This window comes from Homalodisca vitripennis, chromosome 2 (genome assembly GCF_021130785.1).
Source record: "Homalodisca vitripennis isolate AUS2020 chromosome 2, UT_GWSS_2.1, whole genome shotgun sequence".
Lineage (NCBI taxonomy): Eukaryota > Metazoa > Arthropoda > Insecta > Hemiptera > Cicadellidae > Homalodisca > Homalodisca vitripennis.
In genome coordinates this window covers 54,488,495-54,560,583 of record NC_060208.1, presented here as the reverse complement: position 1 = coordinate 54,560,583, position 72,089 = coordinate 54,488,495, and the positions used below count along the sequence as shown (strand labels likewise).

General features: G+C 32.6%; 1 protein-coding gene and 1 non-coding gene across 2 annotated transcripts; one reads left to right on the top strand and one right to left on the bottom strand.

Moving 5' to 3' along the window:
• Window positions 1-33,128: 33,128 nt before the first annotated feature.
• On the bottom strand, window positions 33,129-71,273 carry LOC124355629. Its single transcript, XM_046806790.1, has 3 exons — window positions 71,129-71,273; window positions 45,408-46,033; window positions 33,129-33,365 (listed from the first exon to the last, which is right to left on the bottom strand). The coding sequence occupies exons 2-3, from the start codon at window positions 45,612-45,614 to the stop codon at window positions 33,129-33,131; spliced, it is 444 nt and encodes a 147-aa protein (XP_046662746.1). The 5' UTR covers window positions 45,615-46,033; window positions 71,129-71,273.
• On the top strand, window positions 61,209-61,279 carry Trnaa-ggc. The gene has a single exon. It is a non-coding gene; the product is annotated as a tRNA-Ala (tRNA).
• Window positions 71,274-72,089: the final 816 nt, after the last annotated feature.

Genomic DNA, 72,089 nt, shown 5'->3' with positions numbered 1-72,089 from the left:
ATGGAATTACTCAATGAAAGGGCTAAATAATATGGATATAACAACAGCCCTAGTAAATAGCTCTCATTGTATAGCTGGACGCAATGATTGGTTTTGTCTTCTTTTCAATTCTACGAGTCAATACTTATAGAGCTTGGTGTCCTTATAATGATTCTCAGTGTCCTTAAACAATTCTAATTACAATTAAAACATATCCTGTTTTCAAATGCTATAACTCATTGAATAATTCATGTTTAGTGTCATGAAAATATTATTGATAAAAATATCCGAACTCTGTTTCATAATTGTATAATTATATTATACAATTAATATAATATAATTAATAATATATAATTATTGTATAATCATTATACAAACAATATAATATAGTTATATAGCCCAGAATTATATAACTATATAATAATTAGTAGAAAATATATAGCACTATATGGTACCTGACGCATGCAATGTATTATTGCTGTTACGGTTTCTCCCGGTTTAAAGTGGTATTTATACTAAGCATCTTTTGATATTTAAAACAACATAAATGGAAGACAGGGAAAAGATGACGATGAAAGACCACAGTAATGCCTGGCACCAGCAATATGGCCTGCGTAGCTCATCCAACACACACACGTACACGTACGATACGGGTTTATTGACCCTACGAAGTCCCAGTAATCTGGCCTGTGTAGCTATCCAACACACACACACGTAAACGTACGATACGGGTTTATTGACACTACGAAGTCCTAGTAATCTGGCCTGTGTAGCTATCCAACACACACACGTACACGTACACGTACGATACGGGTTTATTGACCCTACGAAGTCCTAGTAATCTGGCCTGTGTAGCTATCCAACACACACACGTACACGTACGATACGGGTTTATTGACTCTACGAAGTCCTAGTAATCTGGCCTGTGTAGCTATCCAACACACACACGTACACGTACACGTACGATACGGGTTTATTGACCCTACGAAGTCCTAGTAATCTGGCCTGTGTAGCTATCCAACACACACACGTACACGTACACGTACGATACGGGTTTATTGACCCTACGAAGTCCTAGTAATCTGGCCTGTGTAGCTATCCAACACACACACACGTACACGTACGATACGGGTTTATTGACCCTACGAAGTCCTAGTAATCTGGCCTGTGTAGCTCATCCAACACACACACGTACACGTACACGTACGATACGGGTTTATTGACCCTACGAAGTCCTAGTAATCTGGCCTGTGTAGCTATCCAACACACACACGTACACGTACACGTACGATACGGGTTTATTGACCCTACGAAGTCCTAGTAATCTGGCCTGTGTAGCTATCCAACACACACACGTACACGTACGATACGGGTTTATTGACCCTACGAAGTCCCAGTAATCTGGCCTGTGTAGCTATCCAACACACACACGTACACGTACACGTACGATACGGGTTTATTGACCCTACGAAGTCCCAGTAATCTGGCCTGTGTAGCTATCCAACACACACACGTACACGTACGATACGGGTTTATTGACCCTACGAAGTCCCAGTAATCTGGCCTGTGTAGCTATCCAACACACACACGTACACGTACACGTACGATACGGGTTTATTGACCCTACGAAGTCCCAGTAATCTGGCCTGTGTAGCTCATCCAACACACACACGTACACGTACACGTACGATACGGGTTTATTGACCCTACGAAGTCCCAGTAATCTGGCCTGTGTAGCTATCCAACACACACACGTACACGTACACGTACGATACGGGTTTATTGACCCCACGAAGTCCCAGTAATCTGGCCTGTGTAGCTATCCAACACACACACGTACACGTACACGTACGATACGGGTTTATTGACCCTACGAAGTCCCAGTAATCTGGCCTGTGTAGCTATCCAACACACACACGTACACGTACACGTACGATACGGGTTTATTGACCCTACGAAGTCCCAGTAATCTGGCCTGTGTAGCTATCCAACACACACACGTACACGTACGATACGGGTTTATTGACCCTACGAAGTCCCAGTAATCTGGCCTGTGTAGCTATCCAACACACACACGTACACGTACGATACGGGTTTATTGACCCTACGAAGTCCCAGTAATCTGGCCTGTGTAGCTATCCAACACACACACGTACACGTACACGTACGATACGGGTTTATTGACCCTACGAAGTCCCAGTAATCTGGCCTGTGTAGCTATCCAACACACACACGTACACGTACACGTACGATACGGGTTTATTGACCCTACGAAGTCCCAGTAATCTGGCCTGTGTAGCTATCCAACACACACGTACACGTACACGTACGATACGGGTTTATTGACCCTACGAAGTCCCAGTAATCTGGCCTGTGTAGCTATCCAACACACACACGTACACGTACACGTACGATACGGGTTTATTGACCCTACGAAGTCCCAGTAATCTGGCCTGTGTAGCTATCCAACACACACACGTACACGTACACGTACGATACGGGTTTATTGACCCTACGAAGTCCCAGTAATCTGGCCTGTGTAGCTATCCAACACACACACGTACACGTACACGTACGATACGGGTTTATTGACCCTACGAAGTCCCAGTAATCTGGCCTGTGTAGCTATCCAACACACACACGTACACGTACGATACGGGTTTATTGACCCTACGAAGTCCCAGTAATCTGGCCTGTGTAGCTATCCAACACACACACGTACACGTACACGTACGATACGGGTTTATTGACCCTACGAAGTCCCAGTAATCTGGCCTGTGTAGCTATCCAACACACACACGTACACGTACACGTGCGATACGGGTTTATTGACCCTACGAAGTCCCAGTAACCTGGCCTTTGTAGCTATCCAACACACACACATACACGTACACGTACGATACGGGTTTATTGACCCTACGAAGTCTCAGTAATCTGGCCTGCGTAGCTATCCAACACACACACGTACACGTACTATACGGGTTTATTGACTCCACGAAGTCCCAGCAGCTCTGGGCAGTAATGAATCTCCGGCAGTGATTTAGTATAACGTAACTCAAGCTTAACTCAACGGGAACTTGAGAACCAATACGATCCGGTGCAACCAGGTTTCATATAAAGGTTCTATGATCGTGCACGATTATTCGTTTTAAACTATAGGCTCCTTACTTTAGCAATTTTGTTGATTAATTATAGTGCACGTTCAAGTACCTACTTGATAGTAACAAGATATCATTATGTTAAAATGTTCCAATACTAATCCTATAGGTATATTTTTGTTTAATTTAAATTTTTAATAATGTAGATGATATGTACAATTCGTATTCGTACAATATTAACCTTCTCTACCCAAGAATTAAGCCTTTACATATTAACAAATAGCTGTATTTGTAACCAAGTCACGAGCAGCTTATTTTCTGGTTTCGGCTTGCCGTATCGCATGTGGTCGTGCATCTCTTGCAAGCAATAAAATATGCTCGTGACTTTGTACTAGGAAAGCTCAATCTCAATAAAGAATGGAGTTCTGGTGTGTTACATACAGACGTTACGCTACTATTTGAGAATTCCTTTTCATTACGTAAGCCTTTTATACATTTTCTTAATATTATGATTTTATATAATAGGATTTTTGTCTAAATAAAATTATCCACGTCCGGAATAATTACATAATAATAACACCTCTTTTTCAATGTTATTTACTCTTTTTATTCCTAATTCACGTAAATATCTCTGTGCTTTATTAAAATATACTATAGTTTTTAGAAAGTATAGGATATTCCATTTTCATAATATTGCGCTTAATATATTAGAAAATTAGTATGATTTTAAAAAAACTTTATGAATTTTGGGAATACGATAGAACGTTAAATCATGTTTAAAAATTAAGTCGCGCTTTTTTATTGTCACATTTCTTTAAACTAATATTTATTCATTATTTGAAAAAATGTTGTAATTTAATTCTTTAACCACCAAAAAACACAGTATTAGATCCAAAATAAATGTTATGTTTCCACATATAACATTGCATACTAACACCACTTATTTATGTATCTAATGTGTTTCCATGCACTTTAAATATGAAAGAAATGACTTATTACCTATTTTATTACAAATATATAATTGAAAATTGTGTAATTTTACATATTATAACGTAGATTAAACTTTGGCGTAATATTAAAATATTTTTAAAATATATAAGATTTTTGTGTTACATCTCTTATTGTATATAATTATTACAAATTTTCTTATGTAAAATACTTCAGTATTTTTATTTAAAATAGTATGCAATACATCATGGAAAATATCCACGTGTAATAGGAAATCAGTTAAAACTATAGGTACCCAGGAGTGTTACGTTATACATAAGTAAATAATGGACTTTTACAATTGCGAAATTTTGGAATGGAATTATTCAGTGAAAGGGCTAAATAATATGAATATAAGAGCCCTAGCTCTCATTGTATAGCTGGATGCAATGATTGGTTTTGTCTTCTTTTCAATTCTATGAGTCAATACTTATAGAGCTTGGTGTTTAAAAGAACGACGTTATTAAATAGAGGTTTACATACCTTACATAACGTGCATACATACAAATGTAAGTTTACATAAAGTTTGTAACAAATATTGCAGTTTATAAGGCATCAAGTTAAAACGTGTATACGAATGGTTAAAATATTACAACGTTACGAAAAAACTAATTTAAATCTTCATACATCCTGCTTCTCAAAACAATTATTTCATGGTCTTAGGAGAGAGTTTCATAAAATGTGTTTTAAGAATAAATTAATAAAAATTATTTTAATTGTTCAGCGTTGTAATGTTGTGTATCTTTTATATTATTATAATCTAAATTAATAAAATATATTATTATATTATACACAAATATAATCTATATTATTGAAAGGTCATATATCATATATCACGTAACAAGCATGGATGAGATTGCATGGAAATTTCAATTTTTTTGTAATTTCATTATTGAGATTACCTACAGATAAGTAGACAGTCATACAGAACACAAATGTGTATATGCGCCTGGCAGACAAAAGAGAAAAAGAGTCTATTATAAATGATGATGTTCAATGACCCTCACCCAAATGACATGATATTACATGCACGACCATAACACCCTTTTGTGTCTATGAATAAATGAAAATTCATGCATAATTTAAATTCAACTAGTGAAATACTTCTCAAGATGTTTTGCTACACGATACATTCATATTTTTGTTCGTTTAGTTAGGTTTCAAAGCAGTGTTGAAATAATGAACGTCTTCACACGAAGTCACCATAAGATGGGTTTAAAAGCCGTAAGCTTGTACTCAGTTTCTTTAGAAAATCATTTATTCTTCTATTTCCTCGTTGCTATCATGGTTACACATAAAGCTAATGTAAGAATATTGGATAACGTTCATCCAAATCCTATGGAGTGACATGCGCCATCATCGAACTCAGTATTACTTATGTAGAAATGAAGCTTCCAGTAAAATTTCAAAAATATAGGTTAGTTAGTTTTCGAGATTTCATACTGACATACAGGTTTGTAAACAAACGGGCGGATAGAAATTAAATTTTTCCAGTATATTCGCTAAGTATCGCATCAAAAGAATTTAGAGTATTTTGTACGAGGGTTTTATATATATATAAAAAAATTATATATATATAAAATATATATATAATTATATATATATATAAAACTAACCTTATTTGCTATCAATTGAAAGCTTTTACACTCTAAATGTGTTTTTTGTGAATTTGTACATAAGACTAAAGGGTTTTACTCTATGATATACTCCACTGGTAACGTTCTTTACAAAGCTCCAGTTTTAACGTTATGAGAGTAATGTTTTCTTTAAAACAGCTAATTACTAAAACACATCTTCACTCAAGTATTAGGTTATTATCATAATATCAGATTACTCATTTATAAAGAATGGTTTACACTCGTTCCATATTTTAAGAACAAATACAATGAAATAGGTTTAATAATAATGAGTATATATATAATATATATATATATATATATATATATATATATATATATATGCATTGCTCATTATACAAATATCATAACTATATATTTATATTCAGTATGCTAAATAGACTACAAGATTAAAACACAATTTCCAAAATTTGTTTTACCGTGACTCCAAAGTTTAAAAGTCGGAAATATTACTTGCATGTTAACACGTATTGATAACAGTAAAAAATTTGTTTTGTATAAAAATGGTGAAAAATTTGTGATAGAAAACAGTTGAAGACTCAACAATTATCAAACACGTGACTGTAGTTGGATTGGCTCCTAGAACGTGACTTTCAATGTTAGTGTTCCTGATTTTGGGCGAACCCTTAGGAAACAATCCTGCCTGAACTAGATACTATTTCTCTGGATAAGACTCAACAATGTCGAAGACGTGAATGTAGTTGGTTGGTTCCTTACCTTGTGAAACGTGGCTTCTATGTTAATGTTTTTGATTTAAGGTGAATCCTTACGAAGGTATCCTGCTTAAACTGGATACTATTTCTCTGGCTAATACTCAACAAGGGTCAATGACGTGATTGTGGTTGGTTGGTTCCTACGAGGTGAAGGTTGGTTCCATGTTAATATTCCTAAATTTTGCTAAAAATCCATTGAAAACTATCCTGCTCTAGTGGAATCCTAGAACCCTTAGGAAAGTATCCTATACAAAATTGGATACTATTTCTCTGGCTAAGACTCAACCATTAGTGAAGTCATTTTTGTAGTTGAGGTACAAAGGCGAAACGTGACTTTCATGTTAATTATCCTGATTTTGTGCGAATCCATTGGAAACTATCCTGCTTAACTGAAGTCAATCCGAATCTTATTTCAAATCTTGGTAATTTTTATACGTCGGTAATAAAAACTAAAGTACCTCTGACATAAATAATTAAATATTTATTTGTAAAACGCCGTATACTATTTAATAGACTAAAATGTATAACAATACTATGTCTAGAATAATAATATTTAGTGAAAAAATCGTATATAGTAAACAGCAATGAAATATTATTAATAAATTATAAACACAAAATTTAAAAATTTAAATCCATGTTTCTACATTGTGTGACATAGGATAACCTCGGTAGGACAGTTAAGAATAATTTCAGGTGAATGAAGAGTTAGGAGGCGTGATCTTCTACAAATGAAGTGGAAAAATGTGAAGGGGTGGATTTGAAACAACAAACAAATACAACGATGATTCATGAAATGTCAAACAGAATAGATTGCAAGTGAATAAAAAAGAACGCAGATGTGAAACCGAGGTTATGCACGTAGGCTGTATTATATGGTTGTGTCAAACGATACTTTATCAAGCCTCCTTTGTACGTGCAGTATTTGCTACTTTGATAACCATCGCACCCAAAACTTTTGTGAACTAACTAACCTGATCCATTAGTGACAAGATTTAACCTGTCAACATCTTTGAAAATATGAGTTCCAACATTAACTAGTTTCATTTTTAGATTATTTCAAGTGGTCAATATAGCCCTTTCTGTGAGAAAAATTATTTAGATTTAATATCCATGTATATTTATTGCTGTACTATATGCCAATTCAAGATTTGTTAATTGAATATTTAAGTTACAAAGATTAATTGTAGAGAGGGAGTGTATTTAGTTCAGAGCATTGAATTGAACATATACAGCTCTGCCATGACAAATGTAGCAGCAGATAGTAATATCAGGGTGGCAGACTGATGGGGGAGGGGGAGGATATTCGGAGGAAGGGTTAAGTGTGGGAGTAGAGGGAGTTGCCTTCCACCATATACGATAACAAACATCACATATAATTTTTATCAACAATATATTCAATTTTATGTTTCCTAAATGTTACCAGAGATATTTTTTACACTGGAGCTACGAACGTTAAGTGTTTCAATTAATTTTCAACTGTCTCATTATAGTATCGTTATATGTTTCCCCCAGTACTTTTATTATCTATATGGACTAAATACTGTGTCTGTTAGCAAATGTAACAAGATGTAAATCTAAATCTAGAATACAAATTTAAAAATGGAGTAACGATAGCAAAAGCTTTTAATTAATTGCCAATTCGCGTATTCAATTGTCCATTTCTCAAGATAAGTTAACATATGTAAAAACATTTTTATGTACAATATATAATAATAATAATTAATCTTTACTGTCATCCTATTTTCAAAATCATTGACAAAGTCAAATAAGCACTTAAGCCCCTTAAGACATTATCAGAGGAGGTATTACAAATTATCTAAAATAAACATCTCTAGATACGATAGAATAACAGTGATGAGAAAAAACACACATACACATTATATAACCATTATAATAAAATTCCTTCACTAAATTACATACCAATTTTTTCACTTATTAACTAAAAATATATATTTTATAACTGAAAAAATTGTTCAAACTGTAAAACGGGTTTACAAGTAACCAATAAAGAATTTACTTTGGGCACTTTTCATTAGGAGTCGATTTCTTTTAATACATTGTAGATTTTTTAAGGATACCACAGTATGGCCATTTCATATTTTAGTCAATCAACAAAAATAAATTTTTGATTTTTATTTATTCCGTGAGTTAATGTTAAGATCGAAAAATTATATAAAAACTAGATTTTCAAAAACATAATATACAGGTTTATTTATAGTTTGAATGTTAAAGTCAATAAAAAGTGGTCTACAGTATGTTAGAGGCTCGGTTTTATTCAAGATTCTTAAAAGCTTTTTTGAAGTACTAGAATATATCCTCCACTCTCGAAGATTGTACAGAAAGAACTAACCCATGCGTGACAATAGATTGAAAGTAAACTAAATACGTTGTCCTTAGGTAACTATGAGGTACATTATCATTAAGTCCACTTAGGAGAAATATCACTCTAGAGAGCCATAAATAATCAATATGTTGTGCCCGAGCCAGTTGTTCATTGATCAATATTCAGAAAAACATACTTTGAGTTTTATCTTTACTAAGTAAGAGGCTGTTATTATCAAACCAATAAGATGCATGTATGCGTTAACGTATCGTTAGAAATAGCTATGAGATCACCCAAATCCTTTCTAGAGTTAAGAAAAGTTGTATTGTCTGCATATAGTAATTTTATTTGAGTGAGTTCACTGTGGAAGGTCGTTTACGGAAATTAGAAACAGTAGTGGTCCTAGGACGAACCCCTATGGGACTCTCCAGTTGACCTTGACCTTTTCGGACCTTGATGTTCCAATAACTCGAACCAATTTCCGACGATTTTGAAGATAAGATGTAAATAAATGTAGTGAAGGACCCTGAAACCCATAATAACTTAATTGTTGTAAAAGATTTTTACTGTCTACTCAATCGAACGCCTTGCTCAGGTCACAGAAGGTGGCATGAGCATATGCTTAGTTTTAAAATTATGTATGAACCTGTCTAATTAAGTAATCAAGACAATGTGGATTTTCCTTATCTACAGCCATATTGATTTGAATTCAGCAAACTGTGTTCTTCAAGAAATAAATATAATTGTTCGCAAACTAAGATTTAAATTAACACCTAACACTGGAATGACAGAAATTGGACAACTATGTAGCTGGTCTTCAGGTCCTTTTTTATAAATGGGACATACGCGGATACTACACACACGCGGATACAGTTGCACTCTTTAAAAAATTATTTTAAATGTCATAGAAGTCTAAAATATCAGATGAACTCATATTATTAGCAGACTTGAAGAGGTCATTTAATAATATAGTTGGACATTGAAATCAATTTAAGTTTTCACTGACACTAATTTATATAGTTAGTAAATGGTTGATTTGTTACAGTCATTTTACATGTTGTTTTTAATTTCTTCAACAGGGACAATGAAATATTGTTTAAAAGAGTTAGGGGTAATATGATGATCGATTTCATTATTGAAAATTTCTATTCAGATATTTAATTCACAAATGGGATTTATTTGGTACCAACACATTTTGAGCAGTTAAGTCTGAGTTGAGGTCTGGCTGGTTGAACTTAGAAAAGAAACATTTTCAATTTCACTATTTAAAAGCTTACCAGGACACTTTATCTTAGCCGTATTTATCGCTACTCTACATTGGCGTAACAGTCACTCAGTGCATTTAGAGCCACATTAGTTTTCTGAATTTCTCGATTCACACATGGCCAGTGTGGCAAGTCAAATCTTTAGGGTAACTCCACTAAGATTACATTGTTACTTTGTATAAAGGACAATAAGGTTTTCATACAATCCAATACTTCATGTGCTTCATTTCCAGCAACATCATTTGAACCACTTAACACAACTAACATGTTATCTCTCCCAGTTTACTCTTGTTTTATGTTCCTCTTGTCTAAAACTTGTTTTGTACGGCCTCCTGACTTCACAAAACCAACAGGTTGATTTGTTGGATATAGTTTAATGATAATTAATACTTAGGCGAACACAACAGAGACAAGAGTTTATAAATATTTTATAGAACAGTATTCCGTTTTCTTTCTGAGTTGGCATCACATGGAATAAACATCACTTTGAGTACCGGGAATATCGCTCCAACGTTATCAACTTTTCATTTTGAGGGGATGTGGATTAAAAGGTTCTAATTATGGAAATATATCAAATTATACCACAACCTCAAACCGACGTTACCACCATAACATTACTTATCAAAATGTTGTCTTTTATGAAACCTATCAAACCTCACATACAGTACTTAACACGTGTTTGCTGTGGCAACAGTGAAATTCTACATCGGAAACTTTAAACTAAATACACAGACTGCCATAAGTGTATCCACTAGCTGTCATAAACTGTAAGTAATGGCTGATATTCCTCACATGGAAATTGCTGTCGAGTTGTTGTACATTGTGTCTCGAACACCAACACATAAATCTTAAAAATCGATGCAAAACATTCCTATAATGTTTATACTGCATCGCTTCTATAAATGTTCATCTCACAGAACTTTGTATCGTCTATATTTAAGTAATTTTAAGAGATAACCGCCGTTATACATTATACATTCCTCTTGCCTGCAATACAGTTCATACCTTGTCGTTCTTATACGTTTGGCCAAAATAACACACGCCCGCCGCCACGGTCAACACAGTCTCTTCCGCACCCAAAATTATTTTGACTGGCTTTTAATGTGCTACCTCAAACATTCATGGTTATTTCTCATTTGGTTGCAGAAGAAAATAAAACCAACAATTTACTTTATTGTAAACCTCCTCTCGTTTACTAGCGTCTACAATCAGAGTTGTAAATCTTTTGTAGTAAACTCTGGTGTAAACGAGCCCTAAAATTAATACCCATTTAATTTTTACATTTAAAAATGTAACAATCTCAGGGGCTTTTCTTTTCTTAGAAACTGCTCACCTCTCCGAAGCCGGGTTGTCACAAAGGTTATATGAACGTAAGTCCTTTCTAGGAGATTTTTACGAAGTGAATTAATCGTTTATAAAGCTCAGGAGGTATCATCCTTCATTTGGTTCTTTTTATGTTATACAAAAAACAAAACAAAAAACTAAATGCTTTATCTGTTTTCTAAAATTTATATACAAATAACATTTATGGCAGCGGCAGTGATTAGTTTACTCTATGCACTGTAAAAACATACAATTTCACACAATTGAGAATATGTACATGCAAGGTACAGGTATTCCAAATTGGGTAACGAACCGCTTTTACCATGACAACAGTTTGAGGAAACACGAGTGCAGTGGGCTCGTGACTACTGTATTGCGAATGGATAATAAAGCAATACACTTGACACCATTTTGTATTGATACGTCACTTATTAGGCGTATAAACATTATTTAGTTTCTACACTGAACCGTGACAACAAGATTATTTAACGGATAGAGATTATACATCGACGAAATACTCAGTATTGTATCGGGTTTAAAAAAATTTATACTTTCCAAGAACGAATATTGAGCGTGTAAGCAAAGCAGCGATTCGGGTGGTCTGCGGTCAGGTACATGTATCCTTTGACAAAAACTATTATTTTTTCTGTTGTGCTTCTTGACTATGTTTAAATTTTAGATGTGATCAGGAATAATATTTAGCCTACATACATTAAATATACCTACTTTCGTTTCAAAAATCACATAGGTCTTCATAATATTATAAGATGTATTCTCTTTTAGTGACCTTGATTCCTTTTCTTTAGCTTACGTGTTACCGTAATCGTCGGAGCTATTCAATCAAATATATTAGAATGTTGTATAAAATTCTAGTTGTATTAACGGGGGGTTTACAGAATATCTTTCACTCTAAGGCTTCTGAGTCCCGAAATACGGTTATTTAACTGTAAAATACTTGAAATATTTTTTTTAAGTTCCGTGATCATCGTTTAAGAGTGTTCGGTTTGCTTTGTAAAAAGGACATGCATATATTGTGCCTGTTATCCAGCAGTAAACCTGCGTAGGGAGCCGCGGATCATGCTAACAGTTGTTAGCATGATATAAGCTATAACAATTAAGAATGTCAGAGATAATAGTTATTTTTACACTTTTGTACTGTTGTATTTTATCCAACTAAAAGTATATAAATCGAATGATGGTATACTTATTTGAATTCTAAAACATCATATAGTACAAATTTGTATTTACTATATACATCTAGCTTCACAAGTATGTCTACGATTTACTAACAAAATATTTTGTGGTTTTTGAAATTTAAGCATGACCAAGGCCAGATCTTAAACTCACTTACCGGTTTACTAATTATTATTACAATTAGCTTATTATTCAAAAAGCTTGAAAAATTCATTTTCCATAGTAAAAACAAATTTAACTCTCTCACTAAAATCCAGGTGGAGCTATATGACGAACATGAAGTATCTCCTATAGCCTATAGTGAATTATTAGAGCAAACATTTTCCAGTCCGTGATCTCATTTGGAACAGAGCAGCTACATGTATCTGATTTAAAACAAGGACCTGTTTATTCGTTTTTCATAAAACCTTTTGAGCTCAAAATGCGTGATTTCGTTGTCTCAACAATATTTAGGGATAACAAATTATCTTCTTGGATAATGTTGAACTTTTATGCAAAATTCCACTTTAAAGATCACATATCGTGTACAAAATTAATTGTAATTAATGACTTAAGAAATTTTAGTCGTAAATATAAACACGGTGTCAGCTCGGTGTTGCTGAAATAACATTACATCGTTATTGGAAGTTATTTTTCTTCATAACTGTAGAGATATAATGGACACAGGAGACATACGTATTCCATTTTTAACTGATATTTGATTTGTAAACACATGGAAAGTTAAAATCTGTCAGAACCGGAACACGGAAATGCTCTTTACAAACATGAACAACACGATGAGTTTATATTGCAAAATCCGAATGCACAATGATGTCGAGAGAGTACTGCATCCAATTACAGAATGAAGGGATTGAATCAGCGAGAACTGTTTAATGATCATCAATAAAGGGTTGGGGGGAGTAAGGGGTATCTCCCCCCCCCACTTCCATTTAATACAGTGGAGTGCAACTTTAGAGCGGTCTTTGGATGAAGCTTTAGTGATAGTTAAATTGCATTACTCGTTGTAATTGACAATTTCATCCTACCAATGTTCATTTTAATTAATTCATAAGTGTTAACAAAGTGTCTTACCAGTCGGGTCGAAATCACTGAGATAATCTGCTTTCTCATTCGCATCGTTATCTTTAGAGTACTTCGATACCGTGTACCGTTATTTAGTTGTATTTTATATAATACATATTCTCGCAACCCTGTTACTCTTTTATAAATTACATTCGATGTTCTTGGAACTAACTTCTTGGCGGATTAATAATCTAATTGACACGCGTATTAATTTTTTCTCTCGTGAATTTTGTAGCTACCGTTCCTGCTGCCAAGTAACATCTTGCGCGCCTTGCCCGTAATTAAAATTTACATTTTCGTATTATTAATTAGCCCTTTCATGTGAGACATCTAATTTTGAATCTAATCTAAAGTAAATTTGTAAATAGTGAAGTAACTTACCTTGGTTGATGTTTTATTAGGCAGATTAATATGGATAATATTAATGATGGATATGGTGATGTCCTTCTGACGAGAGCACGTTGTCATAAATCTTAAGTTGTCTCGATAAATGATTTTGTTTTAGTCGAGTTCAACTTCGAGTCTCTTATTTCAACCGAGTCTCTGATTTGAACTTCGAGTCTCTGATTACAACTTCGAGTGCGTTTAGACTTCTAAATCTACTAATCTTCACTTTTTCCGACTACAGCTGCAATGTCGAGCCAAGATGCTAACGCCCGCGGTTGTGTTCGACATCAACGTGAAGGGAAGTCGATTTTAAAGTTTTAAATAGTTCTTAAGTTCGTATGGAAAATTCCCATAGAACGTTGGAACCATTAGGCCCATCCCTATGATATTTAGTTCATTATCACTCTATTTGGCAGTAACGTGGCAATACATTATTTTATTTTTAACATAAAATAAAATAATGCATAACATCTAGAAGTGGTGCTTTTATGTTTATTTTCCACAATTAAACATATAAGTAAACTTTTACTACGACCTCAACGGTATCCAACCCTATATGTTTCGTCCATTCGGTACAACCGTGATGCCGTTTGTAGATATTAACACTTTAACAAGTCTAGATATAAATTACAGTAAATGCTGCAATTTCTATCTGATTGTGTTTGAACTGTATTTCTGTATAGAAATAGTTTTTCCATATTCTTGAAATAAGTTATTTCTCTTTAGATTATTGTCTTTTAAATATTATACCGTAGATAGACGCAGTTCTAAGCTGATTGAAGCCTAATTAAGTAAACCAGTGTGACAATAGCTCTCACAACCGTATCACTCACGATAATTAAGTATTTCTCACTTCTTAAACAATAATACATATGTTATATTTTTTATATAAAATATACGATATATAATTAGTTTTTATTTGTACACTTTATATCTAGTATGTAATAATAATATAATATTAGGAGGGAAATGATGGAAAATGTCCATTTTAAAAAGTAAATAGCATGTTCTTTTTGTTTTGCAATATAAATATATTTGAATTAACTTTATTAAAATGTATTTAACAGTTTGAGTTTTTATGAATAACTTAGGTAGTCCTTGTATTGTATTTTTCGTTCATTTTTTATCACCCCTGTGGAATATATAAACATTTTTCATCCACAAGCAATTATTCGCGTAAATTTAAATTTGATCTCTTGGATTTTCAAAACGAATTTAATTTGATTTTCCCAATTTTTGCAGTTGTTTAAGTAGTATACAACTTGAAATTTTGTTACATTTGTGATTCCCCAGTAATAATAGTCATCGCTCCCCTCCCCCACGGGCACCCCCAGAGGACACAGATTAACTACGATACATGGATATTATTGTTTACATCGCCATGTTCTAAAATCAGATAACTATAGTTATTTTTAAAAAGTTTTAAAACAAAATATCAGCATGGAAACATTTTAAATACCTCTTATTTGTATGCATGGCAGAATAAAGCTTAGAATACAGAACATTCTAAGCTTTAATAGTATTAGAACGTTGTAACACTATTAATTGCTCATGCAGCTTTGAATCTTCTACATGTAACCATTCATTTCTTTCTCCATGTCATCTCATGTCTACTCTATTAACACATTGACTAGCGAGTGCTACACATTTGTACACGCAGCTATGTAATCACAGTGTTAAAACACTAAATCATTTATAATAATGTCATCATCTAATTTATACATAATACGGATATACACTAATTCTGGCCTAAGAAACATATCTGAAAGTTCGAATAAAAATATTTTTCAAACCTGTCCAATAACTCAAACACTTTAGATTAAAGATTAAACAAATTAAATATTTATTTCATAATAGTTAGATAACGTATATTTTTAAAGCATGTTCCCAATTTTGTCACTCAGTTGAAACATGTTTTGTACCGAATCTATCAAATATAAATCAGTAAAGTGCGAGTGATGACGTGGGTGGATGACCTCGTTGTGTGATGGTGATGTGGTATTAGTGGTAGGGTGCAGATAGAGTGGGAGATATAAAGTGAGAGAAGGGGATTTGCCCCTCGGATACAGTCGGTTGAACACATCTGACATTCAGGAATGTTTCCAGTCTAATTATTTTATCTGAGTCAACGTTTTTATATTGTTCAAACGATGAAAAATAACGTTGACCATTTTTTGTGTCTACACGTCGCAGCTCGGAAGTCTGCTTTTATCATTTGATGGAGATAACAATCTTTTCAAATTTTATGGGTCGTGCTATGAAAGTAAATAATTGGAAATATAAAAGGATAAGACAAAAGGATAAACTTTTTCTAATTGTATAATGGAGGTTTTTAGTTTACAATAACTCATTTCACTACAATGCACCTCACAAATATAACTTGACTTCTGCCTTGAATTGCCTGAAAAGTTTGGCAACTTAGTCTTCCACATTACTCCATTTCCATGTCACTAACTTATGGCTAACTGTGGGCTTTCATTTTCTATTGTCAAATTCAAGCCCTGAAAGTTTATTTTTGACGAGTCAACGGTTTGTAAAATATGTAAAACTACGCAGTCGGATCCTGACTGATGGTTCCAGGTTAATTGTTGTATCTTTAATATTACAGAAACACATAATGTAAGAAGATAGATTATTGTAGTCAATCCTAAGAATAATACTTTGAGTTAATTTTTTTAGCATATTAAGGTTTTCTAGAAGATTTCAAGTAAACCTTAGTCACTGTCCAATGAGTGTGGCGGAAATGATTTCTGCTTTGTTTTTTTTATATTAGCATAAAACACTACACTATTACACTGTCCAGATAAAAATAAAATAAAATCATTATGTATCGTTGTATCCTAATCTGTCTCTCTTATTAAACGAATTCCTATCTACACCCGTCTAGTAAAATCCGTGTTATCCACCAGCTTGGAAAATCTGCAAAAGGAAGAGACGTGCACCATCATCGAACGCAGTCTTGCTTATTTAAAATCGAAGTTTCATTTAATGCAGAGATGTTCTGCGGACTGACAGATAAGATGACAGAAGAAAAACAGTTAACCTCTTGAGTGGTAACGCTCTGCAAAATCCCTTTGATGAATATTCATCATTACAAACTCTATCTAGCCTTTGAAGAAATTACGTTTCGTGTAAAATATTAATTCTATAGATCAATTCGTTCTGCGGAAGACTACACAGTGAATAGGGAGAAGTGTACAGCCCCCTGATTGATAGTCAAATATGCACATTTTCATACGTTAGCCAATCAATTTTTTAGGTATCCCGCTGACTATTAGATCCTCAAATTCTGTAGTTCAGTATAATTGAAAACGATATTGTCTAAGTAGAAATGAAGCTTCATACAAAAGGATAGAGCTCGAGATGTTTTGTGGACAAACAGATCAATTGACAAACAGAGAGAAAAACATAAAAGAATTGTTGCCAGCCTCTTGATGGATAGTCAATAATGCTCAGCCTAATACTTGATGACACAAGTTATATAACTGAAGATTATTAGTTTCGATTATAATTTACACAACACGATGGGACAATAATATCCAATGTTAATGGTCGAAACTTTGCCAAAACATTGTTATCTTTATATATTTAACTATTTTGTTCGTGTCTATGTCACTGAATTCCTCCTAAACGGCTGGACAGATTTTAATGAAATTTTGGGTGTGTGTCTTCAGGTGCATTTTAGAATAGTTAGGTGTTGCTATTTGGTACAATTAAAATTTTTTTATAAATCTTTATTTATAAATTGTTGTTAATTTTGGAATGTTTTACATTGGATCCGTCCGGCACTACGAGGATGACAAGTCATGAACTGTGAACTGATACTTAATAACTGTTAACACTGTCTGCTGAAGTTCACCAAAGACACTTAAATTTAAAAAATATTAAATTATTATAAAGTGCTTGATCGAATTGCAAAAACAAAGTTAATATCTAATTTTAAATTTAGATTGCATCAATGATCAATAAAGCATCTAATGCAATGGAAATACTATTTAAAAGTCGTTTTAAAACTACATTATTGTAAAAAGCTATGAATGTTTGCATCTAAAGTAACCTAGTCTGATTAGATCAAAATTAAGTTTAAAAAGGCTAAATAACTTTATGATCGAAGAGGATTTTCGTTGGTATATATCTTCTTGATTGGAGCACAAGGCAAAGTTTACAGTGTTACTGGAAATATCTTAGACAAAAAGTAAATTTAAACAGACGGAATTTGAATTTGTATAACCAAATTAGTTTATTGTGACATCTACATAAAGAAAGTGTCTTCAATTATTTATCAAAACCTAGCAAAAAAAATAAATATAAAATATAGAGGCATAAGATTTGGTACGACTATATATCTTCATATTGCGCCCTAGAGGCTCACGAAAGAATGACTTCTCTCTACGACATCAGGGCTGGTGATATAGTAGTGAAAATTCCTATAATTCCTACATTGTAGTAAAGACATTTTATTTATTAAAAGAACCTGTCAAAAAGTAATCAAGTGTTCTATGTAAACGTTATAATATTGAAACAAAATCATATGTTTACTTCATTTATGTACCATTTTAAATGTATTGATATTTATAGTCTTGAAAGCATAGAGTAAGCATTGAAATAACATCATTTTTCTTATTGCCATATTTCCCGTTATCACTATTAGAATACCGAGGTTATTCAGATAATAACATTAGAAGTTTTAGTAAAATATAATTTTAACTGAAATTCTTACTACTTATTAAGTATCCAGCGCTTGATCAATAGTGTAATTCTTGACTTAAAGGGAATCTTACTATCTAGCTTTCCTCCACACTGGAAATCGTCGGAGCAATTCAATAAATTATCATGGAATTTTGAAGGGAAACTCGAATCTTATAAAAACTGTTTCACTCTACGACTTCAGGGTCCCAAGACACTGTTCTTTAAACTTAAATCTAAAATAGTTCAAGAGATTGGAATAGCTTTGAGTGACTATCAATATAAATGTTGAGAATGTTATAGAAAAAGATTACGTGAATGTAGTGTCCGGTTTGTCAACAGGAAATTGTTTGCGAAGTCGCGGGTAACTGTTAGTATAAATATACATTTCCTTGTAAAAACTTTTACTTAAACAGATTTACTTATAACGATTTAATTGTACCCTTCTATAATTTAACTTTAATCAGCCACCTTCTTGAAACCTTTCACCAAGAATAAATGCGGCTTGTATAAGTGCTTGAAAGTTTTAAGAAAGTTGTCAATTTTGATTTATGTTATGAAATACCCCAGATTAATATGTTTCCAAAATTCAAACGACCGCCAACTTGAAAATATTTTTGGTTAAGACTGACTGGCTACCAAAATCAAACAAGCAATGTGTATATACTGTCTCTGTATCACATTTAGTCTAAATCTATTAAGAAATATGGTAAATATTATGTTCACTAATATTCCTAAATTTTTATATACTTAACTACTTAAAATTTGCACACCCGATATCTGGAAATCTTACGAGTTATAAAAACTACATAAACACAAACATTATTGTAAATGACTTAAGAATTCTAAAACATTTTTAACGCTATAATGCATAACAACTGTTACAAACTTTGACAGTCATCTTGAAACCTTTAGAGGTATCGTAAAAAGTGAAAGTATAAAAGTTTATAATTACTAAATGTATTTTTAAAATATACCGTTTTGCGTCTCTGTTGGAAATTAGTAGGAGAATATTTAATGGCCGAAATCTTGAAACTTATTATTTTCTAAAACTGACTAACGAAATTAGCCAAGTTATGTGCTGACACAACTTGTTAACACATGAGTTGAGTGTATTTTTACCAAGTTAAGAATGGATATTTAAAAATTTATGGCAATTATTGTATTTTCAAGCTCGCTTTATGATCAAAGAAAATACAAAAGATCTCCTGTAAATTCCGTCTTGAGGACGATTGCAATAGGCAGATTTCTATAAAACCTACATAAAAATATAATCGACAAAATGAACAAGAATAAAACAAATACAGGAAGTGATATCGATCTGGCTAGAACCAATACTTAAACCTTTCCATATTAGCTAATAATAATAATAATAATAATAATAACAATGTTGAATTTGTTTATCTGCAAACCCACCGAATATTTGTGCTCAAGTCACGAAGTACAGTTGTAGTTTATTTCTTGGTCTCAAATTGCTGCATCGCATGTGGTCTTGCACCTCTTGCATGCAATAAAACGTGCTCGTGATTTTTATTGAACTTAACTACGATCTTGAAGAATGGAACTGGGATATGAATGCAACTAATAAGTTGCAACTTGCATGCATTACACTATGGGCTAAGTGTTTTTGTAGTTGACTCCGTTTTTTAAATTTGCCTTTCCGTATCCAATATTTCACTGTTGCGTGCACGTGTGTGTGCGTGTGCGCTGTTTGTGCGTCGCGTGTGTTTGTAACTACGATTATTAGTATGAAACACTACATTGCATGTATGTAAAAAATTATTAATAAAATTATTAAAATGTAAATTATTGAACAAAATTATCTTGGTACTACTCAAAATTGGATTGGCCTTTGATAGAATCGCAAACTCTGTGAAATCGCCACCTAGATCAGATGGTTCTGTCTAGTAGCTAAAATATATAATTACTTACAGTTTAACCGTACCGTACTTACTGCTCTGTTAAATCATCACTTTAGGGTACTCAGATGGTTGTATGGCAATATCTGGAATTGCCATAAAATATGGAATAAAATATGGATTTATCCATATTTTATGGAATAGCTCAGACTGTTAGCATTCCATATTTTAATATTTAAAATATGGAAATGCTAACAGTCGGAGCCTGGGAAATTAGTTAAAACCAAAGGTCCTCTGGGAAGTGTGATAAATTCGGCAAATCGTCAGTTAAAAGATACTAATTTTCAATTTCGAAATATTGCAACTGAGAAGCTGAGAAGTAGGCCTTCCTTTTTAGCTTACATCGGCTACTGTTAGAACAACTAATCTGATCTTATTATAATATTAAAATTATTATTAACCATTTGCATAGCAAAATAATATTTAGCCATGCGGTGTGTGGTGTATGAAAGAAATACAATTTCAAAAAAGTTTCTGGTTCACATCGTATAAGGATTGTCAACGCAAAAAAACGCTTAAAATTTTTAGTCTCCTTATGTTAATAGTATCGAAAGTGTTAGTAAATTGGTTACTAACGAACGTTTTATGTACTAAAGTTTAGTTGAAGTTTGCTAGAAAGTAAGGCAGGATTATCATAAAATAGTTAACATTCTGATACCACCTTTAAGTAAATTAGGTTCAAGAACGTTTTAGAAAAGCTATGCACTGTTTATCAAATCAAATATCCTTTAAATACGGTACGTCTTGAGATTAAACTAATTAAGTTCCAAAATTTAACTTAAGAAAAGTTTATTTTTAGTTCTTAAAATCAACCATAGTTGCACGTTATGACGTACTATGACAACATTAACCCCCATTATTTTATGTATAAAAACAGCAATGCCATTTCGGTGTTGGATAAATCAGCTGACGACTCGACAATTGTTGAAGACCTGATTGTAGTTGGATTGGCTGCGATAGGTGAGACGTGACCTCCGTGTTAAAGAACACGGCTTTGAGCGAAACCATCGGAGCTGATCAACTCGATCTCTGGCTTTGTAAAAACAATGGAAACACTAAGGGAATTTCATTAAATGTAGAACTCCCGTATATCATTTGTATTATGCAAGAATGTAACTAAAAAAGACAATGGAACTTCTGGCTCAGTCGGAAGAAGCAGGTAGCTTCTGTGGTAACTGAAACTTTACTAATTTCTTCCTTGAGAGATTGAAATGTAATCGATATCTCAAAATCGTTTCAGATATTAAGAACTGTTTAATGCATTAAGCTTATGAAATGTTTAAAGCATTCCAGAATAATAGTAATTTGTATCCTGCTCCATAAGTAACAGAGTTGTGATTTTATTTTAAATATTTACTGTTTCGTTTTAACAATCCTTTTTTGGTGCTGTAATATCGGATTCGTTCTAAATCAGACCATCTTTGGTCACGGATGCATAGAAGAAGACTAAATTTACGTCTATCACCAGTCTTTGGAACGTTGATTGATTTAGAAAATATAATACACTGATTACATGCATAAAACGCTAAACTAAGGATTGTCAAAGTGATTAGCTAGTGTTGATACTAGCTAATCAATACTAGCTAATGCAAAGCTTAACAATCCAGAGGTTTTCACTATGAATAGATTTGATGTTGTGATACATGGTCTCTATGTTCTTTGCACGGAACACTATTTTTTTTTTTTTTTTTTTTTTTTTTTTTTTTTTTTTTTTTTTTTTTTTTTTTTAATTTAATAGTTTGTTTTTGAGATATTACTATCTCATTCTTTGAATCTTCAGTTAAATATTTAGATTCCAGAAATGAATACCATTAAGATAGGTGAAGTAAGTGAGTCAGTTCATTAGAGAGAACAGCTGTGACAAATGTAGTAGACGATAGTAATATTAGAATGGGATAAGACTGGATGGGGGAGGGGGAGGGATATTCGATGGAAGGGTTAAATGTGAGTATAAAGAGATATGCCTTCAATCTTATATAATATCAATTGAATATAAATTGTTATGTCATCGTATTATGTTGACATTATATTAAATTCTATATACATATAGCGGAGGAGATCCGCTATTGTTTCCTATTTTATGGCAACCGTTACAAATACTCATACAATCGGGTAAATTTTCTATATGACTAAAAGTGCTGGTGAATATAAATACTTGTTGATCGCATATATGGTTTTATATTTCAACGTTCTTTACGAGCCACACACGCTGTGTCGTTAAACTAACTGGAAGTAACAAATTTGAGAATAAAATAAGTAAAACTTAAAAATTGTAGTACATAATAATGTATTTTTAACTTGCAAATTATAAATACTTTGGCTGCCATTCAACACAGTGTCTAAATATTGGAACGTACAGCAGTTATATTGTGTAAGGGCCTTGTAGCGAATGTGTTAAAACCCACATGCGTAGTTTATTTTGTGCGGTATGCACGCTCATAACAATAATATACTTTAATTTTTCTGGACTGAAATCAATCCAATGCCTTTGAAATATTAAAATCTACTTTTTATATACTAACATTAGAATTAACACAAGTTGTAACAAAATAATTATATTTAAAAAAATCTATTCATAGTTAACAATTTAACTTTCAGCATGTAAATCGAAGTTTGTATTACACCACACCAGGCCTCGCTGATGTTGCTTGCAAAATTAAAAATCTATAGCTCTTTTCATTCTACAGATGTCCTGTGGATAGACAGACAGACAGGAAAAAAATTCGAAAAAAATGTTTACAACTCCAACAAAAAGAGAGCCTACTGAGTAATATGCTCCAATGACGCTCAGCAAAAACTCGATGGATGGGCATGCACTATCATAGAATTTAATCTTGTCTATGCAGAATTGTCTATGTAGAAATAAAGTTTCATGCAAAATTTAATGCTTTATAGATGAGAGTTTTCTCGAGATATCTTGTCACATGTTAAATTCACATTTATGTTCATTGAGTTAAGTTTCATGTCAGTATTTAAATAATAAAAATTCTGTTGAGCTAGGGAGGGAATAACAAAGCAAGAGTGAGCTGTAATCCAATCATGTCATCGAACTTTTAACATTGAAACGTGTCACATGTCAAAATCTCACAAGCTTGTTTTTTTTTCTTTACAAATTTATTTAATCCACTATTTTATCGTTGCCTTCATGTTTTGGTCACCCATGATACCAATGAAAAGTATTCACTAAATCTTCAACCACATCCCATGTAGTGACATGCACTATCATCGTACTCAGTGTTAATTGTATATAAATGCAAACTTTTAAGTACACAGCTCAGTTTGTTTTCAATATATCATGTGGACAGTCAGAAATAAATCTTCCAATCCTCTTCACTAACGCTCAGCAAATAATAAAATACGGGCAATAGCCTTATTTAATTTTGACAAAGATTTAATCACAAAAATTACTTTCTCCTCCGGGACTGGAACCCGGATCTTTCACTTTCTTGGTGAGCATTTTACCACTACAACAAAGAGAAATTACTTTAAAACATAACCGTACATTTAAAACCATATTTTTTTTTTTATTTTTCCGTTTCTGTCACATATGTGTTTACGTAACCAAACTAACATCGTATGATTGGATGACCTTAAAACCTGTCAAATGACTTACAAAATAAAAATAATTTTCAACAGTAGGACTGTAAATCTAAGAACCCAGAATCAACAGACACGTTTGTGAGAATCTAGTTATCAGACTGGTAGTCAAGCCACGATCACTTCATTAGTTCAGTCAACACAGCGCATTGCTTCAAATTGCATGCAAGCCCTGTTATCCAGCGACAATGCAAGCAATCGTCTCCTCCTTAATAGAATACCACAGCACCTTTGTCGTGATAAGTTTAGTATTCCTTGTCGGTTTTTAATGAAATTTGAGATTTTTATTGAGTAACTTATGTTACATTTTGTTTCTGTACATAATAAGCGTAGAAAGTTCCCTTCATTTAAAAATATAGTCCATGGAATATAATTTCCGACAAAAAGTAACGGATAGACAGACGGACAAACTGCTCTTTGATCTTTTGACCCCAAAATCATTAGGGTTCTTCCTTTGACCATAAACCAATTTATTTCAATCTTTTCAGGTATCGTAGGACCTTTCTATCAAGAGTTAAGCACAGACTGTCAGAAGGACAACCCACCCACCTTTAAGAAGGTTAAATCTAATATAGTGACATTCATCTTTCTTGTACTTATCTGATACGTATTTTCTTGGTGTATCACAGGGATTGAATATAAATATAAAATATTATATTTATGCGTTATTTTATTATAATTTGATTTCATGTCTTTACGGTTCTATATTTATATTTAATATAAATATTTAATTTTAGAAATAATTTAAATCTTTTGTTTTAACACTTTATGATTTTTTAATAAAATATAAATATTTTCAAAAGTATATTTCATGTTCGTATATATTAAACATGTTTGTTGAAATGTTAATTTTGTTTCTTGTTAACATTTTATAGGAATAGATACAAATATATTAGTTTATCTAACTTTTATTTACTTGCAGGTTTTTGTATGTTAGTTTGAACACGGGATTGTTCAGTTCATATTTAATTTTAACCGTAATACAAACAGATTATGACCGTAGATTTGTAAAACCACTAATAGGTACAATATCAACAATCTAAATATTCTCTCTTTCTACCCACCCTATAATCTTTTACTATTTGTTTACTACATTTTACAAAAATGATTGACTCTATTACAGTGAGTTAACAATATAATACATTAATTAAGCAGGTCGCATTACTTGTGCCACCACACCAAGAGTTACATAAAACTAACCAAACTGAAAATACCCACAGTTACAGGTTACACCAAAATGAGTCTTACCGCTGAAAGAGTTTGTCAGCTAGAAGTTATAACTACTAAAAGTTTAAGCATCTAAATGCTTAAAGTGTAACTCTAAGCAACTTGTAGAGTTGTGAATGGACAGAGTAGGTCATATAAAATCCGTATGAGTTCAAAACAATATTAAACACACGAATTAAAATTAATACAAGAAACAAAATTTCTTTTTAATTAGCACGTTTATACTTTGTAATCTTAGAGTTTCCATTTATAGCAGTTGTTTACAATCAAACTCATGTTCACAGTTTAAAAAAATATTTTCAGTGCACATTTAACAATGAACAATGTCTATGACTTTTTTAAGCAAAACAACTGGTGAGATATGAAAATAAACAAATAAATAACTGGTATACTGTTACAACCCCTGGTTAAACTTAAAGTCAAATTATATTTATAACGCGAAGACTTCGACACTATTATTAAGTCTTTAATAAAAGACATTCTTTATTTAACACTTTCTAATAAATTCTCGGACGTAGGCTACTGAAAATCTTATTGCGTTATCAACACTAGTACTTGTAATACAATCATAGAAGTTGAACTGTCAAAACTATGGTGGAATCGGCTCCTTCTCACTGAGCACCCGGCTTTAATACAATTTAAATAAATAATTATTGTGAAACACTGTATCCCTTTTATTAGATTGGCATTTTTGTCTTAACCACGTATTTGAAACTAAAAGGTAAGTTTCCATGTGTACTGTGCATATTTCGTTTTGAACCTTCTATCGGAGACCATCCTTCAAGAAACTTTGAGCAGAAAATCAAGGGTGTTCATCCTCCTGGGCGTGTTTATTAATAAGCGTCTTAATTGGCTGAGCATTAGCGAAACCTATTATTCCCTCGGCTAGAAAAATTTCATTTATGATTGCCTGTCTTATTTCAGAAACAAACTAATATAGAAACTTAAAATATGCGTGAAAGTTCATTTCTATATAAACAACACTGAATTCGATTATGGTGCATGTCACTCGGTGAATTTTGGCAATGAATGTTTATCGAATATTTTAAGATTAGTCTTATAGGTAACCATGATGGCAACAATAAAATAGCAAAATAACTTTTTTTAATTGAATATAACCCAATGAGATTTTAACATATAACAATTGTATTATACAGTGAAATGAAAAAATAATAATAGACTGGAAAGTCAATTTTAACACTCGGTGAAAAGATTTGGTTTCAGCATACTCTTGCATTGCAGTAACCTTCCTAGCTAACTACGTTTTACTTGAACACTGCTATAAGTTCTGGCTTAATGAACAAACATTGTATCTGTAGATTTTACATTTTGCTTGAAACTTTATTTCTATATAGACAAGAATGTGTTCTATAATGGTACATGTCCAACCATGGGATTTCGCTGAGCGTTAATGAAGCCTATCACTCAGTAGGCTGATATAATCTCTCTTTGACTTCCGTTTGAGGGTGATGAAATTTTTCTGTTTGATTGTCAGTCTGTCTATCTGTACGCAGAACATTTCGAGACTAAAATCAGCTCTTGATTTGAAATCTTCAAGAAACCTTAGCGAATAATATTACGCGCTACGTGGTTTGGTGTACTCCTATTTTGGTTAAATGTTTCCTACGTCGATTATATTATTAGCTAGAATCATCGAACAGAATGTTATTGACAGAAATATTTAATTAGTGTTTTTTTCTCCAGAATAAAACATTAATGGCCAATTTGGATCATCAAACAACATTTATAGAGCGTTTTTGTCTCGATGGCATTCTTACAATTCATACTAAGCTCAAATGTTCTAGATTTTAATACATCCCATTGAAACAATAATGAATTCTATAACTAATAAGAAATTAACTTTTGACTAGAAAAGAAACAAGCTTACTTAAATAGTCAGTCAGGCATTCGTCAACAATAAACCAAAATAAGATGTATATTAACGGAGATCACACACACACACACACACACACACACACACACACACACACACACACACACACACACACACACACACACACACACACACACACACACACACACACACACACACACACACACACACACACACACACACACACACACACACACACACACACACACACACACACACACACACACACACACACACACACACACACACACACACACACACACACACACACACACACACACACACACACACACACACACACACACACACACACACACACACACACACACACACACACACACACACACACACACACACACACACACACACACACACACACACACACACACACACACACACACACACACACACACACACACACACACACACACACACACACACACACACACACACACACACACACACACACACACACACACACACACACACACACACACACACACACACACACACACATATTGTATATTGTAATAAACTTATATTAATTTAGCAGTAATGGAGAAGTTTTATTGAAATTGAGAAGTAATAGATATTTGGTATTGTTATCGATATTTTGTAAACAACCCAGATTTGCATGTAAATAATGACATAGGTGTTATGTGAAAAATTAGAGACTTTGAGTGCATTAAAATTTATATGGATTAACAAAACACAAACAATATTGTCCAACTCTCTCAGCATTATGTTAAGCTATTTGTAATGGTGAAAGTATTCACCGCAGGTCTACGCAACAGCTAAACAAATATCTTATTTCAATATATGAATATTTATATACTTAGCAACAATTCTATTGGTTAAAAAAAACGATAAATGCTAAAGATATTCAACGTAAATTAATAAAAAAATAATTGATTTAATATTGTATTCTATAATCAATACTGTACGGCTTAAATGTGTACAATTACTCTTAAACTTGGCAATAATTTAATATTCTGTATACATATTACCACCGAGAAATAGGTATAAAAACTGTTTAATGTCTATTAGTATTTTACGGTTATTTAGCTTAAGTTTTATGATTTTATTCATATGAGAGGAAGATTATCAGAATAATTTTATTTGGCTGCAAAATTCAATATGCTATGATAATATATTTAGCAGCATTAACAAATTTACGTAAAATCCTCGAATTAAGACGAGCCATAAAAGCTTAGTATCAGCAGGAAGGGAGCTGGCTACATATTGATTGTAAGCTCGTATGTGTGTGCCAGTGTGTCGAAGGTCTGCTCGGCAAACATGACCTTATTACACTGATCCCCACTGAAATTACTTTTTGCGACGAGTCGGGTCGTTAGACCAGATTAAATCTGATATACTTGTTTACTCTCGTCCGTATTGGATCCCGCAAACATTATTTGGTTTTACCTTTTAAACCCTACTGGCACCATTTATACTTCGGTAGCCTAGAAGTAGTTCTTGTCATTATTGTCTCCATTATACCTTGAGTTAAAATTTACTGTGTGTCCCTAAACTCATGTAAAATCTCCCCAGAACATATTCTGAAATACAAAGATATACATGGAGTATGGAGTTGACATATGCGGAACGAATGAGTTTGAAATTTACATACTAGAGTAGTCGTCGTATAAAAATCGTCAATAGTTACGTTCACTATTAACAAAAATAAGATTTTAGTTTCTATCATATTTTTGTAATGACTTTTCTTAAATCCCAAATACTTAGGTTTTTTACTTTTGACTTCTCATACGAAACTGTAAATAATAACTATATTTACCATTGCATATTTGCTAAACACTTTCTTTTAACTGTCAGTGAAAAAATATTGTAATATATGTGCTCCAGTATGTTCAGTCTTCTTTCTAGATAGGCTAGTGTGTATGGATTTCGTACACAACATATTTGATGTGATTTCTCATTTACGCTAGTCACAGTCACGTATAAGATAAAACACAAACGTCTGAAATCATTATATCAATTTCAATATATTATTAATAATAAAGCAAATGTCCGACATTTCTATGAATTAAACAGAACATCAAGACTTAATTACCACTACTACATACTTAATTTATGTTGACAGTATTTTCATACATGCATACAATTAATAATACCATCTTATTTGTACTGAATTGTATTACATTATCTACAACATTTGTTACACACTTTTTGTGGAAATTTTGTTGGAAAAGGTGACTAACTTTTCTTTAATTAAACCGCTACAGCGAAACAAATTCCCAGTACTCAAGGCGGACATGACGCAGCTCTCAAAGCGGAAAGTTGAAAAAATTAAAAACTCAGTGAAACATCCGTTACAGTTTGCCTCCCCCTCCCCCCCCCACACTAACCCTTCCACCGGGTCCTGACAACGCAATCACTAGCTGAATATAAACTCTACTTGGATCTCTTATAAAAACCCCAGCGGTCCGGTCCGTCTTTTCTTTTCCATCTGTTCTTTTTTCTCTCTCTACCACCAATTGAACACAGGGGAGGCCTCTTCCTCAGTTCCACACACTTAGCATATAATAATTATCTCGCAACGTCACTGAACTTTCTCGGCGTTCAATATTTAATACTTGTTGGTTTTATATACTAAATATCATGCTAGTAACACAACGTTCCTTTCTGTGACGCATTAAAATATATTTTACAATAAATAAAAAGTAACGGTAGCACTTTATTACAATTCAATAGTAATTAATTTTAACTCTTGTTAAAAAGGAACAAATAAATCGTATAGAACAAATTCTTAAAAATATGCAGAATTGTAAGCAAGAAACTTTTATCAACGTTTTTGGAATCGTCTGACCAATTACGTACTTTTAAAAATAAGGTTAGAAATCAATATATTTGTTAACTGCTTACACACTTTTAAGCACATTTTGTATACTAATCTGCCTATTGCAATCGACGTCATGAGGTTTGTTTGTTAAGCTTTAAATATTGTTTTAAAGGTTTATAAAGCTTTGTTCTTATGTATCATATTGATTAATAATCAAAAATTTCTCCTCCCGTACATTTAGGTTGATAAAATACATACTCAATTCCACATAAATATTTATATGTATGTATGTAACATACATACATTGTTGGTTGTCGGTGCAATGGGCAGGTTTGATTGCTATTAAAGCACTTAGAATCACTAGTTACTACTTACTCGCCATTTTAGAGACAAATATGCAGGATCGAAACACACTTTACTTTGTCTAATATTCTTCTATGGGACCATGGAGGTATGTAAGACGTATCTTCACTGGTCGTATTTTGAATAGACATAATTAAAACGATGTCAGTTCGATCCTAAAACTGAAATTAAACTCGAGTACATATTTTTTCTACGGCGAGGGATAGTTTTGATTCTTAAAAATTATGACACCTATCAACACTCCCGTATGGATAATTATTTGTGACGGATTCGGAAAGACATCATTATTAGAAAAAGTACTGGTTTACGAAAATGTTCCGCCGTTGGTGCATAGTAAAATTTTAAAGACGTCGTTTAAGATCATTGATCATGAATTAACCGCCAAGATTGGATTGCTCAAATAGGAGAAACCTATTTAAAATACGAGTTCTTCTGGCTCAGTGTATTCATGAGATTTGAATGGGTATCTCAAATCTCAATATCTCAAATACAGTTTGACATAAAAGAGATTTTGGCCTTAAACACACACACACACACACACACACACACACACACACACACACACACACACACACACACACACACACACACACACACACACACACAACACACACACACACACACACACACACACAAACACACACACACACACACACACACACACACACACACACACACACACACACACACACACACATGATATAACTAATACAACAAAAATTATTTTATGTAAAGTAAAAGTGATGTTTATGAAAAAACACACAGTTAGGATGTTATCAGTTTGTGGATGCTTGGTATACCTTGTATTTATAAAGTAATTGACTCATTGGACGAATAACGTAAATGATAATTAATTATATTAGTATTACTAAAGTTACAACTCTGTGTTACAACCACGCAACCCCTCCAGGAAGTACTATAATTAGTTTCTTTGTAATGTTACTCTTGATATCTGTTTGTTTCACGCAGATACATGCAGCAAATGTGAAATACAACTTAATATTGTAATTTGCCTCTGTATTTACAATGTTAGAGGTAGTACATTTTCCCGATACACTGTATTTCTAAATACAAATCGCGTTATTTTAGGTATTTTAAAAATCGTGTTCACTGTACAACATTATAAATGGCATAATACTCACTGCTGAACACGTATTCTATTACACTACATGTGATTCATAAACAGTTGTTTTATCTCTAACAGAGATCATTATTCGTATAACTTCAATATTTAATCCTGTGGCTTTATGATAGGCAAAACAAAACATTACATAACGTAATATTTAATACTAAACATACAATTTTGTTTATTAAAATATCAGTTGTTTATGTACTCCACGTCTTTTTCAGTCAGTGAATATACCCCCTAACAATTGTGAGTGAACGTTGAATGGTTTGCAGTCGTACAGTTTTACTCGTACCTGTATTTAGTGAGGAAGATTCCAGATTCTTTTTTCGAGGGACGATATTTACACTTAGAAATACATACGTATTCAGCAAGGTCTTAATAATTATGGCAAAAGAGCCAGCCAATGGAAGGGATTAATTCACTTTTTCTATTCTGCCTTGATAATAAATAAACTTATAAAAGAACTAACTAGATGAATAAAATTTAACAAGGAAGATGGTTTTTACTGTTTGTTTAATAGTAAACAACTTTATTTATTTAACCTTTAAAGATGCATTCTTTCTCAAACACTTGTTTTTGTAAGCAATTTTTACTATGCTTGTTTCATGGTTCTAATAAACCCATCTAATCGAAGTTAAGTTGCTAGGAAATTCCTCTTCCACTTTAAATCAAATACACTCTAAAATACTTTTACAGTTTTTACACCCGGTTTTATGTATAGTCAGAAAAATAGTTTTTATTTCTATGTTCCATACAGACATCCTAACAGGGGTAGCGTTACTATATCTTACTGCAAAATTTTAAGATCCAAGTAGGGAATACACTCGGCGAGGGATTATGACCTGTTTGGGAGAAAGACGTTCGCCAGTCTAAGGAGAAGCGTGACAAACGTTACGTGGGTTGGAGACATAGACACAGTGGTACCCATTTTTTCTGGATGACGGACATCACGCCACCTTTGTTCCGAAAAATCATACATAGAAGACTCCTTGCTCCAAGATGAAAAACATTTACACATTTTCTTCTTATACAAAACCCACATTGTAATGTAAGCAGCAACTCAGCTTCATATATTTAAAAAAGTTAAATGTATGTTTTTGATGAGTTGATTACGGGGTTTAATCACCCTGTATATAAATCTTTTATTGGAGAGTGATTTTTAGGTTGGAAATACGAGGTTTCGAATGTATGTATATAAAACATTCCATAAGCGAGAAGACTATGTGATTTTCAAATGTATATTTAAATAGTGAAAATATTAAAATAAAAAATGTTGTTCACCTACCTAAAAATGTAAATATGAAATTTATTAAACCTCAGTCAAGGATTCTGCACTTTTTCTTTCCAAGTAATACTTGTATTCAATACCTCCAAGACTATGTGGAGGTATTGAATACATCCTACGTCCTTGTTCACGCTATCTCTGAACACATCTTGTTGCAACTTTAGTTTCTTCCCGTCTCCAAGACGTCCTGTAAATACTAGTCTGGTTTCCTGAAGATTATGGATGTTTATTAAATATAAATTGTAGCTTCAAAATATCACTCATGTGGTAGCAAATCGATCCAGAGGTTCAAAGTGATTAAATGTATAGCACTCACGGGTCAGGGAGACACAGAGGGTCCAGATTCCTCCGTTCATGGGCACGAGGAAGACGGCAGCTACGTCAGCCTCTGTGAGAAGTCCGGGGTTGCGCAGACCTTCCGCAAGTCTGTGTCTCTTGCGAAGGTCTCTGATAGCGATACGGGTCACATAGTCGTCCAAGTACCACTCGACCGCGATCTGCACAGTGCACATGGCAAACCAATTAGTAGTCGATATACACCCTCTCAACATACTGAAGATATACTGATAAACCCTTTGAACATGTTTACTAACCATTAATTTGAAACTATTAGAATATTCTTTAATTTCATCATAAACGTAATCTGTGTTTTCAGATTGTAAGTGTAAGATTTAAGTTAAAGCAATGTGAGGAGTCACATAATATTAAGAGATATGAGAATACAAATAGTGGGAATTAAAAACTTCCAGGGTCTAAGATAAACCAAGAATCAAGGAACCCTCAATACAGTAGGATGAAACTTGTGTAATACTCAATTTATTATTTTGTAATATTTTAATGGATACATCAAGTTACAAGCCAACGTTATTCTCAAATAAAAATTACACATTAAGTCAATAATATTCTTAAAAACTGTCTATTCAAGCAAATAAGTGAACATTTTCTTACTAAATGGTATTTTATATACAAGAGAAAATCTTGTAACACATCCACTATTTTTTATGAGAGGCCAATCCCCTTTTGAGCCTTATTCTGTCCGTCCTCATGGGCCACTGGCCTGTGCGAGGATCTTATCAAACAGAATAAGGGGGAGAGTAGATACAGTACAAGATTGATGATACTGATAGAAAGTACAACGGTCACAGACAGGATTCGAACTTGCGCTATCTCTAACTCAGATTCAAAGTTCAATGTCTTAGACCACTCGGCAATCGGCACTCCCAATGACGACCGTAGGAAAGAAGTATTGTGCAGTGGTAGCCAATTATTTACAACTATATACAGACAGCACTACCTCTAAGTTTTTGCTCCAAATTTTAAATTCTTCTTTATTTTTAAGCTTGAGTTCTCTATTTAATGAATTTAAATTTATATATAATATACCTATTTAATTATGAGTGCAATTATGCTTGCTGCTAGATACCATATTTTGGCATTGTATTGGATAACACATAGAATGCTATAACAATCAAATGACTACAAAGTTTTGGCATCCAAACTGCAGAGTAAAGAGCAAAAGGTAAGAATGGAAGGTCTACTCTAAGGCCTCTTTCACACACATCGAATTTGGACGTCCGATATTTTATCGACCGTCCAAATTCCAATAGTGGCGCATTAGCAGTAAACGGGAGCTTTCAGACTAGACGATCTCTGAACGGCAAACGATAAAATGCCGTTTAGCAGCCGTCCACTGCCACTGGCAGACCAACGGCACCGTGCCGTTGCCGTCCTTACAGTGGCGTACGTGTCTATTCGTGCGCTTCCAGACATATCGATATTTTACCGTCCGTCCTCACTCCTCACTTCTCACTGCGCCTTCTCCCTGCACAATCGCTGTTAAACTGTAACTGTGCCCAGCTTGTTTGTTTAATATGGATGGAGAATTTGCTATTGATAATGACGTGCTTATTTCCCTAGTGGAAGCCAAACCAGTGTGTGTGGACAAAAAGTTTAGATATTTTTAAAGACAGGAATGCGACCAGAGATGCCTGGAGAGAGTGTGTGCTGTGTACTCAATAGTGATTTTGAAGAAATGGAGGTAAGAAAAAAAAAATATATTCGGTAAGTACACTATTATAAATACTTTATTAATTCTTTTTAACAGCATCTTTAAATATAATTATATTAATCTAGAATAACCTTTTTAACTAATTAATATAATCGAAATGAAATTCTTGTGAAATTATTTAATGGTAACGATAGTTTTAAGGTATACATAAGGTACTAGGTATTTATATTTAAGTTATAGTAGTAATTGTAAACTGTTAATGTTCATCTTTATTATTTATATTTTACTCATTTGCCAGGGAACAGCGCCAATAGTTGTTACAAAGTATTGGCTTAATATGTTTCGAACGCTGTTGGCTTGAAGTCCACCTCGTGTTGTAGCTTCTCTTGGCAAATCCTCCAATCCAGTGATTGTTGTGGTATCCTCTGGTAAATACCCAACCCGATCACGAACAAAGTTGTGAAGAACGATGCACGCTTTTATAATGTCAATTGCAAAATCAGGTTCAACGTTTATAGGCCTGTGGAAGATACGCCATTTGTTGCTTAAAATCCCGAAAGCACACTCGACATAACGCCTAGCCCTACACCAAACGATAATTAAATATCCTCTTTTCGATTGTTAGATGTGTCCCGCCGAATGGGCCGCATCAAATGTTTATGAAGGCTCCAAATGCCTCATCTCCAACAAAATAGTAGGGAACTTTTGGAGACTCGGTTTCCCGATAGGCATTTCTCTTCGGGTAATGGCAATGAATTTGTAATTACAGATTGCCAAAGAGTGGATTGTTTGAAAATAGAGGGATCGCAATCCTTGCCAAAAGCTCCCAACGTTTTACATAGACAAATCGGTATTTTGAGTCCGCTACTGCCATTAAAACTACAGAAAAATAGTTTTTGTAATTAAAGTACATGGATCCACTTCTAGTTGGGCAAATTATGCGAACATGCTTTCCATCGACTGCCCCTAAGCAATGTGGAAAGTTTGCATGCTTCTCAAAATCAGAAGCAATGGACTCAAATTTCTGTTTGGAGAGTTCAGGAATACATTCATTCTTCAAAAATGTCCAAATAGCTCCGCATACTTCTCTCACTATCTCACTTGCAGTAGAGATGCCAATTCTGAAGTAGTAATGTAGATCAGTGAAGGTGCAACCACTTGCAAGATATCTGGGAAAAAAACATTAATAATAAGCTATTTCATTATAACAATTTAGTATAGTAAAACATTGCTTTACTAAAAAGTTTCAAGTAATTATTATAGACTGTATAAATCAAATTTGTAATAGTGAATTTAAAACTAGTAAATTTTTTTTTATAACTTGAAGTGCATAAAGTATATAATTTTCAGCTAATATGATCATTTCGTATTCTCGTCGTTTTTTTGTTTTTATGTTTACAAGTTTTCAGCAATGGGAAAAAGTAACGTTACTGAAATACATAATAAAATTCTGTGTACAATTGTTGTAAATAAATAAATGATAATACACTGAAAAATTAAAATAAATAAAATAAATTGACACTTGTGGAGATTTAAAACAATCTTTATACATTTAATAGTTCCTTTTATTCAGTCAGCACCTAATTATAAATTGTTGTGTACATTAATTTTTATTGTTTTAGGAACGGCAGTAACGAAGAGATGGACCAATCTCCGCGATGCCTTTTCGAAAATCCAAAAAAGAAGCTGAAATGCATTTAAGAAAAGTGGATCTGGAGCACCTACCATAAAAAAATATGTGTACGCGGACCAAATGCAGTTTTTGGAACAAACTGTATCAGTCTAGGAAAGTAAACTGAAAGTTTGGAAGACTCTAATGTTAGCAACGATAACGGAGGTGATGAAGTCGAGCAGATTCATCCAGGTTTGCAAGAAACTGAAGAGGTAGTAGGACTAAAACCGAAAATGCAAGAATCTAGCAAGTTCAGGTAGAAAACGCCGCCGCCCAGATGACGTGGAGTTAAAAATTTTTTAAAAGCTTTAGAAGAGCCAAAACCAAATGCCCCACATGTCGTTCTTCCAAGGACTTTTACCTCATCTTGGTAAGTTTGATGACAATGATGTTCTTGAATTTCAAATGGGTGTGCTGCAAGTGATTTCTAAAATAAATGACAAAAAAAAGAAGTTCTCAGTTACCACCCAAGCACCTCCCTACTACCATCCAACCTATACCTTTTCACAACCTCCATCGTTTTCCCATCCTCCAACGCCTTTTCCTAATCATCCGCCACAGTTATTTGCAAATCAGTTAAATGCAGCATTTCCCCACCAACAGGTTTATCACCCCGAAAAACAACATTCCCAATACACCTGTTAATCAGCAGGTCAGTTCTTCGATGAAACAGCAACCTCAGACGCAACAAAATACTTCACCGTTTTATCATCAATTTGATAACACTTCAGCATCAGCAACATCTCCAGATAATACCCCTTCGGGGAGCCTTTCACCATCCCTATCTGTGTGCACCGACTCTATTGGATTGGACTTTTCTTAGTTTACATTAAAAATTAAGTTGTTTTGTAACAAGAAATATTTTATGATTTCCTCAATTTAAATATTATTATATTTTGAATTTCCATACACTTCTAATAATACGTTTTTTTTTCTATTGCGCAATGAATAGATTATACAATTTTTCTTATTATGTGTTGACTTTTCATGCGCTTCAATTTATTTTGTTTGGTCTTTCTTTAAATGCAATAAATAAATATAATTTTTATTATATACCATGTTAGTTTATATTCCCCCTAATCATTGCGTTACATAGGTTTTACAGGTTGTATAATTACTTTTGTTAAACTTTACAGCTAGCAGCTATACAAATTAAAGTTGCTTTTGCGATACAAACTGTGTCATGTACATTAATTGCTAACGTTTTCTTAATTTTGCAGTGCACATCTTTAGGACTAATCAAGTTAATTTATAAATTGTACACATGAATTAAATTAACTCTGAAGAGTTCCATTGTAATATCGATGAAACTTCAGCCCTTGACGTACAGTATAAACAGCTTGTAGCTCATAACCAAAGTTTTTTTAATATCAGATTTTAAATTAATTGAGTTTGACGCATCACATAAAAATAAGATTGTTTCATGTCGAAAGCCTTTCTCTTTTCAACTAAATAAATTTAAACAAACATTTGTATTATCATTATTAATTAAAGTTTAGCTCTAAAACGTGTTAGTTAGAATTTTTAATAATTTTTTACTTACCTTAACGTAATAGCAAGCCTTTCCTGTGTGGGAATACAATTCCTCATTTAGTGTTTTTCGTGTTTGATGACATCTTTTAACTTGTCGTGAAGTTCATCAAACGAAACCGTAGACATTCTAAAGAAATTAAAAAACTTATTTCCATCACGTCGAAGTTCTTCAAAAAGGGCGGTGTGAAAGGTTCCCACCTGTTCCCTTGTTTTATTAATCGGATGTATCCAGCACTTCCGCTTAATCCTACGACGCTTTATACGGCGGTATAGGAACCACATAGCCACAACACGTTTTTTATTTCATTAGAGAGAAGCAATACAACACTCACTACAGCACACCATATTACTCGAATAACTTTCTGAACGGTAAAAAATCGATGTGTGTGCAAGCGGCACCCAAACGATAAAATATCGCCCGTTATTTTATCGGACGTCCAAATTCGATGTGTGTGAAAGAGGCCTAAAGGTCGGTGCCAACATTTGGCAAACTGTCTCGCGTTGCGGTAATTAGTTCACAGGAAGTGGGAGATGCTAGTTGTCGGTACCAACCAAGTGTCGCCTAATTTGTATTTATGCAGTACTGATTTATTTACATTAATGCTATCAAAATTATTCTTATCTAAAACATGCTTCATTGTTTTTGTATGAACCTTGTTAATTTTAATAAAATATTCTTAATAATATACACCTTATAATAAGTACAGTAATAATAATAAACAATTAGTCAAGAAAGTGCAAATCCTAAATATATAATGCTCTAGTAAATATTTATGGCAGTTTATAATTTACTAGATATTTACAGATTTTAAAACGTCTACCAATCAGAAACATCAGATCTTTCAAGCCGACCTTCCAGATATTTATAAATATCTTAAACAATTTGACATTTCTTAAAACAAGTGTCCGCCAAAACCCTCACACACACGCAAATGCACACACCGCAGCCAACGTCTTTACTCACATACACATACACGTCCTCACATGAGTAGGGCTTACTTCTTTATGCACAATAATGGGCTAGTGCACATTACTTATGGGTCAGTTAGGTAAAAGTACGAACATTACTTAGTGAATTATGGAGCTACATTGTAATTTATGTCATTGCTTAGTTAGTAGATATAGAGGCACACATTGTTAGGAGTTGTTGAACTATCTATCTAAACTGTTATTTATGTTATTGCTTAATTAATAGTTATAGCTACGAACATTGTTAGGGATTGATGAACTAAGTATCAAATAAGATACTAATTGATATACCAATTAATTAACTGTCTATTACATATTTATAAGCTAAGGGGGTGTGTGCAGGGAATTTCACCCTAGTTTATTAACCGATTTCTATGTTTTACGTTTCTTTGAAAAGAGCTGAAAGGTGTAAACTTTCAAAACTCACTCACTGGTTTTTGTATGTTTAATGTTAATGGTGCTTGATACATTTATATATTCCCAGATGGTTCTAACATATAATAAAGTAACCAATAACAATTTTCTAACCTAGCTTCAGCTGTAATAGTTAATATCTGCAACTGTTGCTGAACAACAAAGAGTAATTATGAGTTTATTATGTATGAAAAATGACAGTCACAATGTGTCATGTGTAGTGGCGTTTGGAATCAGGCTTCGAAAGAGTCGCAACGCAAACGCAAGTCTTTTAGTACACAATTCCTAATAAAAAAAATTTAGCTGTAACTTACAGTAATAAAATATATATATAATCATCATAATCTATAAAACCTTTTTATAAATAATAACATTAACGATTGTCCACCCTCCCCCCAAGAAAAAGGTGCAATTCACCCCTTTTAGAGCAGTATTTTGAGGCCAGTATTATAATGTGGAGAGTGATGTTGCAATGTGGAGAGTGATGTTGCCAATTCCAAAACAAAACATTTAATGCATTAAGGATACTTTTTAAACATTACCATTTAATCTAATTTGTAAAAAAACTGCATACTCATAATATATATATATATATATATATATATATATATATATATATATGTAAATACACTTTAGTTGTTTGGTCCGTGTTGAATGCAAAACATGAAGATTTTATTTTATTGCATAAACACCCAGATTTTTTAAAACCACTTTGGTTATAAGAATTCACGTATTAATTTCTGTTTAAATAAGTTTGTTACGTCTGGCAGATAAGTGAATATGTAATAAGACAGTTGTGTAACTGCAACCATAGAGCTCGCTGGTGGCCTGTGATCTATAGACTCTACATAGTTTATTTCTCTATAAAACATAGCATCGATTTCCGTTTCATACTGCAGGCGACACCCGAATGATCAGTAGGCATGCCGTGCTTACATTTCCTGGTGGGAGGGTACAGCTAAGCGGTTGACTGTTTAATGTACAACAACATTTTCATAAGTGTACTTCTTAGAAAAATGTTGTCCAGTCATCCAATTTAAACTACTGTTATTTACTATTCTCAAAATTATAAATTTTATTCCCCCAAATTTGTAATGAATCTACGGGACGTTATACCGTATGTTATAAAACCCGGTTAAGCTTAGATATAAAGATGAAATTAATACAGTATTAAATTAAACAAATCAATTTTATACTATAATTGTAAAGCGATAGGGAATATGTCGAAGTTTGTATAATTTTCGATGCAGGCGCTTGTTATCGGGTTCTAACCAAAAAGATTTAATCTAGTTCAATTAGTAGAACCCTAGTAACACTGATATGTGGACACTTGTTGTTTTTAACAAAACTAACCCCGGTGCTGCCGTAGAGATTAGGAAGGGAAACACGACCTTGATGAGATTAGAACGTAGTGAGTACGTCAAGTCTTGGGAGAGGAGAGCAGTCAGTCTCCTGTGACTGCCGTAGAGATTAGGAAGGGAAACACGGCCGTAATGAGATTAGAACGTAGTGAGTACGTCAAGTCTTGGGAGAGGAGAGCAGTCAGTCTCCTGTGACTGCCGTAGAGATTAGGAAGGGAAACACGGCCGTGATGAGATTAGAACGTAGTGAGTACGTCAAGTCTTGGGAGAGGAGAGCAGTCAGTCTCCTGTGACTGCCGTAGAGATTAGGAAGGGAAACACGACCTTGATGAGATTAGAACGTAGTGAGTACGTCAAGTCTTGGGAGAGGAGAGCAGTCAGTCTCCTGTGACTGCCGTAGAGATTAGGAAGGGAAACACGACCTTGATGAGATTAGAACGTAGTGAGTACGTCAAGTCTTGGGAGAGGAGAGGAGTCTGTCTCCTGTGACTGCCTTAGAGATTAGGAAGTGAAACACGACCGTGATGAGATTAGAACGTAGTGGTTAAGTCTTGGGAGAGGAGAGGAGTCTATCTCCTGTGACTGCCTTAGAGATTAGGAAGTGAAACACGACCGTGATGAGATTAGAACGTAGTGAGTACGTCAAGTCTTGGGAGAGGAGAGGAGTCTGTCTCCTGTGACTGCCTTAGAGATTAGGAAGTGAAACACGACCGTGATGAGATTAGAACGTAGTGAGTACGTCAAGTCTTGGGAGAGGAGAGGAGTCTGTCTCCTGTGACGAAGTGGGATAAAAATTCATCGCGAGCAAGTTTGTGTGAGTTACTGCCATAAGTTACTAGGACAGAATGTTTAAGTAGTTTTAAAGGCAACAAATTTTGTTCAAAATATAATATTAATGTAATGAGACCTATTAAAATTAGTAAAAGAGATTTTACTGATTTATTTTAAAATTTACCAAATTTCAAATTGTAATTATGCTTTAGACCTAAAGTTCCTTATACAATATCTAGATTTATTTTGAAGATTCATAACACTATTTTGAATATTTATAATACTATTTTGAAGATTCATAATCTAATTTCGAAGAAATCTACAAATTACAATTTTTTATTACAGGTAGAGGAAGATTGCAGCTACTGTTGAGCTGCTCTTCTGCAAGAAGCGACAGGAACAGCCGTGATCAAAGTGAACATTTTCAGGAAACTTCGGAAGTGAAACTTTTTTGACATAATTAAGACTTTATTCAAGGTTATTGTTGGTTTTATTTTTATTTACGCCTTTTGATAGAGTGAAAATATATTTTGATTTATCTATTATTAAGTTTATAGCAGAAGAAAAGTGTACGTTGATTATCAAATTCTGTCAAAAACAAATTCATTTTAGGGAGTTTAAAAGGTTTTATTGTATAAATAATTAACTTGAAATATTTATTTAGTTTATTTATATTTAAATATTAAATCTTAAAGTGATTGTTATAAGTTTACTGATTTCTGTTGCCGTAACCAAGAATATATGACTTGTGAAAGTAAGGGTTATAATTGAAATTAAACTGAAATAACAAAAATATTATTTACTTGCAATTCCTATAGGTATCTAATGGAAAGTTTCTTGATAACCTACCACTAACTCCCCTTCAAAAACGTCAACCATCTAAATACGTGATTTACTTCACAAGCAACACACCCAGAGTATCCCATAACGGATAACCAATATTTCAGACTTTTACTTAAGGAATGAAAATAAGAAAACATTCCATTCAATTTGTACATATGTCCTAAAATGCTTTATTTTCACTCTCTATGAATGAACTTACCAGAAAAATACTTTCATTTTGAAAATGGTTTCACAGTGTACCAAAATGTTATGTATATGTTTTTAACAATCTTTAAGTATAATTTTGAAAAATACAATGTAATTACAGTTTCAAAGTGGAGAAAGTTCTTAACTTCAAAACCAAAATTTCATGAAAACTGATTATTTTACCAATATACAAAATATTTATATTGATGTAAATTGATTCCACTTAATTGATGTAATCAAATGGATCTGAATACATTAAGACCACCTAATAACGTTTGGAAAGTACGATGAACATGAACATTTATTGCTCTTTCAGGCATTTTGAGTTATTGATTTAATCGTGTTATTTACCAAATGAAAATTATTGTGATGTAAGTGTTATTTGGTGCATTTTAAATAAACCAATGCCTTTTAATTTCAACGTGTACAAATGTAATTATTATGAACAAGCAGGAGAATCAATACTAATAGCACTGCCTGCTATAAATAAGTTGTACTATAAAAGTTTAGTTCCGAGTCTCAATAAACTTCCTGTCTATGAATAACAGCTGCTGCCCAGCCTACGGTGTGGAGTGGTCGCATTCCTGTTTATATTGGTTGTAAAAAAGCGACTGGGCATTTTATATCATTTTTATAATGCTACGTGTTCCACTTTTATCACATCTGTTTTACAACCCTCGCTTTGAACAGGTTTCATAAAATTACAAACTGTTAGTGAAGAAAATTAAATTTTGGTATTTTTATGTCAACAATGTTCCTTCCGAGGTTTATTAGTGGTGCTCTTTTTAATACTTTTGCTCAGCATAACCGTGGTTATAGTAGCTGTATTTACCAAACATTAAAGTTAATAAGTTGTGCTACAAAAAGCAGGTATTGCGAACTGAGTAAGACCTAAATTATAATTTAAAGCAAAGAGCATGTACATCTTTTATTGTTATCAACTACTTTAATATATTGTAATGTTCTGTTTGAACATTTTATTCGTTCCCCCATTATTCGGCCATAAAAGTCTTAGAGAACTGATACAAATGACCAATGTCCACTTCTTATTTGTTTAAAAATAAAAGTAAATGTTACACGATCCATTCACTTAATCAATTATGGTTTTATATAAAATTAAATTTACGAATCACACTACTTTGAACCTTTAGGGGTAATCGTTTTGTAGATCTTGTAGTATCAGACTATATTGTTATAAACAAAATTACAATGTCCCAATCGTTTCAAAATAAAAAATAAACTTAATTTAACAAAACCGTAAAATTAATCTACATACCGACCTACTTCTAATTGTCATAAAAATTATTCTTAGACTGTAGTGCGTACATAATTTAAAACTAACATGAAACTGACAAAGACCTTACACATCTATCCGGGAAATCTCTACAGTAAATATCATTATGCTAGTGGAATTTGAATTAATAAAAAATGCATTTAAAGAAACCTTCGTCCACACCTCCTCAAATCAAGAAGCTATCCACCAATTCACACAAAATAACAACATGACAAAGCAAAGACTTGATTACAATAACTAGACCACTAAAATGAGTGTCAATAGATGTATAATTTAACTTGTTCAACTACAACTACCACAACCTGGTATTCGTCCAAACTTTACATATTTTTCAGAACTTAATCACACACCTATATCAATCTCAATTAAAAGGTTTTGTCTACTAAACCTCATGAGAAGAAATAGTCATTTTCTATAGTAGCCATAGATTGGATGAAGCATTAAATTCTCTGGTGTATATTAAAGTGGATTTAAATAGTTATCACATATAAACCACCATTTAATGAAGAAATTCTTCAACCACGATGGCTGAATCTTAATACTGTAAATTTGTGTGCAATTTTAACAATAGACTAATTCTAGAAATCATTAATAAGAGAATGTTTTCCTAAGTTTTTGGTACTATATGAACCACTGTACATAGTTGAATTACCATTAATCCTTTTTAAACAGTGCTAATAATTTCTATTGTAAACTCAAAAAATTAACACAATGCCAGTTACAAATATATTCCTGTTTAAACTGTGTATGCCAAAAGTCACAAATGTAAAATTACGAAAATTCTTTTCGAGTTAGTAAAATAATCCAAATTTTGTAATCAATAAAAATTAACAATACTACATAAATTATTGACAGAACCTTTAGCGAAGCCATTATTACTCAAAGGGCTGGAAGAATTTATTTCCGTGTTATATCTCAATAAGGAGCTGACTTATAGATTTGAAACTTTTGTAACATTGAGTTCGATAATGCTGCGTGTCCACTTCAAAGGATTTGGCTAAGCGCAAGTAAAACTTTTTACATTGGCGTTATTTTGCATTGTGACAAAGTAACACATGCAATTAGACAAAATAAGAATTGAAATTTCCAATCTGCAGCCTCAGCGAAGTCCGTTACTCTACAAGTGATGACTTATTCTACCTTTTATAAAATAAATTCACTAAAGTTTTGATCTTCATCAGTAAATTCAACTTTCTAATCAATTGCCAAAAAAGTTAAAAAAGACTCGAAAATAACATTTGAGTTAACGTTATCACCAGTATGCAGAATACCTTGTGTACTAAAGTCTAAAATATTCACTTCTCCGCACGATTTTCCAAAATAAGCAATCACCAAAATTACATTTCCTGACGTTCTGATCGCAGTCACGTCGATCCTCAGATATCTGAATTACTTCAAAACTCAAACTCAATTAAACAATATATCTTCCTTAAGTCAACGTCCAGTCAACATACTAATTTAGAAAATATACACCCTGACTGGTCTTACCTGTCGATGAGGAGAACTGAAGTTGCGCCTGACAGTCTGAGCGATCTCGACGACCTTGGTCTGGTTCCACGTGACATACTCCCAGTGATCTGTCATGATCGCGGCACACAACATGGCGGTAGCGCATGACGTCAGAAGCAACGTACCCAGAAGAAAGAGCACACTGGGGTGGATGCTGTATTGCTGTGTATCGGTTTGACTATCCATCTTGTTTTGAACCAATAGTAGTTTTGGAAAATCTATGGAAACCTTTAAGTATCACTGGTCATGGATTCTCGTCGCGTAGCCGTGACTGCGTTGGTGCGCAAGGGTGTAATTGTAATTTTAAATTAATATGGGAAAACTCATAAGATTTGTTTCTTTTGTAATAGTACCTAACATAAAATTTTAAATATAAGTGTTGGACTGAATATATGAAGCAAAATTCAATTTCAATATTGAAATTTTCATCCCAGTAATTTATGGAACCTTAATGGAATCCTTTTTTTAAATAAGACTAAACTGTTATTGTCAGGTGGAATAAAGATTTTGGAGTCATGTCTGAAAAATCTTTCAACGGGTGCAATTTTTTCCGAATGTATGGCTTAGACTGGGGAGACTCTTTCTGTAGAGCTGTATGGGTCAACCTGAAACAATAAAATATCGTTAGAGTAAGTAAGTCATACACTAAACTAATATACTATATATATTATAATATTAATATATTATAATATATTAATATATTATAATATTAATATATTATAATATTTAATATATATATTAATATATTATAATATTAATATATTATAATAATATTAATATATTATAATATTAATATATTATAATATATAAGTTATATTAAATATACGTATACAAACTACTATACGATATTTGTATTTTCAAATCTATCTAAATCTTATAATAAATGATTCGATGTAGATTTACACGCCTATTAACAAAAATATACTGTATATTTGGAAACACTAACTGAATAGGTTTGTATTTCTAGTAAAAATGAAACTGAAGCCATATTTCTTCCAGAACGGGAGTGATTTCTCTTCCCAACTTACTTAGACTTGTTATAAAACTCGCTAGTAGTGTGGAAAACTATGTAATGCAACCGTAGTTTATAAAGAAATATGGTTTTTCCTATAATTTTAATTTCTAACACAATTATAGTAAATAGTGTAAAAATGTTGTACTTTTTAGTGATTTAAAAAAATATTTTTTCTAATATTGTATTTCATAAATTTATAAAATTCAATGACAATTCCTAAAAAAGACCCAGAATGTAAAATAGTAATCAGAATTTTAATTGTATATTTAAAAATGTTAATAATTATTAGTAAATAAATTATAATTATGCCTAATATTATAATTCGTAAATCAATTACCAACATTGTTGTAACAATAATAAATATACAGATTTCGTATGTACGAAACCTCAAGATATCCTTGGTAAAATATTTATTGTCTTCATTCTAAAACATAATGAACTGAATAAAACCTTACTTCTCAATCATGTTTATTAATTATAAGTTATCGCTTTTCATAAAATATCCAATTCAATTTTATAATCTTTCACATTTAATACAATAAGATTATCGTGAAAATGAAGATAGTTTACATTATTATCCATGTCATTAGGTATTCGTTCATTAGTAACTGTTACCATTTCAGCGACCTAAGAAAAAAGGTACATTTAGTGGAATTTTACGATAACATATAGGTTGTTATAGTAAGGATTGAGGTTGAATTGTAACAATCATGTGAAACACATAAGTGAAACAATTATATATTGTGTATTAATCACTTGTGTACCGAATATGGATGTTAATGCGACTTTAATCTTGGTAATTTCAGAACATGTTAAGTGTATATCTGCACTAAACATACGCCACCGAGTACATAAGTTACCGACCAGTTAGCTGAAGTTCCATATAAGCTGCAAACTCAACGGCCATCTGAGATAAGTTATGATTCATTGTAACGGCACTACTTTGTTGTTGCGATAGTCTCATTATGGAATGAGTTTGTGTCATCTTACTTCAATAAACACAAAATAACTTCAAGAACGCAACTACGCAAATATTAAACTAATAATATAAAAACTACTATTATGATAGTCTACTGATAGCAAAGTTCCTTATTGATAATGCATAAGATGTTATTTGTTTAAAATACTTTGTCGATGATATGATTTAATATAATTGTTCAGGGTTAAGAAATATTAAACACTACGTAACAAATCTGTGTACAAAGGATCACGCCAAACCCGAAACATTGATATGCCACCGTGTAGGAGACGGTGAGAAAAGAAAATGAAATAAAAGAAAGTATACAATTTCAAACTTGTTTTTTGACTGAGGGTTATTTGATGTGACAACGGTTATTTGTTGAGTGTCCAAATTTCTGCATACTTGTTTTAATGTCCCGACATACATGTGGGTTTTTGGTTTTTGTTGTTTTTATACTATTCGGTGGTTTACTATACAATACTATACTATACTATAATCGGTGGTTTACTATATTATAAACTACATTTTAATGATTCATTTGACTTTTTTGTTTTTGAAATTCCTTCGCCATTCCCAAACACAGGAAACGATAGGATAGGTTCGGATATAAACAAATGTGATCAGAATAGGCTGTAACTATATTTATTCTACCAAAGCAAGTAAACACAATTTACTGTGTCAACTGTACTATACTCTTCTACGGTTATTTTCGAAATTTCAGCTAAATTTCTAAATCGCAAATATAACTCCATAACAGAACTGAAGAAAGAATTTTGCGAAGCAAATGACATAAATTTATTAATTACAAATCTCAAGTATCTAAGTATACATTGAGTGAAATCATTTACAGTATATAAGTTTAAGCTAATAAGAATATCAAAATAATATGTTTCTTCACAAATAAATACTGCTTTCATTGTGAAATTAAACTACATTTCTTGAAGGAAGACGGAAACTCACTGTTACAGTTACGGTGCGATTAAAACTCAATCAGAACTGATAATTAGGTGAGATAAATTACTGCCAATTATTGGGAAATAAGAGAAAAAATATAATACTACAACAATGATAATACACTGTAAACTTATCAGCGATACAGTAAAATAATCCCAAGAAATTATATAAAGTAAATATAATACACCACGAAAAACATTTTCTAAATTTAAGTAATTGATTGGATTCTTGCATTAATTATCAGATAAAGTGTAAAATTCATATTCACTTGAATACCACAAAAAGGAATCCTAAGAGTATTATAAATGCGAAAGCGCCTTTGTTGTTTGTCTGTGAGTGTAAAATACTCAACTGTTTGTGCTGAAATTTCACATGGACATTCTTATGGTCCATGGGATGAATAGGCCTATTCTTATCTCGAAAATCCCTCCAAGCTACACCTCACTGGTCTTTAAAATAGAAAAAACATTTCATCTTGGTCTCTAAAGTTGTGTAATATGAAAGAACCTGTTAAATGAAATCATTCTGTGTAAACGTTCTGTTATGACAGCATGGTCATTTGTTTTATTTATTTAATCAATAGTTTCACTTTGTAGCATGATATCATAACGAAAGTAACAACACTCCTTATTTTAAACATCCTGGCAACAAGGCAAACCAATCAATATATTTTGAATTTAACAATTCTGGATGTAGGCCTACTAAATTGGAGATGTGCCTATTTAAGGTCTTGAATTTGACATTGTGGGAACAAGTGGAATCAAAAAGCAATACACGAGACACTAAATACTATTGTAATGACAGAAAATCGTCGAGGTGACATCGCATCCATTTCTCACTGATACGATAGTGATTAGGTATATAAATACTGATATCATTCCTAGACTGGACCGAGGAAATAGTATGACAGTGTAAACATAGATTAAGAAGCAAGAATATTTACTTTACTGAATGCAATTTATATATGGATTACAACTGCCATAATGTAAGTATTGAAACGTATTAGTATTATTTATTGATGTTGATTATTATTTTGTTATTTTCAATAATAATATCTATATCCATACAATCTATAAAATATGTACATATAGGTTGTTGGTTTATATATTTGTATACAATATAGATTTTTTTCTTGGGACATAATAGTAATCTCTACTTTTCTCTTGGAAATATAATTAATTTTAAATAGGAGTGAAAACCCTAAAACAAGAATTACTCGCATTTTTTCTTAACTTCTGGTTTTCTTAACAATGAACACTGAATAATGGGTGCTACTATGTATTAATACCATCATCATTTAGATCATTTAGATATATTATGGCTAACTCCATATTTGAAATACCATAGGACCGTATCGTATTACACCACAAGTACTTTCACTAAGAAAGCTATTTACTTCGACTTAGTAGTTTCTCTAGATTGGGCTAAAATATTTCAAATGTTACTGAAACAATGGGAGCTATTCGATCAAATACACTGATTGTTGCAATTGCGGTCGATGGCGTGGGTACATGCTAATTAACAATGAAATCTAATAAGGGTACTTGAAGAATTAGTTTTAACCCATGCACAGTGTCAAAGTTTTACACTTAGTGAATTGATTAAATATCAATTATCAAGAATTAGAGTTTTTATTTTCTATTTATTTTTGTTCTGAATTTATGCCAAGCGTATAAATTTTATGGAACATAAATATTATATACTAACCCAATAAGAATCAGAGTCATAGCTATGCGGGTCTTCTAGGACAAATATTCACATATTGTAATGACTGACAGGCGCAGGTTCCATGCCACAAAATGTTTCCACTGGAGCAGAGCGTAGGGTTGCAAATTTGAAGCAATGAGGTTGAGCAGAGAAAGCATATTTCATATATGTATAGAAAGTTTCAGGAGTTGGTGGTTGGAATGAACACTTCACTGTCTGACCTTTCACCCCGCTTCACATCGTGCTCTGCTGAATGGTTTTATACGAAGTGCGAGACCGCAGCATATCATTAAATAACGTAGATCTCGTTCCAGGGTATACTGTCTGTAAATAATATGCACTAATTTATATAAAATAATGTGTAGAGATACCTGTTCACTTGCTCCTACTTTGGATCTCATCAAATGAAAATTATTGTAACACCGTATCAGACGAGTGAAAAAATTTGATTATTCATTTAAATTGCAATTTTATTACAGATAAATAATTTCAAAATTTGCAGGGATCGTAACAATATTGTGTGGGTAAAACTAAGCCACCTAAGAAAATTTAACATGTTTAATAACATGATTTTCTAGTATTGCATCCAATTTAATATAAACTGGGTAAATATAGAAGATATCATACTCTATCGAGCGGGATAAATCATGAGTTCCTCTAAAGGAAACCTAGATTGCGCTAGAATCGATGCTAGAAACCAATAATATTCTGGATGTCGCTGGAGTTTAGTAGTCAACTTGTTTCTCTAGATAGCTTTGCGTGTCTCTTCTTATTTATGTAGCATGATATTCCCTGTAGCTTGGGGCTCAAAGCTACTTTGCTTTGATCGCCTTTATACATACGAAATGGCAATCACTCTTAAAAAATACAAACAAAGAACATGCATGTTTCCATCTGTAAAAATAATTTTATATTTATGTATAATATGAAAATAATAACGAAACTTCAATCGTACGTGACTAACCGTTCAACCTAAATAAACATAAATTACGTTGATATTGTAAACTGGAGCTTAACTTCCGGTTGAGTACATATCATAACACCTCGTGTATCTATAGGTTACTGCTTCAGTATTCAATTGATTTGCATAGATTAATGGACATTTACCTCCGTAAATAAACACATTATTAAGGATTCGTCATAGAGCCTTACGTTTTATAGTTTTATATATATATATATAACTATAAAACCGTATATATATCATGGTGCAGCATAGAATTATGCATCTGATTCAACAATAGCAACAATTGTTTCAATAGCGTCGTTAGGAGCCATAACGTGGAAATAAGCGGCTTAATTCTAGGCAAAGTGAATCCTAAACATAACAATTTGCGAATAAATGAGCCTCTCGATAAGACACGGTGACAAGAAAGATCTTAATTTTATTTGTTTTTCACTGGAGCCTAAAAATAGTTTCCATTACTTTCGAATTTATATACACAATATCGTAGCTGCGGTCAGCGTAAAATTTCCAGCTGTTCAGTTTCTTATTTTCTCCTGAGAAAAAGAGTGTAATATAATAAAACTTTTTCAATATTAAAAACAAGAACCACCTTGAAACAAAAAGTTTATAAGACGCTTTAAATGTACGTAGAACTCGGAATTTAATAGGTTTACGACCTTAATTTTTAGTCTTATTTTGAAAATATGTCGTAACACAATTTTTACAATATATGTTACATTTATTATATAAGTCTGTAAAATTTAACTAATTATATAAAATTACTCATATTCAATGTGTACTCTCTATTTTAAGAGATAAGAGTAGGCCACACTCCGTGTCGTAACAGGCTTCGCTGAGATTGCATGAAAAATGTGAAATCTATGGCTTATTTCATTCTTGAGATGTACTGCGGATTTTACACAAAAATGACAGAACTCATTCCTGTTGAAACAAAGTTTCATGCAAACTTTTAAGTCTAGTAACAAGATTAAAACATTTTTGTAGTTATTTTTATGTGTAAAATGTACATTTCGGATTCGAAGAACCCATCTCTATTTACTTGTAGGCTAAGGTAAATAAATGAAATAAATAAAGAATTGAAACCAAATTGGCATATTTTATAACTACCTTGGTGGCTAAATTTTGTACTTAATTTGTATACGTGATCAATTTAATTATATCGTTTAAAAGTCTATAAAATAATACATTTTATGTAAAATATTTTATGTTGAATAGCCAAATCATATCATCAACGTGTCTGTAATAATGAATTATTTGTGTTAGATGTTTGGTTTTATCACTTAATATGAATTTGTCTAATATATTTACAAGGAATATGTCAGCCAATAATCCAGATAGTGGTGATCCCATTGGTAATCCTTTATGTTGGGTAAAGTAATTGTTATTAATTGTAAAGTAATTGTTTCTTAGAGTTACTTATACGAGTTCAAGTATGTATTCAATTTCGTGTATATTTAGAATTTTCTGTACTGTTTAATTATCTTTAATTATGTGTATTGTTTTTAGGATTGAAATATTTGTGTATAAATTTGTTACATCGAAGGATACAAATTTACTGTTGTTGTGTATATCTACAGTAAGTTCAGTATAAGTCTTCTATTACTTTGGGATTTTGTTCTACAGATAAAAATTAACAAAATAGTTCATATGAAGGTATGTCCTAAAACTTTTAGATTCTCGAACATCTGCCTGTATTTATGTTTTGTTTTTGTAATTATATTTTTTGAACCAGTTAAGATAAATTTATGAAATTAGAGAATTATATTAACTTTTGGTAGACCTTTTTAAAAAAAATTATGGTTGCCTGTAAAGTCGGTTTTACGGGCGAAGATTTTACGTGACAACGTCTTTTTCTCGGTAGAATATTTATTGATATGAATATTATTAAATTGCACAATAGGAACAAGGAATTGAATGAAAATAAGAATTGCACAAATTTTAACTATAGAAATATATTTTGTTTACTAAAACATTGTACATAATTTGAAATTAATTAAAATTTGTTATTGTAAATGGTAAAGTTGAATAAAACATTTACTAAAATTGGAATTTGAAATTCTTGCTAAACACAGTTAAATTCTAACTCCGCGCGTGGTGATTGGTCGGTTTAGTTCGTTTGTTTGGTCGCACTGTTATGACAGGTTAGAGGTTATAATTTGTTATTTTAAATGTTTGACTAGCAATACGCGCTGTTTCTTCTCAATCGACTGAATTACGATTGATTGCAGAGTGATTTAAACTAATAATTTACTTAACACTATCAACATTTGTCAATAGTATGACATAACCTACAAACTCAGTTTCTCAACTTTTGTGTCAATCTAACAATTAATCAATCAATCATAGTTTACGATAATGAAATATCAGTGTACAATTATTTACCTTTATTGTTGTAGTTGTTGTAAATGACGAATCTAAGCACTCCACATTTTCACGAATAAACATAGTTATCTGCTTTATCCCGTGCGGCGGACCCACAGTTATCTGCTTTATCCCGTGCGGATCCCGTGCGGCGGACCCACTGGACGGGCATCGTAACGTTACCGGGCGTTACACTTTTTCATGAGTGACTCCGAGCCGCAACCTAATTTAAGACGTTGTCACGTCAATAAAATATTAACAAAATCCTTTTACCCATTTCAAAATAGCGGTCGTTATACATTATTCCAACCAAAATAACTCAAAACCGACTAATTTTATCAAAAACATGGAGGAAGTTTTTTATGAGATTTAGCTATAAGTTCAACAACGTTTGTTTCATCAAAATCGGATGAAAAACAACTGACCTGGACAATCAAACATACAGTTTTTCAGAAACAGTTTTCAAGATTGTTGTCCTCTGAACTGACTGATTTTAAGTTAATGAACTGACTGATGTGAACAGCTGTTTATATAATGTTTTGACTTTAAATTGATATCTGAAGTAAATCAAAAACTAAGAACGGTCCCCATTTAAAGTTTTCGTCAAATTTACGGTTTGAATTATACCAACACAACCACGATAATCATCCTGTACAGTATATCCTGTACAATAGGTGGAATGATCCGTGTTTGAGTCCAGGTGTAGCAAGTAATCTTTGTTCACAGATCTTTATTGGAGTTAAAATTAGTTTATTGTACATAAAATAGTACACGTTAATTTAAAATATAATTTATATTTTCCGAATGGTTTATTTAAGATATTGCACAATATATACCAAAATCGAATAGATTTCTGTTTTCTAAAATGTAAACTACTGATGTTTTTGCTAGGTATAATTGTTTTGGAATCTCCGGCAAGATTTAAGATGGTGGCTTTGCAAAGTTTTTAAAAGTATTTGATAACTTTCTAACCGATATAGTACAAATAAAACACAATAAGAACCCAAGTATTTAACTGGTGGACTCCAGTTAGCAATTCCAGAGCAATTTCCATCAGAGCGTATGCTCTAAATATGAAAGCATTTTCACTACGAAAAAGATTATCACTGGTAGCAAACCAACCCTTTGTAATAGTGTAATGTAGCGCAAGATTTTGAAATGTTCACTGGTTAATGTGAAAATGTAGATGGTTGCCTGGAAACCTACAAGTTACTATTATTGAAATCTGTTGTCAGCGTTTCATTATTTTTTTATTTTACTGTATTTTTTTAGTTTCTTATTTCAACCGTATAAAAAAGATGGCTACTCGTGCTTATTTTTTGTATCGTTTGTTTTAAAACGTAAATTTTGGATTTTCCCGAGTTTTTTACATAATGATATTTAACCTGTGCTCAACACAAGTGTTTAGAGTGTATCGATATATGAGGCAATTGTCTTTCAAATTAATTTCTTTTCTAATAATATTTTCTAATTCTAAAATAATAAGTCTAATTCATGATTTAACTAATAATATTATTTTGCACGTTATTGTTCTTCTTCTAGCCTGAGCCTTTTTTGATTCGCCTCATTCATGACAGTTGATTGTGCATGAGAAAGATTAACATTTCAAGGCCAACTAAACACTAAAACCTTGTACTTCTTTCTGAGCATTCTACATTTGCATGCAGCCTACATTCTTTACATTCATATTGTATGGTAATTACACACTTGTTGATAGTGTCTTTGTAATTATGCCAAAACGGTTTTCTTTGTTATAACAATAAGTTAGTTACATAATGGCAGAGATAAAATCATGACCTCTCTGCGTCATTCAAGTGACACGAGAGCACAGGAAAGTTCTCTGAGCCGGAAATTGTAGTAAATAATTTCATACCGATGGCACATTTCTTCTTTCTTAATAAAATAAGTTATCACAGGATAATAACTTGAAGTGGCCATGAAGATTGTTTAAATGCCGCCGTACTCTCAAACACAAAAGATTACTGAAATTGTGACACAAATGTTGGCCCTAATGGGTCTTCCGCATATAATCAACAATCTTATTTCAAAATTTGAAAGCTTTAATGAGTGCATTGACCTTAAACGTTTATCTGTTTCAAGTTTAAACGCTATAATAGAACAAATAAACAGTTTTGGGTAAATCTTTTAGTTTTACCTCAATAAAGTAAGCCAAGCCAAAGATGATAAAGGTTTCTTTGAGCTAAGAGAGAATAATTAGAATTAATTACTTTCGCCTTTGGAGAAGGATTTAGTTAGTGTGGTAAGGATTTATTATGTAGCCTCCAAAGATTAAGAACACTTTTGTCGACGAACGTGTATTAATGAAAATTATCATTCCTTATTTACAAATTAAATTGTTCTTACAAAGTAAGATAGTTGGAGTACCTGAAACTTCTTATTATAGAATTATATCATCGTTAGTTAATACAGAACGACAAATCTAAACTGACTGATTGTCAGGAAGAATCATATCAATTGTAATTCAATCTCAGTGTCTTCTGTACGGTGCCTTACAAGAATGATGGTTTATGGTAGCTTTTCTAATTACTTTTTGATTACAAAACTTGTTCATTGAAACAAGAACCGTTGGAATTGTAATGAAATTGGTCACATAGTTGGTGTCTAGTCTGTTTTTATAACTATACTGGTTTTTTTGTTATTTGACTTTAAAACTTTTCAACAGACACCATTTTGTTAATATTAAAGAAAATAACACAATTTTTTCCACTTATCCATTCAAACCTATTTGGTAAACGTTGTTACTTTAGCTTAAGTAGTTTTAGAGATTTTAATTTTTTTTATAAAAGATACAAAATTGCGGCAAGCGACTAAAAAGGACATTTCTCGAGCTATGTTTTATGGCATTTTTTGTTTCAAATGATGAGTATTATCAGCCACAGAAGTTCATAAATTTGTTTAAAATAAATTAAAGTTTGGCAAAATTATGATGATAGGGGAGTTCATTACTTATTCAGTAATAATCATTTATCTTACTGTCCTTTCCTTATATGATTCCAAAAGTTATACAAAAGAAATATTTAATCTTCAAAAGTAGTCAATAAGAATTGTTAGTAAAATTATACAGGGTGTACATAAAGTCCTGCACGGGTATAATATTTTCTAAACGATAACAGATAAATAAACAAGATTTGGTACATCAATACTACACCTAAAAATCTACTTTTTGAAGGAACTATCAGTTTTCTGTAATATCATGGGGACGTCCCACAAGGAGTCAGAAGGAAATCTTAAATAGGAGCATAGGTCAATATGGACATCATTTTAAAGGGCTTATCTAGCAGAGTGTAATGCCGCAAACCGCACTCAAAAAGATTGATCCAGTAAAAAATGGCGGCTGTTCAAAGATTTTACTTGGTTACATTTTATTAGTAGCCATAACCCCAGTAAAGGAAAACTGCAACCAAACGAATACTGCAGCTAACTACTACATTATGCTTGTCAGTTGTACAGAAGTGAATTATGACATTAGTTATCCTCAAGGGTTACAAATTTGGTCCTAATATATTGATAACGGGGAAAACCTGATAACAGTAACAATTAGAAATCTCAGCGACCTATGACGATCGGAAACACTTCCTGTTTTCATAAAGTGTTGAACAGTTCTCCCTACAGTTGTTCTAGAAATTGGCTGCCTCTCGTGAAAGTAGTCATTAAATAAATGGCATGCTTCCTCGTGTGATCGTCTATACGTTCACGTTCGTCAAGCGACATAGTGTAGTTGAAGAACTACAAGCAATACGACAAACTCTTTTGTACTAAAGCGCACAGATAAAATGGATGGACAGCACTACTAAAACAAGAAAACTAGAATAGCCTACTATGAATAGACTGGCTAATAGGAAAGTCCTAACTGCGACCCAAAGATAAGAGATTTCTAATTGTTACTGTTATCAGGTTTTCCCCGTTATCAATATATTAGGACCAAATTTGTAACCCTTGAGGATAACTAATGTCATAATTCACTTCTGTACAACTGACAAGCATAATGTAGTAGTTAGCTGCAGTATTCGTTTGGTTGCAGTTTTCCTTTACTGGGGTTATGGCTACTAATAAAATGTAACCAAGTAAAATCTTTGAACAGCCGCCATTTTTTACTGGATCAATCTTTTTGAGTGCGGTTTGCGGCATTAAACTCTGCTAGATAAGCCCTTTAAAATGATGTCCATATTGACCTATGCTGCTATTTAAGATTTCCTTCTGACTCCTTGCGGGACGTCCCCATGATATTACAGAAAACTGATAGTTCCTTCAAAAAGTAGATTTTTAGGTGTAGTATTGATGTACCAAATCTTGTTTATTTATCTGTTATCGTTCAGAAAATATTATACCCGTGCAGGACTTTATGTACACCCGTATATCAGGTTTAACGATACGGTACAAGGTATTTTTAATTCCACAAAATTAAAAATCATTAATTTTACAAACGTAGTAAATATTTTAATCGTTATTTCTGACATTGAGGATCTTGGCAATACTTGTGTTACGTAATCCGAGTATATGGGACTGTACGAATAATATTCTACCATGGTATGAGAGACAGAAAGAATAGCGCATAACTTTATTAGCAATTCATAAAGAGACTTCTGCAATTTTAACGATGCTCAACCACACAATCGTCTGTATTTTGTTGGTGCTGCTAGAGATGAAAGCTATTTAGTGGTCTCCTTACAAAACTGTCCTAATAATGTTTGCGTTTCCAACATTTCCGCGTAGACTGTCACACTATATTCCATTTTTTTCCATTCCAATATGAATTATTAAATTAAAGTTTGTAACTTTATAATCCTGTCCATTTTTATTTGGCAAAAATTTTAATGTTTAACAATTTTAGTATTTTATTATCCTCTAAAGAACTGTCATCTTTCATATTTAATAATAATAACTATGATAAAACGCCTTAACTTCAAGTGATTGTCGGTATTGTGATACATTGTTTATCACAATACTTCACATTATTTTAAAATTTCTTAAATGTTACTTATAATAAAGATGAACAATAACCAGGTTAAACTTATGCCGGTATTTCTAAATGAATGAAATAAGGCCTGACTAAGATAGCAAATAAATCCTCATAATTGTTTTATAAGGGTGCGTTCACGTTTTCACTTTACAGGGAAGGTCATTATACAATGTCAGACCGAAGTGGAAGATCATCTTTTACCGATTTCCTGCCTCAGTCTTGGGAAGCCTCGACGAGACAGCTTCTCAGCTAGTACCTTAGCTCTTTCTGTGTATGCCCCCGGCTTGGCAGACAGCTGATTCGAAACCTGCGTGTTGTATCTGTAGTCATGAGTTAGTACATCACGAAAGGAGGGCATGTGGTCTCGTCTCCTAAGATAATTGGCAAACACAATTTTGCAATTCTCTGGATCCCTCCCTAAGATATACCCAGGGTATTCATGAAACTGTTATTACAAACTTCTGTATTATATAAATATAGGTCCAGAAATGAGTCGTTAACCACCATTTTATATTTTAATAAAAACATTTATCTCTAGAACTAGTAAAGCTACAGATACGAAACCTTGCACATGGGTTAGGTCAAATAATAAGAAAAAAATAATAATTACGTTATTTGCTTTCATATCGAGACATTGGCACCTGTTAAAAACCTTTAAAGTAACCAAAAAATCAGTATAGTTATAAAAGATTTACAATACACCAGCTTTGTGCAATCTGTACCACAATTCTAACTTTATTCTACGAAATCCGCCAACACAAAAGCGAGCACGACCACTTTAAAGGTATTCTTGAACAAGCCGGGAGCAACAAAAATCATTGTCAGATGAGAAGCATCAGCTGTTTTGTCATGTTTGTTGCTCCCGGCTTGCAGTAATTTATGTACAATATTAAAAAAATGCACTCAACAAATGTTTCATAATTTTAACGCATTTTTTGTATTTAAAACAACGTTATATTTTCGATTGTAAAATAGTAATGTAAACTGTATTGTGGCTCTTGTTTTACAATAATAGTAGAGTTTATTAAATTATGGTTAGGTGTAAGAGAGGACTTAATAGTCCTAACCTCGCCAATTGAATATGTTTTACGTTGTATTCAATAAAGACATTTTTCATTTCATTTCATATTTAGACATACACTCAATTCTGTCATGAAACTCCTGAAGTGAAAAGCATTGCTTCCACCTTCAAATATTTATTAATCAATAGCAAAACATATATAAAAACCTTGCTGTTCTATAATTATTTGAAAATAGTTACTGTAATGGTTTATTAAAACTATAAACTTAAAGTTTATAGTTGGCGTAGAAAAGGTTTTTGAGAGCTAAAAAAAAATTAGAATTTCTTTTAAAATTAAAAAATAATTTTCTTTCATTAATTGCACAACAGGGGTTGTTCATTGTCGGAGATCTTGGTCGTTTATCTTTATTCACATTTGCGAACTATTCGTTTTTTTGGGACAGTATCATTGTTCAAATTCGTGAACCATTCATTCATTGCGATGTAGGGTTTACAAGCAATCCTCCTATCAATTCATTTATCCTAATTATCGACTATCCCTTTACGTGACTCTAGGTTTGAAGTTGAATTCTCTCAACAATCCGAATACTACTCTGCACTCACCTTGTAGGAATTAAAGATTTAGTCCAGTACCGTTTAAATCAATGTCGGTGAAATGATAGTGACTATTGATTTATAGTATATATCAAGTAATCACGCACAAAGTGCGTCACGACCTCCCCTTCCACTCCTACTCTCCCTCTCTCTCACTCTCTACCTCCCCCAAACACTTAACAACTCAGTGTCGTGCTGAACCTCCGTGCAGAGCACCACAAGTAAGGGTAGGTCAGGGTGACCTCTTGTCCTACATTCCTTTCGATTGAGTTTAAATCCTCATGGGCTTGAAGTGGTATTGTTATTCGAATTTTTATACTATATTTAATTCAAAGTTAACTATATTTTATGCCCATGCTATTTAAAAGGATCTGCTAAAAATGATTACATGGATGAATAAACCGTCGTCGTGAGTAGTCTTTTAATTGCAAAATCGGCAGAACTTTGTATATGGGTGTTAATATCAGTAAAAAGACAAGGAAATAGAGCTATAAATTACTTAGGTAGCACGTAAGTGGCCTAGTGGTTCGATTATTTCGGCTATCTGATATTATTAGCCTGCTGAATGTCGTCACGTATCAAACTTCTCTATTTTAGAGAAAAAATTCTTTAATTCGAAATAGAAATGGTGGCTAGCGGATAAACTATACATTTCTCGACCTAAATTTATATGAAATTTTTAATTTGAAATGTTCCTACACACACACACACACACACACACACACACACACACACACACACACACACACACACTCTATGCCTATGTACACTATTTTTCCTTGCTATTACCATGACATGCCAACCATGGGGGACGGCCCACAAAGGAAAACATGGAAATCTTAAATTAAAGCATGGGTCGAGTGATACCTCATTTGAAAGAGCTCACTTAGTAAAGTTGAATGCCGCAAACCGCATCTCAAAAGGTTTGTCCAATCAGAAATGGCGGGTTGTTTTAGGTACACATTGTGAAGTACATTATGCGCTGCCATTTCTGACTGGATCTTCGTATTCTGATGCAGTAGGCGGCGTTTCACTCTACTAACCTAGTTTACATAGCCATATGCCACTGTGCAAAGTTTATAGATGTTATCTGCTATGGTTTGTAAAATATTAAGCCGTACCCAGACTTTTCAAACACCTTGTATATATGTTAGTTTGGTTATTTAAACGCATATGTGACAGATATGGCCAAATACAAAATAATTGAATCGTAAAAAGTAAGTGCTCTGTGGTGTAATGGTAGCACATTCACCCGGCAAGTGAGAGATCCGGGTTCGAGTCCCGGCGGAGCAAGTACTCTTTGTGATTCAATGTTTATTGAAATTAAATTCGGCTATTGCCATTTATACAAATTTAATGAATATAAACAAAAGTTGTTTGACAGGTATTTTGTCTTCCGATCATATGTTAGTTTGGTTATTTAAACGCATATGTGAAAGATATGGCCAAATACAAAATAATTGAATCGTAAAAAATAAGGACTCTGTGGTGTATACATTCAAGGGTTATAAGTATTGGAATAGGATTCAGGGGTGTTGGATTCTCTTAGGGATGACTCTGAAAGAATTAAAAAACTCATGATTATGGATACGATATTTAAACACACATGTTTACGGTATGATCACTAAAACATTGTTGTCTATTATCTATGGGGGAAAACAAAATTAGAGAAACGTTAGACGTTTCACAGCGCAATGACCAGATCTGGCACTCCCAGTGACAGGACCTAGAGCAGCACTAGTGAACTCTGTTGACTGATTGTAAGTACTGAACTCAATGACCAGATCTGGCACTCCCAGTGACGGAACATAGAGCAGCACTAGTGAACTCTGTTGACTGATTGTAAGTACTGAACTCAATGACCAGATCTGGCACTCCCAGTGACGGAACATAGAGCAGCACTAGTGAACTCTGTTGACTGATTGTAAGTACTGAACTCAATGACCAGATCTGGCACTCCCAGTGACGGAACATAGAGCAGCACTAGTGAACTCTGTTGACTGATTGTAAGTACTGAACTCAATGACCAGATCTGGCACTCCCAGTGACGGAACATAGAGCAGCACTAGTGAACTCTGTTGACTGATTGTAAGTACTGAACTCAATGACCAGATCTGGCACTCCCAGTGACGGAACATAGAGCAGCACTAGTGAACTCTGTTGACTGATTGTAAGTACTGAACTCAATGACCAGATCTGGCACTCCCAGTGACGGAACATAGAGCAGCACTAGTGAACTCTGTTGACTGATTGTAAGTACTGAACTCAATGACCAGATCTGGCACTCCCCAGTGACGGAACATAGAGCAGCACTAGTGAACTCTGTTGACTGATTGTAAGTACTGAACTCAATGACCAGATCTGGCACTCCCAGTGACGGAACATAGAGCAGCACTAGTGAACTCTGTTGACTGATTGTAAGTACTGAACTCAATGACCAGATCTGGCACTCCCAGTGACGGAACATAGAGCAGCACTAGTGAACTCTGTTGACTGATTGTAAGTACTGAACTTAATGACCAGATCCGGCACTCCCAGTGACAGGACCAAGAGCAGCACTAGTGAACTCTGTTGACTGATTATAAGTACTGAACTCAGTGTGCCTCCAAAGTAGGTTTAAGTTGTGTTTGGAGTAAATAGTCTACCTTGGTAAGGAAAAATTAATTCACTCTCCAATTCCTCTCATAGTAAACTTCACAATGCCTGCCTTAGTGTGTCCTGTGTGATAATTAATAAATAACAGCATTTTATTTAGTTGTACCAGTTCCTTATGTAATGTGACAGTACACAGATTTTCAAAATACACCATCACTCTGTTCTTTCCATATACAAATATCTCCTATTTTTTCACACATTTTTGAGAGTAAAGTACGAGGCATACTATGGATTTCGTGTTTATCTAAGCCTCCATCATTCTGACATGAGAAATAACTTTCATAAAAGTATAACTTTTCTAAAGTTAATTTTGCCGGTAGAATTTTTAATCACTAATAGTCCCACTAAAGAAGTTTCAAAGGTTTTATGACATAATTAGAAATCTCAGTTAGGCTTCGTCATCACTGTTAATAAAGTAAAAATTGTATGTAAGTTATTAATGAAATCGGATTGTTTGTTATATTTGATTTTCCATGTTCAAATTATATTTATATCTTTATAAATTACAACTATTATAATTGTTATAATTATAAAATATATTATAAATGACATTTAAAAAGATATATTTATGTTAACCCTCGTCTTTTAGCCTAGCCAATGTTGTAAGAAAGAAAAAGAAAAAGTAGTTAAAATACAAAATTCAATTAAGCCCGCAGTATGACGGCTATTGTATACTTAGGCCAACAGGTGAAATCTTAAAAGGAGAGTCTTTTTTATTCAAGATATGCCTAGTAATACTGCATAAAAACGAACGATGTAATAAACGTCTGATAAAAACTGATATGAACGTACTTTCAATAAAGACAGCTACATCGAATCATTTAATAATGACTCTTTCTTCAACTCAGAATATGTATTTATATTCCACTGTAACTTTCAACAAATACCAACCTATATTAAAATTTCCTAATAACCGTAGGATGTTTTGTAACTGAGACATAAAATGTCCAATGTTATATCAAACATAATGTTAAAGAAGGAAAACTAAGTGACTATAAAGCCTAAGTTTCATTAAATCAACTACTACGCCAATAATAATTCAAATTATTATAGAGTCGTGATTGTAATATAAATATTGTGTTATTGTACCAATAAGTATATAATGGCAGCTACTTCAGTTATCAGTTTAATTATATAAATACTAATAGTAAGTTATTACAAATAAAAATAATTTAATTATTGTTATTTTATGAAAGGTGTTAGAACCATCCGCGAATTTTTGAAATAGCAATTCCTGTTTAAACAAACATATTTATTGAGTAGTAAACAATAACATTCTCATTTTAGATGCTTACATTTCGCTTCGGTTTCGTTTGTCTTCCTACTGTTACATATGAAAGGTTGGAACTTACATAGTTTTTAATGTTTCAAAACATAATTACGAGTAGTTACGCAATATTCAACAAAACACAAAGTCACGACTGCGACGGCTTATTGCTACCACAGATGGCACCAGCGACTAATTAGAGAAAACTTTCATTGTACACTTTGTTTAGCAATTTTACAATATTACTTAAGTTTAACTTATAATTGAGAACCAGATTATACTCATTTAATATCTTTTAGAATAGAAAAAACCAGAAACCTCCTAACTTGAATTATTTTCAAAATATGTGGTTAAAAAATTGGCAAAAGTTCGGTTTACTTATAATTTACTTTATTATCTCCGCCATGCGTTTGAATAAATTGTCACTAAACGTCTTTAGACGTTAAGGCGGTGCAATCAATATTGGATTTGGAACATAATTTTTATGTTTAATTCATAGGTTCTTAAGATATAAAAAGAAAAGGTAGAAAATACTTTTTGAATAGCTCCACATTAAATGAGAATATTTAAATCAAAATTTAGGCAATGTTCTAACCAGACACAAATAAGAGAAACGGCTGAATAAAAAATGTGAAATGTGTATGGCATGTGCATGAGTTAGCCTTAGTGAGTGACATGTATTTTATTCATTATGACTTCAGAAAATTATACATTTAACCAAATATACTTTGATAAAAAGACAATTTTTTAAATATATTTCTTTTTAAGGAAATCATTTTTGTTAGCTACTTTCTATTATTCAACCACCTTTACATCTCGCTACCACTACAATCATGCTTCAATTTAGTCAGTAATTTCCTGCATATGTCTCTCCAACAAATTAACATGACTTGCTCAAAATTACTATCTAGCCTGTGTTATATCCAATGTATTTCTTATCAAATACACTATTTTAATACAATTTTGTATCATAGAGGTTTGGTTCTTTTTATCACTATTTCTATGATTTATTTAAAAGTTAAGAATGCATTTAAACTTGTATGACATTAACGCATTGTAAAGGTACAAATACTTTGTACAGTATAATGATATTGAAGAGTCTGTTTGATTTTTACATTCGATATCTTTGTCGGTACACATTTAAGTGAGTTAACACATTCCATGTCCTTTTTAATGAGCAATTCAGATGCAAATTACTTCTAAGCTTTTAAATTCTTCTGAGTTGGAAGTTCGCGACTGGAAGACCTATCAAGTCATAATCGCACACCGAGAGCCTTGGTGAAACAAAATGAACAATTCCAATTAAACGCCTTCACTAAATAGCGGCTGTTTTATTCTCTAAAGCAATGGGCTTTGAGACAGCTCAAATATATTGATTTCGCATTAAAACAAGTAAAATGTATTTAACGTGATAACTTAGCATTTATATCGTCCTAACAGATAATATCGAAGAACTTCATTTCTGATCAATTAATCTAAAGATGTAGTTATTCGTTCTTCGTCTGATATTACAAACAGTTAAAGTATTATAAGTGTAAAACTCCTACTACGAGTACTAAGATACTGTGGTCTTCTTACCGTTGTTTCTTTTATCCGTTCTAACATTTCTATTGAATTTCCATTACATAATTCTAGAAACACATGTGTATACAGCAATACAATACAATACAATACAATATACTTTATTGCCAGAAACAATTTTAACATTGCATAGCATGCGTCACATAATAATAATTGTATAATTATTAAAATAATGAAATGTCTTATGCTAACGATTTAATTTTTAAAATATTGTAAACAATATCGATTTTAGTTAACAATAAAAGTTGTCAAGCAGTAAAATTAATATATAATAAAAATAACTTTGGATATCAGCGCCCCTGTACTACCGCACATTGGAGCTAGTGAGATGGTCCATGAATTCACCAACTGTATAAAAAGAATGAGACACTAAAAAGTGTCGCAGTGTAATTTTGAACCGATTTAGATCATTTATTGATTTTATTTCTTCAGGGAGCCCATTTAGAAACTTTATGCCGGCTTGAGAAGGAAGTTGCTCGTATCTTCTCAATCTATGCTGAGCAGGTCTGACATTTTCTCGATACCTCGTATCGTATTGTGAATGTCACGACCTCGAACCATTTGGCTCTTAAACCGACAATGTACAGTAGTCTCCAGTATATACAAACATGGCAATGTTAGTATTTTGAGCTCCCTAAATGAATTTCTACACGACTCTCTAAAGTTTAATTTAGCAATAATTCTAATAGCTCTCTTCTGTAAGACAAAAAGTCTGTGGAAGTCGCCATTTGAACAGCCACCCCACAATATAATACCGTAGGATAAATGTGGGTGGACCAAACCGTAATATGCAATTTTCATTATTTGATCTGAACAGTATTCGGCAAGACCTCTCAAGAGATAAATATTACTTGATAGTTTCGCACAAACACTGTCCATGTGCACATATTTATATGTATATTTCGTTAAATCTCAGATTAGATCGTGAAAATAGTAATGAACATTTTCCTCTAATTTAAAACATCGTTCACATTTCACACCGTGGGCAGCCGTGAATCGTGAATCTCGTGCACTTTGAATTCTAACACAATTGTAATGTTCTAGTTATACATTGGACTTATTGGAAAACATTTGGTGATCACCCTATATATTTATTTCCACTCATAAATGCTGACTCTGATGGTGTAAAAGATCCAGATCCATCCAGAATAGGCACTCCCGTAATTAGGCCTATGTTCACTTAATAAACACAACTTTCAGTAATATAAACTATCTCCTAGGTTTGGCTATAGTGGAGGGATGAACGTGGAAGAAAGGCCACCTCGTCCCTACACAAATAACACGAGTTAATACCGCCGGGGGAAATCTTGCACCCCCCTTCCGAGTTGGTGTAGATCTTTACTCCCACAGTCAAGTGCGCTCAGGAAAGTAGAGCCCTGGGGTTTATCTGGTTCAGTAAGAAGTGCACTATTTCTATTTAAATATACCATTTGACAAATTGATTTAGTATACATTAAAGTGCTTATACAATAGTTTAATATTGAAAAAATAAGCTACTGACAATTAAGAATTAATTAAAACCGTCAATTATAACTAAATATACCATTTTTGATGTCTTATACGAATTTAATAGGCTAGTTGGAAATATTTCAAGATAAGATATTACATAACAAAGTTTTCATTCGATGTAAAGGATAAATCATTAAAGTACTTCATTCGTAAAAACTATAACATACAATTATATTTATACTCGGTCTTATATTTATTGTCTTCTAATGTTTGTTGTGTGTTCAGAAGTGAAAGATCCTGAATGGTTTTTGTGTATGAAGAAGTGCATCCATGAAGCAAAAAGTACTGAAATTCAAATTTCTTAGGAATTTAGATTTATCAATGGAATAACATATTTAAATACACGGAGATAATAAAATGGTGAAATGGCTTATAAATGTGTGTAAAGTTAAAGAACTGAAAGTAATAAAACTAATTATTTCCAATAATTAGTTTCGAAAATGGTTCGCTTTCTTGATCTTGTGATATGGTATTTTTACAGTGGCTTAATCAAAAATAGAGGAATGAACACTAACATGCCTTAATGTAAAACTCTTCCGTATGGTGTAGTCTGAAAATACGAAGACTCCACAAACGCAAAATCTTTTATAAACGATTATTTTGAAATTTTATACGGTCTTAGTAAATGGGTTCTACTCTTTCTCGTCGAAAGTAAATATTTTTTACCAAAGTGGCCCTCTAAAACTTGTGTGTTTATATATTGTCGTGCTCGAGGAGCAAAACAAACTAAAATAAGCTATATTACGAGAAATGCCATAGACGAAACTTAACTACAAACACCGAAAGTGGACACTTTTGATGGAAGTAGTTTCCGAGACATATTTGTATATGTGCCAAGGCAAACTCATCTGTGGCACTAGAAAACCTTTTACCGAAATTAGATTGCAAGGGCCAAAAGTAGACGCTTTTTTTACCGAAATAGGTCAAAAAGCGTGTTTCATGATCGAGAAACAAGGCAAAATTAACTGTAGCTTCATAAATACAATTCATTTGAAATAGAAATACTCATACATGCACAACACCTAATATACAAGTCAGTAGTAAATTCGCTTCATCTCTGAACCTCTTAACATTGAATACTAAAATAATATTTTTACACACACACACACACACACACACACACACACACACACACACACACACACACACACACACACACATAATTTAAAATATCATAGAGCTCCACCATATATATAACAAACAAAAATTGCATAAGTAAATAAATAAAAATGTACATAAACAAATAAACATTTATTTTCTAAAGATATCATAACATTCTTGGATGTAGATGTTTTTATTAAATCTGGATTTCTCAAAACAAAAATTCATATTAAAGACAGTAACGCAATGGGTTATCTACATTTCAACAGCTGCCAACCTGTACATGTCAAAAAATCAGTACCAAAGGGTTTGTCAGTTAGGGCCAAAAAATTATGTACTGATAGTGCAGATTTTCAAAATTATCTAGAAAAACTTGGAAATGCATTTTTCAAAAGAAAATATCCTTCAAAATTTATAAATAATCAAATTAAACACTCTAATGTTCATAAAATCCAAAAGAATGATGATGTAAAATGTATAATAAAATATTTTCCTGGTTTATATAAAACAAATAATATTCTAAGAACGGCATACAAAATTCTTGAACCTTCACCAATTACTAAAAACTTATTTTCAAACCACCCAGGCTAGTGTTTAGTAGACATACTAACGTGAAAAATTATTCTAAATTCTTTGTTCATGATATTTCTCTTTGGTGTTAATCACATGTTCAAAAATCCTGTTTTTTTATTTATGTAAATTTCTATTTATTTACTTATGTAAATTTTGTTTGCTGTGTTATTTTTTATTATACCTTTTTGAAAACGGCTAATGCCGAAGTATTAAAGGAAATTATATACCAAGAAGTCCAATAATTGTTATAATACAGCAATTCTGCATTTATACACCCGAAGTGAAAATATATATATATATATATATATATATATATATATATATATATATATATATATATCCCAGTATAGCGTGGAATGTTAAAAATCGTTTAATAGGTATTTGATCCTCCGATCATAGTTTAGTTTGGTCATTTAAACGCATATATGATAGAAATTGTTAAATACAAAATAACTTAATTGTAAAAAGTAAGGACTCTGTGGTACAGTGGTGGAATACTCGTCGTGAAAAGTGAGAAGTCCCGGATTCGAGTCCCGGTGGAGCAAGTACTTTTTGTGGTTCAATCTTTATTGAAATTATATCAAACGTTCAGCGACAACTATTAGAGGTAAGTTACAATTTTGTAGTGTCATATACACATATATAACGCGGCTTGTGGAAAAGATAACTAACTGTCTAAAAAAGTCCAAAGAAATTTTAACTTGGTACAAAGTTGATCTTATCAATATCTCAGCTAAGTTCTTTGATCAGCTTTTACGCCATCTCGTTTCAATATGGCGGCCGTTCAAACATAAAAAATTCACAACTCCCCTTGTTTTATGAACCTATAGAAAAAACATAAAGTGTTCTTGAATGCTTATAACATTTACTAAAGATTTTCTTATAAATCATTGTTTTCTTCCCTAAATGTTTTAGAGATATTGAGAACATGAGAATAAATTATTAATACGAATACTCAGGTTGTCAGAAATGTATCTATTTCTTCCGACTGAGTCGGAAGGACTATTTTGATAAGCTATTTTATTTCAGGTAAATCAAAAACATGCCATTTCCTTCACCCATCTTTGATATACATATGGTACGCTTAAAAACCATAAATATGGCCATAAAAAGCCATGTAGTACTGATTATGTTGGTCTTAAATTCTGCATTAAATTCCTAAAAACTCTCTTGAAATTATAAAAAAGTTAGCGTTGTACTGCCTTGAGAAAAGCTATTATGTAGGCTGTTACTAAAAGTAAAAAAAAAACATAAGATTCCACCGGGTCCGAAAACCGGACTATCACTTCAAAATCCGAGGTAACAAGCGAGCGCAGCGAGTACGTATTCACTGCAAATGATATAAAATACCGAACTAAACATTAAGATCAATTTTCGATTGACGATGAAACTAGCTAACACCTCCAGTTTTTGTTGCAGTCGATTAATAATATCGATGATATAACGATTCGTAATATTCTTAAGTTAATGACCTAGGAAATTGATTAATATAAAATTTAAGTAGTAGAGAAGCGATGAAATAAGTTTACAGAAGACTTATTCACAATTTTCACGAACAAAGGCAGAGGGTACAAAAGAGCATAGCAAACCGGATAAATCTGTGACTTAGTCTGGTGTGTTCTTTCATGGAATCATCACAATCTTAAATATAATAAATTTGAATCGCTATGCTTACATGCGAAATCTGCCATGTACAATTCCATTGAAATTTCTCATGAATTCAATTGGAAGTACTTAATTACTGTGTACTTTGATGATATATATTTACATTTCGAAATTATTATATGGTTCCACCAAATTACATGGACTCCTATTTCAGAGCACTGCTCACTGGCCTACAACGATTCAGTAGTTAAGTACAGAAAATTGAAAGACTTTCCACCAAATACCGTAATTCATCATAGAACTTTCCTCTGTCACATTGACATTCAGGAACTGTCTCGCTTTTCGACTTCCAACCAAAGAGAATTGTGTACGAAGCTGCGGGAAACTATTTGTTACTTATACTTCAGGACAGTTATTACTTTTGAACTGCAAAGTTCCTGACAATGGTTTAATAAATATATAACCACGTTTACTTAATGCAATTAATTGTTAACAATTATTGCAGTAGAACTGGAGAAACTGATTTGGCACATGCGTTCCTCCACATAATCATTGAAAATGAAAGATCCAAATCAGAATTAAAATATTTTCTGCCGAAACACACTGGTTAAATACTAATTGACCTTTTAAACACTTAAATGTGTACGCATTTGTAACATTGAATATTATTTTACTTGCTTTTTACAATAGTGCTTGCTTTTCAGGATTAAACTTTACATGGAACATAAAGTCTATCTCTTATACATTGCGTAATTTTAAAGAGTTAAGTATTAAAATGATACATATTATTCTGCATTGATTATTTGTACATGTATCTACTTTAAATTATAACTAGGAACACTAACACTAACCTCGAAACCTCTCTTTAGCAAAAATACTGAATTACTTGCTGAAGCTTTATGCAAAAACAATACGAACTTTAAACGGTCATTCAATTTTAACGCGTAGTTTGTTTATTTCCGTGAAAACGTGAACGTGACCTGAACATGACCTCAAACTAACCGATGACGCGCTCGGCGACGACTGGTAGTGGTAGACGACAAGTTTTTGGGGCGGGTCACCACCAACAATCGATTGTTGAACATCGATTCTCTTCATACAATCAATTTGTATACCATCGATTATTACAGCTGGGATCTGGAAGTTGCAAAACTATAACATATACTTTAAGACTTGGATTCACCATTCCAACACCTGTAAAATGTTAAAAGGAACTAAAGTATAGGGTTATAGCATTATACATTTTATTGGTCATTACATTACAGAAAACATTTATATGTAGCAGAAGGAAACTTTGTATTCAACCCAGAAAGGTATTTTATTAATTCGCTACATATGATGTAAAAAATCTTAAAGAAAATCCCTTCGTTATAACCTTGGAAAATATTTAATCAGTTGGAGAGGAAAGAGATTTAAATGTACAAAAGGTTTCTTACCAAAGCAAAAACTTATTTTTTCAAAAACAACTTTTTTATAAACTACTCGTAGTAACGTTTTGGCATTTTTATACTGAACATTAATATTTTAATTATGTTATGACCTAATATTTTGTTGTAGAAGATTATTCTTACAGTTTCGTACAATAATATAATATTTATGTTATTGTTCGTACACAAGTTTTCTATAGTGACGAATCAAGAATGAAAGTAAAAATGCATCAAATGATTGTTCATTTATTTTTAATGATTTAAAAATAAAGCACATATTTTCTCTCAGCAGAAACCTCCTGACTTTTCTACTTTCAATCAAAATAAAATGTTTAAACCCCTTCATTTCCGATACCAATTTTTGTATATTTTTGTATAATTTATG

What these genes read in the sequence shown, in the direction of transcription:
- LOC124355629 (XM_046806790.1), bottom strand. Translation starts at nt 45,614, where the DNA reads ATGGATAGTCAAACCGATACACAGCAATACAGCATCCACCCCAGTGTG. An exon ending in TCAGTTCTCCTCATCGACAG is followed by an intron (nt 33,366 to 45,407) that starts GTAAGACCAGTC and finishes TGCACTGTGCAG; the next exon opens with ATCGCGGTCGAGTGGTACTT.